The sequence below is a fragment of the Microtus oregoni genome, unplaced genomic scaffold (genome assembly GCF_018167655.1).
Source record: "Microtus oregoni isolate MIOR12 unplaced genomic scaffold, Mior012 000002F_ref0000024, whole genome shotgun sequence".
In the NCBI taxonomy this organism is placed as follows: Eukaryota; Metazoa; Chordata; class Mammalia; order Rodentia; family Cricetidae; genus Microtus; species Microtus oregoni.
Window position 1 is genome coordinate 72,756,283 of NW_024543061.1, and position 72,089 is coordinate 72,828,371.

The window sequence follows — 72,089 nt, forward strand, 5'->3', positions numbered from 1 at the left end:
TCATCTACACAACAAGTATTCTTCTAATTCTCTATGTCTCCCTTGTACATACATCTGGTTCTCTATCAGCACCAAGGAGCATCAAATATGATTCATGTCTCTTTATTTTGCTCCAAAATCTACTCATTTCCTTTAGTGTAGGAATCAGGGCAGATGAGGGATGTTTAAAAAAGCCAGGATATGAAGCCTGGCATGATAACATTCTTCAGGAGCTAGCAGATAGTCAAAGAATTCATAACAAAGTAGAGCAAAATGATTGAGGATATTAGAAAAAGATATAACAAAAGCACGTAACTTTGTTATAGTGATACACTTTTGTGTCTTTGGTCTAGTACTGAAGAAGCTATTGCAGGAGAAAAACAAGTCTGAAATCTGTGTAGATTATATGCTGAGATCTGGTCTCAAAACAACTTTGGTTTTTAGATTTCACAGAGGAAAACATGTTGTTTTGCATATGAAAGATGCACCACCACCTTAATCCCCTGAAGCAACATTGAACAAAGAAAGTGAGCCCAAACTGCCTTGAAATTTCTCACAAATGCCCAACATCCCTCAGACAGATATACTGGGAACATAAATTAGCCCAGTTATTGAAAGTCTTAATGGGTAATTGATCAGAAATAGAAGCATGAGCATACCATCAGGGCAGCAACAGATAGGTCCTTCTGGCCTGGCTCCTGTCGCAAAGCAGAAAAGAATTAAAATACAAAGAAGAATGCAAAGCATCTTTGGGTGGGGCTGTATGGAGTGGCTGTAGAACTTCAGTGTCTTTTGGAACACTGACAGAAATTATGTGTGCTAGAAGAGAGGAACATTCACTCTTGTTGCTTTCCTGACCTCTGCATTATCACTTCTAGATTTAAAAAAAAAAAAGAAAAGAAAAGAACTACTCAAAAGCTTAATATTATATATAACCATGTATATTAATATAAATGGTTGGCAGATGGCTAAGGCTTATTATTAGTTGGCACTTAGATTTAAATTAACGAATATATTTTATCTATGCTTTTCCACACAGTTTATGGCTTGTTACTTCATTTTGTGCATGTCTTACTTCCTTGGCAGATGGGTGGAATTTGGCTTTCTTGCCCAGCCTTATTCTGCCTGATTATAGGCCAAATCAGCTTTATTTATCAGTCAATGAAAGCAATGCCTATTCACAGCAGACAGAAAGACCAAACCACAGCATATTATCAGGGAAATGTGAAGAGTGAATAAATTTCTGCATGAACAGAATTCTCAAACGAAGAGGCACAATAAACCCTACCTACTTTATTTGATTCCTCGAGTATCCTGGCACAAGAATTAGAAGATTAATAAGCTTCCAGGGCATCAAACAAAAACAACAACAATAAAACGACAGAACTTGTTTGAAGACACATTAGCCAGCTTTCAAATACCATAGAAAGAAGAACCAAAACCTCATTTTTTTAAGTTCTTTTTCCTCCAGATTTCAGGTATGGCTGTTACCAGTTTCTTCCTATAGATATTTTTTATTCTATGTGTCTTTTACATCATGCATCTTGATCCCATTCATTTCCCCATCTTTTTGCTTCTGTCTTCCACTCCAGAACTTCCCCCAAATAAAGCAAAATTTAAGAGAAAATGGGAGGAAAAGAAAATTAAAAAGGGAAAAATGTAAAAATCTCATGATAGAAGCTGCAGTGTAACTCCTTTATTTATCTTTAATTGCAAGTGTTCATTGACAAGAGACGTTAGTCTGGTTCAAGGCCTCTGATTTCTACTACCCTATTTATTTTAGGCCTTAGCCTAGATATCCTGTTATTGTTCTGTGTTGTGGAGATCCTGAAGTCTGGCATCTGCAGTTCAGCTCCCTTAACATGGTCCAGCATATTATAGATGTGGTGGATGACAGGGTATCCCAAGTTGTATTCTTGGGCCTGAACCTAGGTAACTATAGCTTTGGTCTACTACATGTAAAATGGGGACAACTCTCCCAAGCATACAACTTAGGGACAGTTTACTCACACCTGCACTAATAGGTTGGTACCCTAGTTAGGTGCTAATCCTGCTCTCCAGAGTGTTGCAGCTGGTTGGGGGTCAGGGAGAGTGTTCCCATTCTTATGACCACAGGATCAACTCTTCTATCTTCCTTAGGTATTCATGAATAGAAGGGAGGGCATCACTACTCAGCCCATGTCACAAGAAGATAGAGGAAAAGTGGGGAGTGCTCCCCCATACTCATAATTCCGGGACTCACTTACCCACACCTGGGTAACAGAGTTGGCTCTATTGTGCTGTCCTGGCAAGGTGCAGTGCCTGCTCTCCTAAGTGCTGTAGTTGGTGGGGGTCAAGGAGAGCTCTCCTGCACCTATGACCACTATTCCAGTTTTTCTACTTGCCCCAAGCACTGCAGGATGAGGAGGACAGATCTCTTCAGCCCATTCTACCACCAAAACGAAGGATAATTGGTATAGTTCTCCCATGCTCACAATTTCAGGGCTGGCTTGCCCACACCTATATTCACATTGTTGGCTCTATTTACTGTCCTGCTAAGGTTCACAGACTGCTCTCCCAAGTGTTATAACTGGTGGGGGTCAGCGTTGGGTCTCCCATACTTATGACTTCACAACTATCTCTCCCATTTGCCTCAGACATTGATGGGAAGGGAGAAAAGCCTCTTTTCCTCACCACCACCAAACAGATGAGTAATGGGGACAACTTTCCCATGCTCACAATTTTAAGACTGGCTCTTTCACAATTCCATTAACAGACTTGGCTCTATTGTGCTGCCCTGCTGTAGTGCACGGCCTGCTTCCTAGAGTCTTGCAGCTGGTGGGGAGCAGGAACAGCTTGCCCTCTCTTTTTGCCTCAAGGTCAGTTATCTCTATTGTCTTAGGCATTGATGGGTAGGGACTGAAGGAAGGTATCTCACCCCAGCCCATACCCCTATAGGAAATGAGGGTGGGGCTAGATCGCCCATGATCACACTCTCAGGATTGGCTCACCTGTGCTGTCATCAGCAGGATGGTCTCTGCTCTCCTGCCCAGACCAAGTGCAGGGCAAGTTTTCCCATGTGTTAAAAAAAGCATCAGCTCCCTCACCATCTCAGCCCACTCCCTTCCTCTTTTGTCTCTTCAGATATTCCTCTGTCCACAAGACCTAAACCATTCTGTCTCTCTTTTAAATCACTATGCCACATACTACATACTGTACCTCTGTTAACACTGATAGAATCCATCTGGCTGATGTTGCAAGGTAGCAGGTTTTCTTCTTAGAGCATGAAGCATGGAGTAGGTAGCCCCAGGACTCCATGGAGGTGTCTTTGTCCCACACAGGTCACCCTGGTAATGGGCTGAGCCATGCTTCCTCATCACAAAGAGATCATTATAGTGCCCATTGCCCAGTGACATAGACTTCTGCTTGGTGTGTTTGGATGCATGACATGGGATGGGGAGTTTCTCTAGAGTTCTAGTCACGGGTCAGGGTTAGGATGCCCCTGGCCCATAGTTGGTTAGGTCCTGCCTATTCTGTCGATATTTTACTTAAAAGGCCTCTCTCTTACAAGAGTCATTCTTCTTGTTCTCTAATGATATCTTCATGCACTGAGAGATACATTGACTATCTCAGAATCTCAGCTTCTATACATGAGAAACAGTACCACACAAATGTGAGTGCTAAAGTTAGAGGTTCACAAATGACCACATACATAAATACTAAAACATTTTTCTTTAAAGGCTTTTTATTACACATATGCACATTAAAAAAGAAAACCTAGCCATCCAGAAACCATCAGCCTGATATGATTTGTTAGAGAATATATGGTCTGATTTAAAAAGTATTTGTTTCTAAACATTCCCATTCTTCTCTCTCATTCTCTCTCACTTTTGTAGCTCAGTACCCTTCTCTTCCTCAGTCTTGTTTGTTGTCTAAGGTTTCTGTCCTGCTCAGTTTTCACAATCATTAAGTCCCAAAGAAATCACACAGAGGTCTACATTAATTATAAACTGATTGGCCCATTAGCCCAGGCTTCTTATTAACTGTTATATTAGCCCCATTATTCTAGTATATGTTAGCCACATGGCTCGGTACCTTTTTCAGCGTGGCAGCTTCTTCTGTGTCTGGGCCAGGACTGCCAAGGAATCGGCTTCCTTTTTCCCAGAATTCTGCTGTTCTCATTGACCATCCTCTACTTCCTGATGGTTGTCCCACCTATACTTTCTACCTGGCTACTGACCAATCAGCATTTATTTAAAATATAATTGATAGAATACAAACAATTGTCCCACACCACTTGTTCATCTTAAATTGCTCAGTTCTTTGATTAAATTTATATATTTCACTTAGTGTGCACTTTTCCATACAGTTAAAGCAAAGTACCTAATTAACAAAAGTTAATGTTAATAACACACTAGTCACCCTAGATTGTAGTAAGAGGTCACTTGTTCATTTCCCAGCTGCCAAGACTCCAAAAATAACCACACAGAAACTTTGTTTTGTTTTTGTTTTTTGTTGGGTTTTTTTTTTTTTGATTTTTGAGACAGGGTTTCTCCATAGCTTTTTGTTCCTGTCCTGGAACTAGCTGGAATTAGAACAGGCTGGCCTCGAACTCACAGAGATCCACCTGCCTCTGGCTCCCGAGTCCTGGGATTAAAGGCATGTGCCACTACTGCCCGGCAGAAACTGTATTAATTAAATCACTGCCTGGCCCAATAGTTCTAGCTTTGTATTAGCTAGCTTTTACATCTTAGTTTGGCCCAATTCCATTATTTTATATTTTACCATTAGGCTCATGGCCTACCATCAAGGTTTCAGCATGGCTGTCTCTGGAGGTGGCTTCATGGCTTCTCTCTAACACTACCTCCTTTCTCCCAGAATTCAGTTTAGTTTTCCTTGCCTAGCTCTATTCTATCCTATCACGGGCTTAAGACAGTTTCTTATTAACCAATGGTATTCATAGCATCATAGCATACAGAGGGAAATCCCACATCACCTCCTCTTTTCTGCTTAAATAAAAAGGAAGATTTAACTTTAACCCAGTAAAATTACATATAACAAAACAGGTATCAAGCAAGAATTACAGTTACAATATTTCTATTTATTTTATCTTTTATCATAACTAAAATTATAATTATATCCTAATACAAACTATAATTCCAACTATCAATTCATGAACTCCATCAATAACTGCAGAAGGATATATTATTACCTAAGTAAACGGGAAGTGCATTGTAAGCAACTTCCAAAATTCTAGAATTAACAGAGACATCTCGCCACCTGGACAGTCACCCAATGTTCTTCTGTATTGTTGGTGCATCCACCTTCAGCCATAATGCCCATAGTATCCAACAGACTTTTCCATTAAGCAGGAAATTTCAGAGACAGTTCTGCCTATATTGGAAGTTTGTCAGTAACATTTTTTTGCATCCTGCAGAATATCTAGTAGACTCTTTCACGAAGCAGCAACCCTGAAGGATCATCTCACTTTTAAGCAAGTTTAGCAGTCATTTCCCTGTGGGTCCTGTATATCCGGTTCACACAGCATACAATCAAGCAGTCAAAGCAAGAACAGTTTCTTGCTCAAATGGCTAACCATCTCCATAAAGAGCCTCTTCAGTGTCCATATTTTTTTGAAGTAATTGGTGCTGCCAGGAGCAGATGTGTTTCACTGTCATGAAAAATCTTAAGTTCTTAAACATTTTAAATGCCATATTCTGTAGTCTTTGAAAGATTTGAAGAATCCCTATACATCTGAAAAATATCTCCGTACATCTAGAAAACCTAAGTAACATAACTACAAGCTTTACTATTATAGATGACTATCTATTAACATATATTTCTTAATTATACATTACATTTTTTAATGAGCTGGACAAACACAATACCTTAATCAAGATAAAAAATACATATACACATAGTATAACAAAATTGACCTTAACTTTGTATCAATAAACCAAGATCCATACCAATGCAAATCTCTATAGCATATCCCCTTTAAATGTAAAGAAATATTCATAAACAATATTTGGGAATGTGGGTGTAGTTCTCTCCAAACTGCTTCCTGCTTTTTGTTGGCCAAAGTATTTTTGGGAGTGTTCACGACAACCTTTCAGGGGCTCGTGATCCATCAAACCACATTATCCTGAAATGAATCCACATTTTCTCATCCTCTGTGGAAAGAGAGGAACCTCTTTTAAAAAGCAACAAATTTTTAGACCCAAACTTTGGAATCAAGATACCTTTAAAATATATATGCTGCTTTAGCTTAGCAACCCAATATAAAAAAAAGTCTCTCTGTACTTAGCTCCTTCACATTTGAAAAATTTAAAGAAAACACAATAATATACATAATCCAGACTCTGTGAATTTTTCATCTTTACATGGAAAAATATATAAGTATTTTTCTTACTCTACTACTTTTTCTACAAGTTTACTTTGTCTATTTAAAGACTTTGCTTTACTTTTTAAAAGAAAACAATTTACCTCTTTTTATAATTCTCTACACTCTTTTTCTTCTTTCCGAAGCCTACATACATTTATCCAACACTGTGACCCATTTAAAGGTCTTTTTCATCTGAATTTGTCTTTATCGGGCATCTGTAATCCTTTTCTGAAGAGAAATAGTTCTTCTTTTTTTAATGCTAAGTAGGCATGGCTAGGGACAACATGGCCTTGCCTGTTTGTTCCACTCAGTCCAACATGTTGGAGGAGGTTTGTTCATTACATCTAGGAGTTATTCTCTCCACCCTGGATCTAGGGTTGGGTCACAGAAGGTCTTTATTGCCATTAAGCAAGTTGTAGCACTCTGATCACAAACCCCATTTAAATGCTCCATAGCCATACCTCCAGAAGAAGTCAAGAGTTCATGCTGGCAGCACAGCCTAGAAAGCCACCTTTTCAAAACTGTGTGGCTTTTTTTTCTGCTACCACTGAATCAGGAAAACCTCTCTTAATGGAGTTGCAGCAACATGCCCACAAACCGAGCAAGAAGCTGTGTTAAACTCTGGGGGTTTTGTCTTTGTTTTTGTTTTTGTTTTTTTTGTCTAGATTTCCTTTAGAAGCTTTCTTGGGTCTTATGTGGATATAGTCGATCATGTTGGCATGCCAATTTGTTTGTCTTCTGGATGCCTGGCAGCTCAGACCCCAAAATAATCACACACAAAAACTATGAAGAATCCTACATAACAAGATTACTCCAAGTTCCTGTGATAGCCTATTGTTTTCAACCTTCAAAAAATACATGTGAATAGTCACATAAGTAAAGGAAAAGCATGAATTCCCTCACTATGATATTCAGCTAAGACATTGTTGAGATTCAGTGCTTGTGGACATATATACTAAAATAGATTGTATTGCATATATAAAAACTATATAGAAAAATACAATGCATTTCCAGTGACAGACATGTTCCAAAAATTATTGATTTTTATATTACATAATATAGGAAATTTGAGAAAGATTAATACATTTCTTAAAATTTCTACGTTGATATATGTGAAACATTGGGCTAAATATATGTCCATGTCATTTCTTAGCTTATTCTTGACTATGAAGTTATATTACAGAGTTAACCATGTACATTTAATAGTCTACATATACTTACATGCACATGTGTCTTATGTATTAGTCAATGATCATATTAAAATTACAGAAAGTCTATTTAGGAAAAAAATTGTATTATATTGATATTAGGAGTTTTACTGCAAGATCCATTTTCACATCATTCCTTGTATAACAACATACATCCTTTCCTATTTCCTATACATCTACAATATGTTTGGACTAGTGCTTGACATACACAGAATTGTGCAAAATTTATAAAGTTACTACTAAAAGATAAATAGAAAGAAAAAAATACAAATATTCAGAATCTCTTATAAACATCCATCCTCTAAAATATTGAAGACAATCACTTATATGTTCTAAGAAGCCAAGAATTGCAACATTTAGCTTGCACCTCACCCACCACATCATGGACAGAAATGCTTGTCTCAGCTTACTGCTTCCCAACATCAAGACACATGAATGGACTGAGGGAAAAACAAGTCCAGTATCCACAGAAAACAAATTGGATATTTTTCTATGATGAGGTTTATTGTTCCAAGACTGAAAGGCAAGTTCCAGAAAAAAAAAAAACAGTATATAGTAGCAGGAAGGCAACCACCATTTGCAGAGTCTTTATGTGGGCTGTGATGTTGATGTCTTGGGAGCCTTTGGCATTATTTTGTATGTTCTTCAAATGTTTCCACAGGGAGAAGACGATCAACAAAAAGGTGATCAGAGACACAGTAAAGGGTATGTGTGAACATAGTGTTGGTAAGTAAAACAAGTTTATAAAGTTTTGAATTACTTGTTATAGAATTGTGAGATGTGTTCAGCTTATATCGATCAACCCAGACATCTATATATGTGTTTATGATTATAATGTTTACAAAGAAGATGAACACAGACACTAGCAGTGTCATTAAAACCACATTTTTAACTCTCCACTTTAGGTAAAGAAAAAGAAAGCTTGAAAAATTGGCTCTCTTGAAAAAATAAAAAACGCTGAGACATGTAGCAAACCATATGCTAAAATGATTGGTCAGTATCCAGGAGGCATTAGTTATTCTGATCATTTTTTTCATTTATTACTAAAGCTGGACACAGCTCATATATCAACATAATTATGATTATCAACAATAGAAAAGCTATCCTGGAAATGGCCAGAGCAGTAAGGATCTGATCCACAAAAGAGATCTTTCTTCTCTTGACCCAGCCCCTGATGTTCACCAGTGATGGAGGAAGGTCATTGGTTAAATAAAAAGAAACTGCTTGGCCCTCATTGGTTAGAAGATAGGTGGGAGGAGTAAACAGAACAGAATGCTGGGAGGAAGTGAGCTCAGACTCCATAGCTCTCCTCTCAGGAGCAGACACCTCAGGGAGACGCTATGCTCCCAGCTCCCAGGCAGATGCATGCGATGAAGCTCCGACCCAGGATGGACATAGGCTAGAATCTTCCCAGTAAGCGCACCTAGGGGCGCTACACAGATGATTAGAAATGGGCTAAATTAATATGTGAGAATGAGCCTAGAAGAGGCTAGATAGAAATGGGCCAACCAGTGATTAAATGAATACAGTTTGTGTGTTGTTATTTCGGGGATAAGCTAGCCAGGCAGCTGGGGTGCTGGGGACGCTGCCCCACCGCCCTTATTACTACACACCAGTGCCATGAATGCATTTCCGAAAATCCCTATGATGAATTCCACACTTAAAGTGATTAATAATGCGACCTGTAGATCAGCATTCATTGTCACCAAAAGGATGCTTCAATTTCTCCTGCACTTCTGAAGACTTAGAAAAGCAAATTTTTCTAAAATGTTGTGGTTTTTGTCACTCTTGAAATTATAAAACAAACTTAGTGTATTATGAACTCTCCTATACAATATCCAACAAACTTTAAAATTCATTCATGATTTGGTTCATATTTTTCTTCACAAACAAAATATATTGTCCAAGGCAACTCAGCTTAGCTTCTTGCAGATACTGTGTATCATATGCACAAGAACCTGGTGTCTTGTAGACTGTGATGAGAGAAACACCAAATTTCCATGCAATGCCTTCAAAATAAAAACGTATTTACTTCCATTGCTTTTCCAGTTTATATGTTGAATAGTGACTACCAGCTACTAGTTTCTGGACAAGCAAAGTTATATGATTTTAACTCACTTATAAGGCAATAATTTTTAAATTGGTAAATGAAATAAGAACTTCATTAAACACATAAAAATTTGTACATTTAAGATCCTGTAATTTTTTACAAGGTTTGTACGACAATCTGTCAGTCACCTCCTAATATGTCAAAGAATATCACTTCATAATGGCTTATACTGCAAAAGCTGATCTTTTGTCTCTTAATAAACTCACAACATACACTAATGCATAAACATACATATATTTAGGTTAAACCCTCTTTGTTCTCATTTCATTAGCTCGTGCTTTTCATTGACATATATTTTCTATCTAACGCATGATTAGTACCATGATAGTTATTAAGATAAAGCATAGAATTGCTTTCAAGTGTAATTGACACATAATGTAATATGTTCTGTTCACTTGTAACTATTTCATCTGTGCATGCACACAAATTTGGAAGTTTTTCTCTTGTGCTACTAAAAAGACAATAACTCTACATAAATTCATCTACACAACATGAATCATTCTAATTCTAGGTATCTCCCTTGTTCATATATCTGGTTCTCTACCAGCACCAAGAAGGCTTAAAATATTATTTATTTCTCTTTATTTTGCTCGAAAGTCTATTCATTTCCTTCTGTGTAGGCATCAGGGCAGATGAGGGATGTTTAGGCAAGCCAGGATATGAAGCCTGGCATGATAACATTCTTCAGGAGCTAGCAGATAGTCAAAGAATCCATAACAAAGTAGAGCAAAATGATTGAGGATATTAGAAAAAGATATAACAAAAGCATGTAACTTTGTTATAGTGATACACTTTTGTGTCTACAGTCTAGAACTGAAAAAGCTAATGCAAGAGAAAAACAAGTCTAAAATTTGTATAGATTATGTGCTGAGATCCTGTCTCAAAACAACACAGGTTTTTAGATTTCACAGAGGCAGAATGCTGTTTTGCATATGAAATGTGCACCATCACCTCAATCCCCTGAAGCAACATTGAACAAAGAAAGTGAGCCCAAACTGCCTTGAGATTTCTCACAAATGCCCAACATCACTCAGACAGATATACTGGGAACATAAATTAGCCCAGCTATTGAATGTCTTAACGGGTAATTGATATGAAATGGAAGCAAGAGCATACCATCAGAGCAGCAACAGAAAGGTCCTCCTGGCCTGGATCCTGTTACAAAGCAGAAAAGAATTAAAATACAAAGAACAATGCAAAGCATACCAGGATGGGGCAGTATGGAGTGGCTGTAGGTGTAGGAACTTCGGTGTCTCTTGGAACACTGGCAGAAATTATGTGCTGGAAGAGAGGGACACTCACTCTTGTTGCTTCCCTGACCTCTGCATTGTCACTTCTAAATAAAAACAAAAACCTTAAGTTCTACCTAAACAGGAATTCCTCAAAAGACAATATTTTCCCAGACAAGAAATGAATGTAACAAGTGACAAATCCCCATATTTTTCTATAGAACAAAATAGCATATTATTTTCTAAGAAAGGGGCCATTTATCAAATGACTTGTAAATTTTTTACACACATTTAAAAATTAATGCGATTTATGTTGATTTTTAATATCCATATTTTTTGTTTGTATCAAATATACGTAACAAAAGAGGCTTAGCAAATCAATTTTATCTATTCTTTTCTAAATTAAGATAATTATGATAACAATAATAATAGTAATAATAATAATAATTCTCTACCTTAACCTTTCATTTCTACATTCTACTTTCAAATAAGCTAAACTAAATTCTGGATTATCATCACTCTACCAAAAATTTAAACACATATATTCTTGAAATGCTTTTTTTTTACAGATTTTTTTTAGAGACGGTTATCTCCCCAGATAAGTACTGCATTTTCATCATTTTCAACCCTTCCTCTCATACCTCTAACTCCCTTATGTCCCTCTCTACTCTTTGTAAGATTTATAATTTCAAACAGGTGTAAGATGGTATGTCAGAGTTGTTTAGATTTGTATTTTCCTGATAGCTAAGGAAGTTGAACATTCCCTTAAGTATCATTTGGTCATTTGAGATTCTTCTGTTGAAAATTCTCTGTAGGGATGCTGCTCAAACATACTACAAAGGCATTTGTTCAGCTATGTTCATAACAGTATTATTTGTAATAGCCAGAACCTGAAAACAACCTAGATGTCCCTCAAGCAAAGAATGGATAAAGAAAATGTGGCACATTTACACATTAGAATACTACACCGCAGTAAAAATCAATGACATCTTGAATTTTGCATGCAAATAGATGAAATTAGAAAACACTATCCTAATTAGGTAACCCAGACCCACAAAGATGAATATGTTATGTATTCACTCATAAGTGGATACTAGATATAAACAAAGGATATAGAGCCTAAAGTTTATGATCCTAGGGAGGCTAAGTATTAGGGTGAACCCAAATAAAAAACATATATAGATTCACTTGGAAATTGGAAACAGACAAGATTTCCTGACAAAACTGGGAGCATGGGGTTTGGGGGAGAATAGAGGGTGGAAGTTGAAGAGGAGAGGAGAAGGGGAAGAGTGAGAAGAACTTGAGGGAATGGGATAGTCAAGATGGAGTAAGGACAGAGATGAGAGCAAGGAAAGAGATATTTTGATTGAGGGAGCCATTATGGGGGTTAGCAGAAACCTGGCTCGAGAGAAATCTCTAGGAATCCACAAGAATGACCCTATCTAAGACCCTAAGCAATAGAGGAGAAGGGCCTGATCATGACTTGTCCTGTAGTCAGACTGATGACTATCTCAAATATAACCATAGAACCTTCACCCAGCACCTGATGGAAACAGAGGCAGAGACCTGCATCAGAGCACTGGATTGAGCTCCCAAAGTCCAGTTGAAGAGTGGGAGGAATGAGAGTATGAGCAAATAGATCAAGACCATGTCGGGTTCACCCACTGAAACAGTCTACCTGAGCTAATGGGAGCTTACCAGCACCAGATGGACTGGGAAGGAACAAGCATAGGACCAAACTAGTCCCTCTGAATGTGGTTGACAGTTGCATGGCTGGGGCAGACTGAGGGTCCACTGGCAATAGTACTGGGATTTATCTCTACTGCATGTGCTAGCTTTTTGGGATCCTATTCTCTTTGGATGTATACTTTGCTCAACCTAAATATAGTAGGGAGGGCCTTGGACCTTCCACAAAGCAATGTGCCTTACCCTCTCTGAGGACTGGATGGAGGTTGAGTAGGGGGGTATATGGAGGGAATGGGAGAAGGGGAAGGAGTGGGAACTTGAATCGGTATGAATAATGAAAAAAAGTTTTTTTTAAAAAAATGAATATAAAAAGCATTTACAACTTCTTCCTCTTTAATTCTTACTCTCACATATATGTATATTCATATACATTCAAATCAATATGCATATATATATTTGAATGCAACCATATTACATTTTTTTAGTGTTACTCATATTACATATGCTTAGGGTGGATCACTTGAAATTGGATTACCTGTGAGCGTCCTTATTCCTGGAAAAGACTGGTTCTCTTTCTCTGAGAAACCATTAATTATCTGTAGCTTTTATCTAGGTCTTGCCATAAATTCTGCTCTGAGCTGGTGAACAATGCTCATTGACATATGTCTGGTCAAGGTGCTCTTTGTAGATTATAGAGGACCTACTGAACAAAATCCACCAAGTACATGTTCTCTAGTCGGTTCTCAGCAACTTTGGAGCCTGGCATAGAATACAATCCCATTCTAGGCACCAAAACTGTCCAGATTAATCTAAGTTTTGTAATTTTTGTTGAAAAGTCATGCTTTGAACTTCTATTTTTTCCCTATAGACTATATTGTGTTCTTAATGTTATTACAGCTTTAACTTTCATATATATTTGGATATTTTTACTCACTTACTAACTTTTATCAAGCTATAAAACATTTAAAATGATTACTGTGTATTAATTATTAATTTATCATTTTCAAGAATTGAGTGAAGAAATTGTGATCCTACTTGTATTATCTTATTATGTATTTCATTTATTAACATAATTGCCTCTGAATTTTGATATCATTTATATTTATAAATACATTTATCATTATTTTGTGTGTGTGCTGCAAAGAAGTCTCAGACTAGTCACACTGAAAAGTGAACTCTTGGAAAAGCCATGCTGCAAAATGAACTCTTGACACTAGACCCCACAGCCTGGGAAAAGCAGATAGCAGCCATGGCAGACCCTCAAAATGTCAAAAATAGTCTTCTTTCTTCAAATTGTTTTGTTAGGCACTTTGTCAAATAAACTTAAAAAGTAATCAGTACAGTTTCTAATGATTGAAACAAACCAAAGCAATGTCTACACCTTTTTGTATGCACATTACTTAGGTATCAAATGTAATAAGAAGTGTGTACGCCTTCGCACAAATATGTCACATACTTTAGCCATTCTCTTTTTACCAGGCTGTGTGTGCAGCTTCTTCTAGTTGTGTCTTCTGAATCCATGTAAAAGCATCCCTCTAGTAGGGCTTGCAAGTCTGGCTCCCCTGCCACAGGCTCCAATCCTGCACATAAGAAAGAGCATCATCACATTCATGTAAGCTGTAAAGTGCACAGGTGAACTTCTGTAAACAGTATAACATCTTCCTCTTGTGATAGACAATTACACAGGCATACTTTTTATAGCATTTATTTCTCATCAAATTATCACTAAAGAACATAGAAAGAATGACCTCAATATTCGTATTTTCAATGAATAAACTTAAATCCAACAGTCTGAAAAGGTTTATTGGTCAAAATAAGCTGTGAAGAAAGAATCTTACTCTTCTAAGCATCCATACTGTTTGGCCTCACTAAAGCTTTAGTAATACCTCACACTGGGTGTGCAACCACTCAGTCATGCTCAACTCCCTGCTTTTCTCATCTTCAACCTAGTTCATGTTAAAGTAGTCATTTATTTGATTAAATTTATGCATTTCACTTTCATTTCGATATTAATAATATATATGTACAATAGAAGCTCATATTAATCACATGCTTGTTAGTTCTAAGTTTTTATTCCTGTGGTATTTGTTTGTTTTCCACTTTAGATAAATAAAAAAGCTGTGGTCAAAGAAACATCAGCTCTCCACTGTGATAATTAACTAACACACTATCATTCACATGATCTGGCATTCATTAGCATAAAATTACATTTCATGCATAAAAACTACAGAGAAAAATGCAATGTATTTCCTAGGGATAAATACACATTTTTAGATAAAATTTTATTCTAAATAAGACCTAAAAAATTAAACCAGTCGACATGCCATTGTGAAGGGGAGAGAAATCTCACAAACCATAACCATAGATGAAGAGCTATAGGCAGTTGATTGTTGCTGAGTGAGACACAATCAGGCTTTCTCCTTCATAGTTTATCCAATTCCAAGTGGTCAATTCCAAATATAAGAGGCCATGAATTTGAGATGGAGTGTGAACCATAAGAAGAGATGCACAAACATGGTGATAAATGATTTAAATATTACTCATATGAAATTTTCAAAAATGTAAAACTTGTTTTTTTAAAAAGGATACTTTTGTGATGGACAATAAGTACTTTAGCTTCACTTGCCCACACAATGAACTTGAATGAACTTCAGTTGCATACCCTAACATTAACTTTTCCAAAGCAAACCAATTTGAAAATCTCCATAGCAGTGAGATTTTCATTACCTGGGGACATACAATTTCTCCTGAAAAACAGTCAGCAGTTTTCAAATGACATAGAGATACATAGTAAAATTTTTCTTAAAGTAAATCCTTCAACCATTTTGATAGAAAGTGTATCCACTGTTGGTCTTAAATCAGGAGGCAGTGCAAACAAAACCCCAGCATCACCAGCAATAAGTTAATCTCCTGACATAAAGTTCTGCCAACATCTGAACAGAAGTTTGGTAGAAGAATGAACTCCTGGACAGATTCAAGGAAAAATGCAACATAAGCCAGAATGATGGTAATAGAGAACATCATTATTCAAAAAAATGCAAAATAACTCCAAACATGTACTGTATGTACATACCACAAGCCCTAATCTTCAGTTTATGGATTTTCATTTGCTAGCATGCAAAGGAAGACATATTCCCTTTCATTGTTTTGCAAAGTTTTGCCTTGTATAGCTCCAGTGTGATTTGAATTCATCTGACTTAGAAGTTATCTGGTAAAATTTTAAAACCATGTGTGGGGGCTGCAGAGAATGACTGAAGTGAAAGATGAGCCTTGGTCCTCAGATGACAAGAGTGATTCTTCAAGATTGTTAGGTCAGCTTCTTCAGTTATCACATTGCAGCACTGAGAACAAATGAACGAAAATGCTCCTCTTTCCAAGATCTGCTTGTTTTCTGTGGGAAGTCCATCTTCCCTCCAGAGATCCACAGATAATCACTATGTGTTAGTGCACTGTTATTCACAACCAAGTCTCTCTCTATTTCTCTCTCTCTCTGCCTCTGTCTCTGTCTCCCTCTGTCTCTGTCTCCCCCCACCTCTCTCTCTGTCTCTCTCTGTCTCTATGTCTCTCTGTCTCTGTCTCTCTCTCTCTCTCCCCCACCCCTCTCTCTCTCTCTCTCTCTCTCTCTCTCTCTTTCTCTCTCTCTCTCTCTCTCTCTCTCTCTCTCTCTCACACACACACACACACACACACACACACACACTTCAAGGCTAAAAACATCATTCAAGACCCAATTGAGGGTTCCAGAATTAGAAATCCAGGCTAGGGGTCCAGCCCCTAAACCTGCTTCTGTGTTGAAAGCTGCTCATAACAGATATCTTGTCAGAAGTGATCTGTGTAAAATATCACGAGGAACTTTTGAAAAACTAAATCTGTTTAGTGTTGTGCTCCATCAGCACTTTTGAAGTCCCAAGGAAGAAGCTGGGCAAGCTTCGGATCTAGATACCAAACTGTCCAGTTTATCTGGGTTCTGTGATTTCTACTGAAGATCTGTGCTTATGTGTTCTCTTTACTACTCAGTGGACCCTGCTGTGTTTGTAATGTTGTCTCTTTATATTTTCATTTTTCTCTATATTCACTTTGTGACTGCTTACAGATTTCACCAAGCCTTTTGAAATATTTAAAATTCTTGCTGTGTGTTATGTATTAGTTATCAGTTTATCAATTTGGAAAAGTTTTTATAGACTTAATTATTGTGGCTTACTATTCATTTCATTATTAATATAATCTCTTTATCTAAAAACACTTCATACTTTAAATTTTCAATTATTAATATAACTTTATTGTTCTATTGTGGTGTGTGTGTGTGTGTGTGTGTGTGTGTGTGTGTGTGTGTGTGTGAATTCAGACAAATGCATGCTATAGTGGAGAACAGAGAACAACTTTTGTGACATGGTACTCCCCTTCCAGCTTCTTCTGAGGTAGTTTTTTCTACTATACTGGTAGTCTGGGCTGGCTGCCTTATGAAACCCCAGGTAACTCTCCTGTATTCCCATTCTCTTTGGCCACAGAAGTGCTGCAATTAGATATGCATGTTGCACATCCATTACTAGCATGTTAAGTACTTCTAACAGTCTCAACTGGCTCTATTTATTTTGTGTTTCACTAGATAATACTTTTCCATAAACTTTTTTCTCGTTGTTATAGATTCAGAACACACCTTCATATTAAGAAGCTAAATAAGACCCATACAATGACAACTCCAACTGACCCATTATGTGGGTGGTAGAAATCTCACAAGGCTCCATCCTTAGATCCGGAGTGCTAGACAATTGCTACTGACAGAGAGAGAATGAACCTTCTCTAGGAACATCTCATGCAAGGCTATCCAATTTCAAATGTTTGTTCTGAAACACACACACATATGAGCAATACCAAATGGATGCAGCACAATATATATGAATGATATATATATATTGATATATATATATGATAAATGTTTTTAAAAAGTATGTGCTAATCATAAAGTCAGACATTTAAGGTGGAAATGGGACATGAGAGGAGTGGGTTGGAGGATGGAAATTATGTAAATATTATATTATGAAATTGTCAAAGTACTTATTAAATTTGAAAAGAAGCTTTAAAAATATGAAAGTTTCAGTAAATCTACTAAATAAAAATTTTATATCATCCTCTAGCAAAAGGATCCTAAATATTAGACTGTGGTCACCAACATCCTCACAATTCCATCATTAACCAAGAAGGGAAACATGGATATTGGACCATGCCTGCAGTCATTTGACTATTTGTGTTCTTTTTAACCTTTATCTCACATCCCTTTTCAGAGACTCTCACTAAGTTGATCAAACTGCCTATGAAGTCTGTAGCTTTCTGTTCCTTTCTCCTGAGAAGCTGGGACTTCTGCACCACCAGTCTCAGCCCTTACTCCTTATTATTGTAAAACTTTATTAACTGATTTTCAAGTATTTTCATGGTTTTGTCTGTTGTAGGACACATCTATATAATACATAGTATGTGAAATAAAAATATACCAAATATCAAACTATGGAAAATACATATTTTGTGTTAGGGAGTTGGCTTAGTGGCTAAAAATATATGTTGCTCTTTCAGAGACCTATGTTTGATACCCAGGACCCAAATGTTGGCAATCAACTGTCTCTAACTCAACTCCATAGGGGCCAACAGCCTCTACTGACCTCTTTGAATAGCAGTTATAAATTTATACATTCTGAAAATATTCATAGACATAAAATTAATAAATCTAAAACTTAAAAATGAAATTAGAGTCAAAATAATATCTAAGTATGTAATTTTATTGTATAGAATATTATTTGCAATGCATGAAACTTAATAAATCTGTATTGATCTAAATTTGTGATGTGTCTGCTTTTCATTGACTATAACATATTTATGTATTTCTGATGCATTGAGCAATTTCTGTAACTTATCAGATTCTTCTTTTCTTCTTCTGCACTTCATTTCTTCTTCAGTAATCTGCCTTGTCTGCTTATCCTAGATTGATAGAATTGATAGCAACATTTAGTCCCATTTCTTTATTAAGGTGGCAGTGAGTGTCATTGATTGAGCAAGAAACACATGTATATATAGTGTGCACACCAACAATATCATTTCTTTATTCATAAGAAATATTAAAAAATCTATGACAATATAGCCAACTCTGTTAGTGCAGGTGTCGGTGAGCCAGCACCAAAGTTGTGAGCATGGAAGACCTTCCCCAATTTCTCATTTGTCTTGTGGCAGATTGGGAGAAGGAAAGTAGACCTCCTCCAAGCCCATCAATGCTTGGGGCAGGTGGCAGAGCTGGCTCTGTGGTCATAAGAGGAGGAAAGCCATCTTTGACACCCACCAGCTGCAATACTTGGGAAAGCAGGCACTGCACCTCAAGAGGGCAGCACATTAGAGCCAATCCAGTTACCAGGTTTGAGCAAGTCAGCCCTGGAATCATGACCATATTAGATCTTTTCCCATTTCCCATCTTGGAGATAAACCCTACAAGTGCACAGGCCCGAACTCAGGGTTATAACGTGGCCTGCCCAAACATTCAAACTTGAATTGCTGGAGCACATGAATGAACATTACTTGCAGATCGAAAGCTGCAGTATCTCGACAACAGGGTCCCAGCAGAATGTCAGAAAGAATCCTAGTGGGGGTCCTTTATTGATTATGTAGTGAAGATCATGAGCCTTGAACCAGAACAATGAATTTTTGCAATGAACGCTACAAGTAGAACTGTATGGAAAAGGGAGTATATGGTGTGAGGTGTTTGGTCCTACTACAGCTTCCAAGACAATATTTTTTCATTTTTTCACTAGTTTTACCTTTTTATTTTGTTTCTCTCTCTCTTTCTCTCTCTTCTCTTTCTCTCTGTTTGTGGAGGAATGCAGGGACAGACGGCCAATGTGAAAGGACAGGGAACAAATGGAATCAAGATACAGGATGTGAAAAACACATAAAATATTTTTAAGGTAAATAAATAAAAAATACCTTCAAAAGACAAAATAAGCATTTGTATACACGCAATTGTAAACAATTTAACATTACTTTTTTACATTACAAAATATCAACTTTTTACCAATTGCACAAATTTAAGATTTATTTTCTCAGCATAGTTACATTCTATTCAATTTCTAAAAAGATTTCTCATGTGAATATACCTTTACAGAAATAACTTTGTAGACATTTTCTGAATTTGACTTTGAATCTGATGGGGTTAGTGTCTTGCGATATAACTTCTTCTCTGACTTTTCCTAGGGAGATGTCAACAGATGCCTATTTACTCCAGGTAAGGCATCCACAACAGCACAAAGAAATGACTCTATTCAAGTCTAGATCAGTGAATCAATGAGTTTATTAGGATTACTAGCAGGGATGGGTGAGGGCTCCTTATTAATAACATGGAGAAATAAGAGCAGCTTCACCCCAGAAAGTCAACCCCCACTCAGCCTGTGTGACAAGTCAAAGAAGTTGACTTGCAGCTCCCAGAACTTTCTGCAGATGGCTGAAACAATTCTCTCTCTTAGGAACTGTTTACAAGTACTTAACATGTTCCATGTTTAAGCCAGTTCATAACATAAACTAAACAAAAAATATAAATACTTAAGAGTATTATTTAGCTAAATATCCACATAAGTAATTATTTACAGATGCTATGATTTTGTTTCTGCAAAAGACAAAAATGAGCGCTAGGCACAAAACTTCTTTCATACTTACTAAACAGGTGTTTATTTGAAGTTTGATATTAATAATCTTCTCGGGATCTAGAATTGCCAAAAGACAAACCTCTGGGCATGTGTAAGACAGACATTCTACATTAGGTTAATTAGGGTGGGGAATCTCACTCTGACTGTGAGTCATGACATCCTGAATTGAGTTCCTGACCTAGGAAATGAGAAAAACATCAGAGCAGCAGCATTTATATCTGCTTCCTGACTCCAGACACAATATGACTATTTCCCTGAATGTCCCATTGTCATGCCTTCCCTGCCAAGACAAGATGTACCTTCAAATTGTCAGTGAAAGTTTCCCTATTTCTCCCCTAAATTGCTTTCTCAGGTATTTAGTCACAAAAACAAGAAAAATGAGCAAGACAGATACTGTAATCCAATAAATTGGTGCCAATGTTGTTGCCTAAAATTTGCTTAAAACCTGAGAGCACTTTCAAAGGAATTCTAGACACAAAAATACAGAGTTTAACACAGCTTCTTGCTGTTTTCTGGTGGCATGCTACAGCTCCTTTAAGACAGTTTTTTCTCACTCAGTGGCAGAAAAAAAAAAAGCTGTGTCATTTTAAAATGCAGGCTTTCTGGGCCATGCTGCCTGTGTGACCTCTGGCTCTTTTGGGGGACCAAGTATTTGAATGGAGTTTGTGAGAAGACTGTTGTATCTTGCTTAATGGTGGCATGGACTGGCTGTGTGCCTGAGAATGGGGCTGTAGACAAGGCTCTCAGAGGCAGCAAATAGGTCTGCCGTGCTTGACTGGGCATGACAAGCAGGAAGTACAGTATATACTGGAGTAACAATGCAACATAAATTTTGTAAGAAGTGCTTAGCATTTTAAGAAGTGCTCCTGGATAGTAAAATTACAGATATACAATAGGACAGAGTCAGACATAAAAGACCCCTAAATGGGTCACAATGTTTGATAAATGTACATAGACTTGGGAGAGAGAAGAAAAAGAGTACAGAGACTTATAGAAAGAAGTAAATGAATTTCTAAAAAGAATAAAATGAGGTCTTTAAAGAAACAGAGTATAAGACAGTCACAGATTAAGAGGAGTAATGAAAAATAAGCCACATAAAGATGGAACATTCTCAGAGAGTATAGATTATGTATATTATTGTGTCTTCTTTGAATTTTTTGACTGTTAAGGAGCTAAGTACAGAGAAAAATTCATTGTATAGGCTGCTAAACTAAACCAGCATATATATTATAAAGATATCTTGGGGCTGGAGAGATGGCTCAAGTGGTTAAGAGCATTGCCTGCTCTTCCAAAGGTCCTGAGTTCAATTCCCAGCAACCACATAGTGGCTCACAACCATCTGTAATGAGGTCTGGTGCCCTCTTCTGGCCTGCAGATATACACACAGACAGAATATTGTATATATAATAAATAAATATTTAAAAAAAAGATATCTTGACTTCAGAATTTGAGTCTAAGGATATGTTGCTTTGGAAAAGAGGTTCTTCTTTTGTTTCCACAGAGGATGAGAACCTATGGAATCCTACCAGACTAATGTAGATTGATAGACCAAGAGCCCTTGAAAGGCCACCTTGGAAACCCTTCAAAATATTACTTTTCCCAATAAACAGTAGAAAGAAGTTTGGACAGAACTATGCCCATATTCCCAAATATTGTCTATAAATGTTTCTTTACATTTAAAAGGGAATATGCTCTAGAGATTTGCATTTGTATTGGTATTGCTCTATTGATACAAGTTTTAGGTCAATTTTGGTATATGCATTTTTCTGTTCTTGATTAAGGTATTGTGTTTGTATAGCTCATTTAAAAGTATAAAGTGTAATTAAGAACTATAAGTTAATAAATAATCATCTATAATACTCAAGCTTGTAATCATGTTGATTAGGTTTTCTAGATATATAGAGATATATTTATGTTAGATAGATATTCTTCAAATCTTTCAGATACCTTTAAAATACGACACTTAAAATGTTATTATTTTAAAACTTTTCATGACAGTGAGACGCATCTGCACCTGGAAACAACAAGCTAAAAAGAGAGGATGATGGGCATTGAAGAGACTCCTTGGAGTTGGTTGACCACTTGGCAAGAAACTGCTTTTGCCTGGACTGTTTTATAAACTGGACATGCAGGACCCACAGAGAACTGACTGCTGAACTTGCCTAAAGGTAAGATGGTCTTTTGGGTTTTTGTCAGATGTTCTGTAGGATACAAAAGTAAGTGACTGGCAAACTGCTAATATAGGTGTAAGTGTTTTTGAAAGTTCCTGCTTCATGAAAAAGTCTGCTGGATACTATGGGTCTGTAGGCTGAAGATGGATGCCCAAATGGTGGAGAAGAACTTTGGGTGACTTTCCAAGCAGCAAGATGTGTCTGACAATTCTAGAGTTTTGGAAGTTGCTTGCAATGCACTTCCTGTTTACTTAGGTAATATTATATCCTTCTGGAGTCTTTGATGGAATTGAAAAATAGGTAGTTATAGTTTTCTTTAGTTATGATAAAAGATAAAATAGATATGAATATTGAAACTGTATTTCTTGCTTGATAACTGTTTTGTTATATGTGATTTTACTATATTAAAGTGAAAGCCTTCCTTTTCGCTTAAAGAGAAAAGGGGAAATGGTGTGGGATATCCTTCTGTCTATGTGTTGCTTTTATTGGATAGTGAATAAAAAACTGCTTTGAGCCTATGGCAAGGGAAGAACAGAACTAGGCTGGAAAAGCAAGGCTGTATGCTGGGAGAGAGAGGGCGGAGTCAGAGAGACACCATGTAGATCTGCCAGAGACAGACACCAGAACTTTCTCCAGTAAGCCACAGCCATGTGGCAATACACAAATTAATATAAACTGTTTAAATTAATATGTAAGAGTCACCCAATAAGAAGCTAATGCTAATGGACCAAGCAGTGATTTCATTAATACAGTTTCTGTGAGATTATTTTGGGTCTAAGTAGCCAGGAACCAACAAGCAGCTCTTCCTGCAATAGACATTCTACATTAGGTTAATTGTGGTGAGGAATCTCACATTTACTGTGAGTCACAAAATCCATGAATTGAGTTCCTGACCTAGAAAATGAGAAAGCCATCAGAGCAGCAGCATTTATCTCTGCTTTCTGACTCCAGAAATAACATGACCATTTTCCTGAATGTCCTGTTGTCATGCCTTCCCTGCCATGATTACATGCACCCTCAAACTGTCAGTGAAAGCCTCCTTATTTCTTCCTTAAATTTATTGTCAGGTATTTAGTCACAAAAACAAGAAAAATCAGCAAGACAGATACTAACATATCAAATATCCTACCTTAGCTTTCTGTACAAATTAAATAGTTATTAAGTATCACAGAAAAAAAAATCAGGCTTAAATTAAGCACAAAGACTTCCCATTATTTTCTGTGTTTTTCCATCAGATTTTAAGTATGGCTGTCAGCAGCTTCTTCTCCCTGATACTTGACCTGAAATTAAGGGAAGGCCTCCCTCTGTAAAGATTATTGCTATAATTAACTTCAAGGAAAATTGGCTTTCTATACATGAAAGACAGCAACTCAACACTGTGAGTGTAAAAGTGACCTACAAATTAATAACATAACATCTTTCTTTAGTTGATGCCTATTTCTCAATCAAATTTGAAATCATTAGTTTCTCATAAAATTATCTCTAAAAAATACAGAAAATAGGCTCAAAATTTTTTTAATTTATAAGTTTCAAAAGCTTCATTTAAGGTAAAATCTAGGCCAAACATCAACACAACAGTCTGAAGGGATATTTTTGTATCAAAATAAACATTGAAGAAAGAATCTTATATTTTCTGAAAATTCTCAGTGGTCTCTTACTAAGAGTCACACTGGACTGACCACAGAGCATGTGACCACTCATCCATGTTAATCTCTCTAAACTTCCTTCCCTTCTTTGACTCAAATAATTTTAAATAATTCCCTTATTTGATTAAGTTTGTGTATGTTTTGCCTACATTTCTATACTAAAAACATACAAGTAAAACAACATTTATGTTAATTAAATGTGAGTCACTTCAACATTAGTCTAAATTTTCATGCCTATAGGAAAATTCAGGTACATAAACATAAAATGTTACAACCAAATTCCTGCTGAGATGTTTGACAAAAACACTACCATAGGCATATTTGGCATTGATAAGCATAAAAAGTAAAATGTATTATAATATGTATATAAGAATTAAATAGAAAAGAAATCCCAGTGATAAACATGTTTCAAGAATTCATGATTCACCAGTTTAATGATATACATAGGAAACTTGGGATAAACTGAAAGAATTTTTAATTTTTAATTGCAGTCTCTTTCTCTCTCTCTCTATCTCTGTGTGTGTGTGTGTGTGTGTGTGTGTGTGTGTGTGTGTACAGCTAGCAACTCTACTGATAAATAAGTATAAAGATGACTTAAAAATGTAGGAATCAATTCCATCCCCAGAAACAATTAATAGTGGACAAAAATATTTAAAATGTAAAAGTGCTTACTCACTGGGTAAGAATTTCTTCCTAAGTTTTCTAAATTGTTCTTACATCTAAAAAATAAATTAAGTATATCTTATGTGAGTCTATATTTTGTTATTATATTATTATACTTATATATTATAATATTATATATTATTATAATTATAATATATATTATTATACTTTATTACATGACATTTTAGAGAATAGAGATCATTCCTATACTGACAAAATTAGAGGCTTCCTTTTTAAGTGCCTCACTTGAATGCATATACATAATATCTAACTTGTTATTCGTTGATCACTTTAATATCTTTACAAATTTAATGACTGATAAAAAAAATAGTTTTTAAAAATGCTGCAAGATCCCCAGCGGTTTCCAAGAGGTGGCTCGTCCCAGGTGGGCTGGTCCCAAGCAGCAAATCCCTGACCGGAAGAGCCGCCAGTCCGGGCATGCAGCGCTGGGCTGATCCCGGCTCCCAGTGAAGTCCCCGGAAGGTGCAGTATCCCAGCAAAGTTCCCAGAATGTGCAGCATCCCAGCAGCGAGTGGCTGAGCAGGCACATGGGTGGGAGACACGTGGGCAGATATATTGTATGGAATAGAATTGAATGTTTATTACTTGAAGGAGGGGGGAAAGAAGGAGAGAGAGAGGGAGAGAGAAAAGGAAGAGAGAAGAGAGAGAGACAGAGAAGGGCCCGAGAGAGAGACGCACACGTGCCAAGAGGGGACAGACAGAATCTAAGATGGCGGGGGAGGGCAGGGGTCACCGGGAGTGGGCGTGGCTGTCTCAAGAGATGAAAACCATAACAATCGTGATACCAGTTCTTATATGTAAATGATTCAAATATACATAAACATTTTTAAAACAATAAACATGCATGCATCTTGTCTGTAGATCTGTCATATGTCTGAATAGTTCTTGATCTACACAGAATCTTCTAAATCTCTAAAATAATAGCTATCTGAATAATTTTGAAAGTGTAAATGTTTATAAAAAGACTTTCTTATATTATATCCCAAGCCTATAGTGGACTCTATTCCCTTTGTTGCTCCTGACAACAGATGTGAGGATTGCACTCTGCAGGCTGTCTTTCTCTTCTTACAGCTCTTACAAGAGCTCAGTTTGCCCCATCTCATGGGAATAGTCCTTTAATAACACCCTAAAAGATGTGCAGGACAAACAAGTAACTAATCACAAACTAATATTCTTAGAAAACTCCTTTTTCCAGAATTGTCATTCTGTTTTACCTACTTAGCCAGAAATCCAAGAAAGCATAATGTTCCTGTCTTCTTAGTTAGATGGTGTCAGCTAATCACAGATCCACACTTGCATGGTATAATGTGGTCCCCATTTATGAATTTCTGAGAAGGAACAAAATTAACCCTGTTCTCATGAGATAGATATTGCCCATGTTTTGGCTCTTTCTTATGGTATCTGCCATCTTAATAGATAACTCTACAGTATCTGCATTTCTAATAAACCCTTTGCCTGAATGAGGATCTCCACCCTGGTCATCCCTAAATTGTAACAACTATGAACGGATTTTTTTCTAGTGTATAGAAGCTTATTCCCAATATGTTTCATAGAAAAGACCATTTTGTATGTTTGAGCCTGCACCTCATCCACAATTGCACAGAAAGCAAGGACTGACTCAGTTTCCTGTTCTCTAGGATCAGGACACATGAATGGACTGAAGGGAAAGCAATTCCCATTATCTGTAAAAACAAAACTATGTGACTTCTATGCTTAAAGTCAGCATTCCAGCATAGTAAAAGATGAGACAGAAAGAAAATCATATACAGTAACAGGAAGGTGACCACAGTGTGCAAGGCCTTTATGTGGGCTGTGGTGCTGACATCTCTGGAGCCTTTGGTGTTGTGTTGCATGTTCTTCAGATGTTTCCACAGGGAGAAGATGAGCAGGAGAAACAATGTCAGAGATGCAGTGAATGAAGTGAGTGTGAACATAGTGTTGACAAGTAAAACAAGTCTAGAAAATTCAGCCAAGTTACCTGTGATAGTACTGTAGGACATATTTGCTTCATGTCCATCAATCCAGACATCAATATGTGTGTTTATGATTAAAATGTTTAAAACCAGGATGAATAAAGATATAAACAATGTCACTAATATCACCTTTTTTACTCTCCACTTCAAATAAAGAAAAATATAGCTTGAAAAATTAGCTATTTTGAGAAAATAAAAGATGCTGAGACATGTAGCAAACCAGATGCTGAAATGATTGGTCACTGTCCAGAAAATTTTGATAATTCTCATCACTTTTCCAGGCATCATCAAAGTCGTGTAGATGGATGAAACCAATAAATGTACAATTAATGACCAGATCAGAATGATCCTGGAAATGGCCAGAGCAGTGAGGATCTGATCCACCGAAGAGATCTTTCTTTTCTTGACCCAGTCCAGGATGTTTACCAGTGCCATGAATGCATTTCCTAAGTTTCCTATTATGAATTCGACACTTAAAATAAATGTTAATGTGACACGTAGAATATAACTCATTGTTACTAGAAGGATGCTTTAGTTCGTGGTACACTGATGAAGATGTCTTCTAAAATACTATGAAATTATTGAACTCTCGTAGCATTCACTGTCATGAGCCCCTATACACAGTGTCAATCAAACATCGATTCACTACTGATTTGGTCCATAATTTTCTGCAGAAAATTTTAGAACCTCCAAGTCAGTTAGGTTAGAGTCTATCCAGATATTATGTGTCTTACACATAGCACGTCTTTTTGTAGATATGGAAGAAACACTGAATTTTCATGTGCTGTCATCAAAACAAAGATATACTTACATTCATTGGCTTTTACTAGTTTTTCTTTATAAATATTTTAGTCTAGATAATGGCTTTCTAGACAAGTAACATTAAGGAATTGTAATTCATAGCCATTAACCAAATTGAGACTGATATATAGAAGAAAAACTTATTAAATATATCAAAGTAATATTTGTCCAGGTAACTACGAATGCTTCCCAAAGTTCTTATAGCAAGGTATCAGAGTTGCCTATAAGTCTCATAGATATTATTGTCTCTCAGATATTCTGTATTAAGAAAAATAATCATCTTATTTTTTTTCAGGGACATGCATACAAACACACAATGCTACTCAAAAGAAGAGAAACATTCAAATGTCATTGGCTCATCATTTTAATAAATCTGTTTTAAGATTAGTGTTTGCAGGCATATTGGGATGATTATACTGCTATAGTTGTCAAGATGTTGTGTAAAATAGTTTCCAAGTATAACTGATGTAATAAAAATATAAATTTTCTCAAATGTCATTCTTTCATCTCTGTATATGAGCAAATCTAGAGAGTGTCCTATCATGCTCTCAAAAAAAGAATTTCAATGAATATATACACAAACAAAGGATCTTTTCTAATCTCTGTATCTCCCTTTGTTAGTACATTTACTACAGTTAGCACCTAGGACCTTCAGATAGAATCATTTCTCTCTACTTTGGACCAGTATCTCCTTCATTGCCAACATCACAAGCTTCAAGGATTATACATGACCTAGATAAGCAGGAAATGAAGCAAATAGGACTATTTTATTGTGTTTTAATAAACAAAGATAAGAGAAGCAAAGCAGCCAACCCCCAGAGAGCTCTTACCTCTACAGATTTTCAGACTGAAAAGAGAACAAGTTCCTGTCTCATCCCACCTTATATTCCTCTCTAGTATTGGGATGAAAGGCATGCACCACCTCCCAGCCTCTATGACAAACTAGTGTAGCTGCTGGTATTAAAGGTGTGTTCTACTACTGCCTGGCCTGTATAGCTAACTAGTGTGGCTGTCTTTGCACTCTTTAGGCAAGTTTTGTTTATTAAAAAATAAAATATCACTATATTTACCATTTTGTCTAAGTTTTAAAAAGAAGGCTATAATGGAAGAAAAACTGTATACAATTAGTACAATAACTGTATACAATATATACAGGTAATAAGTATATCAACAATGTCTAGTCCTTCACTATTTGACAAATTCAAAGAAAATACTCCATATCTATTCTATCTTTTTGAGTTCAAAGTCTTCTACCTAATTTACTATCTATTATAAACATCCAAAATTATCTTTTGGTATCTCTCAGTCTTATCCCTTTTACACTTCTTCAGTGAATATCTTTTCTGAGTATCATAGTCAAGGAAAACTATAACTGTCTATCCTTTAACTACCTCAGAGACCTGAGAAGGAAATAATATTAACTGATGAAGCAAGAAGTGCAAGCAAGAGACTTCCAAAGAATGTGAGTAATAACAGAAACAACTGAATGCCTGAACAGTCACCCAAAGCTCCTCTGCAACTTTAGGGAATCCATCTTCATGATAAAGACCTATAACATTCAACAGACTTTTTTATTGAGCAGGACTTTTGGAGGACTGCTCACCTTGACTAGACAAGTTTTGTCAGTCATTCTCTTTCGTGTCCTGCTTATCCAATTAGGACAACACACTGTTGGCAGTCAAGGCAAGGGCATTTTCTTGCCCAGTAACTTGCTTTGGCCACAAAGAAAATAAACTTTATATGGAGTTTCTTCAATGTGTATTATCTTCTCTGAAATAATTGGTGCTATCGAGAGCAAACTTGTCTCATTGTCATAAAAATAGAATCTTTGTTAATAAAGCATCTTACGTATCATATTCTGTAGATCTCGGAAGTGTTTGAAGACAATCTGTCTATTTAAAATGTATCCATTTGACCTTGAAAACATACTTAATATGACTCTACAAGTTCAATTGTAATACATGATTAATTGCTAACCTGCATTTCCTTATTATCTTAAATACTTGGTAATAATAACTTACAAGGGCTAGAAATTTGCATTGCTTTGTTACATGAGCTGTATATATACAATGCCTTGATGAAATTAGAAATTTATGTACAATATGCTTTAATAAAATTAATCTCAAATTTATATCAATATACAATTTTTATACAATATACAAAAGTACAATCCAACACAGAATAGTGAAAACTAGTAGTTGCTTTTAAAAAGTATATTCATTAATCTATTATTTAATCTTATCATATCTCTATCCTCCTTTTTTCTTTTCATAATAGATTCAATAATCTATCCTTCTATCCCATCAAAGCATGGCAATAAAACTCTTCAGGCGCTAAGGATAATCAAAGAATTAATAACTAAAAGTCAATAAAAAAGAACCAGGAAGACAGAAAAACAGGTGTCAAAGGCTACAGTAAAATCGATGTGGTGATGCACAATGGTAAACTTAGCCTAGCTGTGAAGAGATGGATATAGGATTATAACTACCCCAAAAACCCATGAGAGATAAATAAAACACTGTTTAAAACAAACCCTTTATAGAGATTACAGGCAAGGCATGAGGTATCCCATTGTGGAGACTGGATCAAAATCTCAGTAACCTGGAGTAAATGTCCAACAATTACAGAACAGCTATACTAAGAAGATAAAAGATAACATGCTTAAATATGTAAAAAATTTTAGGGGAAGTTGCTAAGAATAGAAGAGTGAGCATACCAACATTGCAGACACAGGAGGATTCCTGACATGGCTCCTTCACACAACAAAAGAGAAAGGAGAAAAAGAGAAATACAAAACACTCCAGGGGTGGAGCAGTGTGGAGAGGAGGCTGGGTTCTTCTGAAAATGCCAGGTTTTTAAAAGTAACAGAAGTATTCACCAGGAGAGAATAACACATACCACCCGAATGGGCACCCCTGAGCTCCTCCTCTGTATCTTCTGCTCTGTACAAGAAACACTTTCACCTGAAGAACAAGCAGTTCCTAGGATAGCCAGACTTATCCAGACAAGATGAGACTAGCAACAGAAAGACTTGCCACATATTTCATCTTTAGAGTAACATGATAAAGCATTGTCTCAGAAAGAAGGAATCTATCAGTTGGGAGAATAGAGAGTATAAGGGGCAGTTGGAAGAAATGGAGAGAGCTGAATATGATCAAAATGCATTGTATTAAATGTTCAAAGATCTACCAAATAAACTTAAAGACGCCATGCCACTCCTCTCCAGGACAGAGGTGATGAATCTCTGGCCAAAGATGGACGTGGGCTAGAATCCTTTCCGGTAAGCTACTGCCTCTTGGTGCTACACAGATTACTAAATATGGGTTAAGCAAGATATGAGAGTTAGCCAGTTAGAGGCTAGAGCTAATGGGACAAGCAGTGTTTAAAAGAATACAGTTTCTGTGTTGTTATTTCGGGGCATAAGCTAGCTGGGCAGCCAGGAGCTGAGTGGCAGGAACGCAGCCCGCAGCTCCTTCTACACCTGATTACTTGTTTCTCTATCAAAGCACATTGTATCAAACTTTCAAAAAACTACCAAATGAATTTAAAGAATTGTGATGACTTGTTTCTATATCCATAGATCATAGCATATTTCAAGCCCCATCAGAGAAACTTCTTCTTATGGTACTTGACAATTAAAATAGAGACTCTCACCTGCTCATATGTACAGAAAAAAAGAGTGGGGCCTTCTCATCTCTAAAATGAGCACTCATGAACACCCCACCCCTCAAACCTTAGGGATTTTCATGGAAGAGGACAAGAAAAGACTATGAGAGAAGGAAAGAATGGGTAATAGCATGAAAACTGGTTGTCTTTTTTTTGATAAATAGGGCAGTTGAACATGTGAACAACATGTAAAAACCTGAACAAGCTCAATCTAGACAAAACCCCAACATAGAGAGAGGAAGGCAACACAAAACCCTACTTCTACCTGAGAAACCTCAGGTTTTGATAGCTGTGGGAGAAGAATCAGTAGAATCAATGATTAAACCACACACTGGGGAAGCCCCATCTCAAGAATAGTGCAGCAACAAAAAGTAGACTCTATGAAATGAAAAGAACTCAAAGTTTGGGTGTGAAGCAAGAGGAGGCAACAGTTATGGGAGCAGATGGAGGAGTGAGATAATATGTTCAAAGTACATTGTATGAAATTTTCAAAGAATTAATAAAAATATTCTTACATAAAAGAATCAAAGAAAAGACAAAACAAACTCCTACATATCACAAGAGTAAATTCTTAATTTTCCTTTATAGGTAAGAAAATGCAAGATTAGAGATCTTAGCCGCTTTGAACAAATACACCAGATGGTACAAGGATCACTTCCACCAGGAGCGTTAAGGACACCCTTCTTCACATGCTCATTATTTGAACCCAGATGAATTACAATTCAATGCAGTGTGTTAACTTTACCTAAGGAAACAATTCTGGAGACAGTTCAAGGAGTAATAATCCTATCACCAGGGATATCTTTTATCCCAGTAATACCCAAGCTATTTTCAATGCTACAAAGACATTGGCAGATTTCCCAAAACCAAATGCTCACACAAACTGGATAAAAAATATGCTCAGTATTAACTAAGCTGGTGTTACTGTTTATGATTAATAATCTTTCCAAAAAAGCTTTAGCAATACTGTTTTTGGGTGGAAAATAAAGTCTTATATCCATTTCGCTCATTTTTTTATTTACCTTTGAGAATTTAGTATATTTGCATCATTTCTGCATACTTTTCTTCCATCTGAACTCTCCCATATACTTCTCCTTGCTATCTTTCAAAGTCATCACCTACTTTTCATAATTTTTGTTACACACACACACACACACACACACACACAAACCTTTCAGTCTGAATGACTTTCTAGTGACTTTTACTTTCTGTAGACCATGTTAAGGAGGAATACAACATTAACCAAGATTAATGCTTAGTTTAATGCTAGTTTCGTAGAAAAAAAAAACCTGCTATCCCAAAACAACTCTAATCATTCATTGTATGCCCTCAGCACAGGCCCCAAATTTAACTCTGGTCCTGAAGGTAAATCTGAATTCTCATTTACTAGCATGCAAATGAAGGCATATTCTCTTTCACTGTTTTGCAAGCATTTTCCTTTGTCTAGCAAATGGAGCTCATGAAGTATGAGTATTATGCAGCAAAGCTTTAAAAGTTTTGAAGTTGCAAAGATTTATTATTTTTTTCAGTCCTCAGGTGATATCATGAATGGTTCTTCAACATCAGGACTTTGATTCAGCAGATAAACTGGATTCATGTAATAGAGCTTTTTCTTTCTACGGTGTCTTGTTGTCCATAGGATCTCTTTGGAAAATTCCTCTTCTCTACAATTATCTCCTGGTAATTAATGTCTTATAGCTTCATTATATTCAGTCAAGAAGCAAACACACACATACACATACACACAGACACAGACACACACACACACACACACACACCAATCCAAGGCTGAGAATAAGACACCATTCAAGAAATCATTGCTGTGATCACTAAGATAGAATTCCATTGTCTAGATATAGCAGTATATCTAGTGTGTTGATGAAGTGAAAACTACTAATGGACAGGAATCTTGCTAGAAGTGTTCTGTATAACTTATTGGTAGTTGTGCTAAAAAAAAAAAAAAGCCTGATGAATGCTGTGTTCTGTTGATTCCTAGTACCTTAGCAGCCATATTAGAAGAAAACTGGACAGGCTTTCATCTTGGAATTGAAAATGTGAGATTTCTCTGAGATTTGTTTTTTAGTGAAAATTGTACTGTGTAATTCCATTTTTATTGCCCTGTGGATTGTATTGTGTTTGAAATGTTACCATTACATGATTTGTACTTTATCTTTTATTGATATTTACTATATTTTCACCAAGAAATCTATAATTTGACTCTTATCTAGTTTTTTATTTATTGAACTTCATCTTTGACTTTTAGCATTTCATATTCATAGGTTCCATGATGTGGGAGGTCCTTCTGTCTGTGTGTTGCTTTTATTGGTTAATGAATAAAGAAGTGGCTTGGCCTATAGCATGGGAGGAAAAGCACAGAGTCGGAGAGACGCCATGGAGTTGTGGCCAAAACTTGCTGATAAGCCACTGTCATGTGGTGATACACGAATTAATAGAGATGGGTTAAATTAATGTGTAAGTGATAACCAAGAAGCTAGAACTAATGGGCCAAGCAGTGATTTAATTATAGAGTTTATTTGTGATTATTTTGGGTCTAAGCTAGCTGGATTGCAAGGAAGAACTAATGGCTCCCTTCCAACAGTTCCATCTCTAAATATTTATTCAACTGCAGACACTTTACAAATCAGAGCATTTCTCTCAGCACTGAATATATGCATACTTTCTTTTCTTATTGTTTCCTAAGCAATAGAATAACAAATAACTAATCACTGCACAATTTTCCTGTTTCCCAATTCAGCCCTTTATCTGCTTCTCAATAAGAGAATTTATACATACAATATTCAAATATAGATTGAAATTTTCAAGTGTCAATGAACCATGTATAAGTACTATAACATCCTCCTTCAAGTAGCTACCTATTATACATGTTCACATTTTATAACATGTGTATCCCCAACAAATTGTCTCTGGAAGACATACAGAAAATAAACTCAACATGTTTCCAATAAGTAGCTAAATAAATAAACAAGGTTAAAAGAGGAAAATATGAGAAAACAAACCTAGTAATATGAAGGGTTTCCTTCTGAAGAATCAATAATTCTTACAACAGATTTAACATCATTGGACACCTGCCACATGAATAAATATATACATAAATATTACATTTAACATAAATCATTTAAAAATGACAAAGTATCTAATTATAGATAGAAAATTTAATTTAGCTAATATTATTTGTTCATATATTTATTTACTCCATATTCATTTATATCATTGTAGAACAATACAGATATTTCCATATTTTCTACCAATGCTGTAACAGTTAGGGTAGTCCTAATCTACACAAAATTTGGCCAAATTCACATTACTACAAGTAAAGTACAGAAGGTGGAAATTTATACAAAAGTAATTTATTAAGAATTAATATACCTCTAAAATACAAAAGACGATCTACATATTAGGAAACTGGGGGCTTCACATCACTGAGCCTACACCTCAGCCACCACACCATGGCAATAAATGCCTGTCTAAGTTTAGTGTTTCCAAGAATCAAGACATATGAGTGGCCAGAAGGGAAAGCAACTCCAATAGTCCAGAAAAGCAGAGAAACTGAATTTTTCTGCTTATATAATGTTACAAAACTGCAAAAGAAGTGACAGAGAAAAAATGGCATACAGTAACAGGAAGGTGACCACCATCTGCAGAGCCCTTATGTGGGCCGCAGTGCTGACATCTCTGGATCCTTTGGCATTGTACTGCATGCTCTTCAGATGTCGCCAAAGGGAGAAGATGAGCAGGAAAAACACGGTCAGGGTCACAGTGAAGGGGATGAGTGTGAACATAGTGTTGGTGAGTAAAACGAGCCTAGGAACTTGAGAATAATTACTTGAGATAACACTGAAGGATGCATTTGTTTCAATGCTGTAAATGAAGATATCAGTGTGTGTGTTTATGACTAAAATGTTTAAAAACAAGAAGAGCAGAGATGCCAACAGTGTCCCTGAAACTATTTTTTTAACTCTCCACTTTAGATGAAGGAAAATAGAGTTTGAAAAATTGGCTATCTTGAGAAAATAGAAGATGGCTGAGACATGTAGCAAGCCAGATACTGAAATGATTGGTTGCTGTCCAGGAAATACAAATTTGTTTCACAATTCTTCTAGCTATTCTCATGGCTGGAAGCCGTTCAGATACAAATAAGCTTGCAGTTAATGAAAAGAGCAAAAAAATTCTGGAAATTGCCAGAGTAGTCAAGATCTGATCTGTGAAAGATATCTTTCTCCTCTTTACCCAGTCCATAATGTTCACTAGCACTGTGAATGCATTGCCTAAATTTCCCAGTAGTAATCCCACATTTAAAATAGTTAATAATATGTAATGTAGGACACCATTCATTGTTTCCACGACAATGTTCCAAATCCCACTATAGTGCTAAATATTTCTTAATACAGTCTTCTGATGTAAGTCTAGATGATTCTTGAGATTTTATGACATGCTAATTTTAATGAACTCATTGTACAATGTCAAATAAACATCAAAATTTATTGATGAAGTGGTTTATAGAGTTCTTCACAAAAATCTTACATTTTTCTAGAAAGCCCAGCTGAGGTTCCTTCGGATGCTTCATACAATACACACAGTGGACCAGAGTCCTCCATGGTTGATGTTGAAGAAAACATAATTCTCATGTACTGTCATCAAAACAAATAAATTTATTTACATTGTTTGACATTCTGCATATTACATTGTAACCATTTGATTCCTGACAAGGAAAAATTATATAATTCTAACTCACATAAAAGTCAAAGTATCTTGAATTCTATTTAACATAATAATCCCTTTAAATATTTCAAAATGAAGCTACTTAGGCATCGATACATATTTTCCAAACTTCTTTCTACAAGCAAACAATTACCTAATAGTCTTATATAGAGAGTAATTCTTCAAATATCTTGGGATGAGAAGATTAATAATTTTACGTTTTATAAGGTCATATATGCATTCACACACATGCAGATAATAATATATGCTAGTTTATTTATATGCATTATTGACATTGTAATCCCTTTCATTTCTGAGTTAAGTAATTCAGGTATATCATTTACTTAAAATTTATTGTGCATTTCACTTATGATTGTTAGGAGCTGGTATAAAATTGATTTCATTTTTAATTCCTAAAGTAGTAATGTAAATATTCTAAAGAGTTGTGACTATCTTATTCAAACATGTAAATAAATATGGAATAATTCCTATTCTATTACAAAGCAGACAATAAGTTTATATGAGTTTATTTGCACAACAAGAATGCTTTTCATTATCCATATCTCCTACCTTTGTTAATGCATCTGATTCCTTCACCAGTATGAGTCTTAGGCACTATTCATTTCTCTCCAGTTTTCACTGACATTTGCATCTATGCATATAAAGAACAGTAAAGAGCCCAGGCAAGCCAAGAAATGGAGCAAAGGGTCAGAATATTCTTTTAGACCTAATGAATAGTCGAAGAATCAATAACACAAATGTGAAGTATCAAAATAAGACATCAGAAAAACATGTTTAAAACTTTAGTAAACTTGGCCTAGTGGTGCACATTGGTATATGTGGCTCAGCACTGAAGAAAACTGGGCTAGTTGGTGAGACCCAGTATAAGCATAACACTGACAAAAATGTTATATTGAAGGAAAAGCTATAGGTTATTGCATGTGAAAGATGGATTATAATTGTAAATTGGAGCAATAGTGAGCAAAGAAAGTGACAAAATTTCTAGAAAAGTAACATTAACGTACCTGACAACAGAAAGGTCCTCATGGAATTCCTCTTTCCCCATAACAAAAAAGTCAGAAGTGACAAAGAAAAATGCAAAACACATTAAGGGAAGGGTGGGGCTGTGTGGAGAAAATGCTAGTACAATAGCTTCAAGGCCTTTAGGAAAAGTGACAAAGCTTGTATGCATGAGAGGCAGTAACGCCAACCCAGGAGCTTCCCTGAGCCCCTCTTCTCCACCTATTGCTCTGTACAGGAAACATTTAAGGTTCTACTGGAATAGCTGTAGCTGCTGGACTCTGTAGGCCAAGTTGCTTTGTTCAGATTCAAAACTGCAACCCTATTAATAGTGACAAGATTGCTGTGAAAGTCTCTGACACAGTTGTAGGAAAAGAGCCCAAACTTCTACTGAATTGATGGAAGACACTCCTTTAAGAGTGGAGTAACCCATATTCAAGAGACAAAGCAGCAAAGACAGAGCTACAGAACAAGCATAGGCTTCCATCCCAGTGCAGGTCACTCAGCAAGGTGTAAGTCATGTGCTTATAAATTCAGTCACAGGCAGAGTGGCACAGTCCATTAATATTTTAATCATGAATCTATGTGAGACCTCAGATATCTTGTTTTCTATTTTTTTGTGAATATCTTATGTCATCAAGATATTCTGACATTTTGAACTATAATGGAATGTTGTGAGCATTAGGTTTAATTTTCTAAGTGGCCATCCAGGTACTGGATGGTGGCAGGGAAAATATCCAGTGAATTGAATATTTTGTTCCTTGCCTGCTATGAACTTACAATATGCTTGCTTGAAAAGAGTTTAGAAATATTAAGAGGAAATAAAACACACAAAAGTAACAATTGAGAAAGTTTGCTGTCAGGCCTTCAATGTAGCTCAGTGGAAAAATGCTCTTTAGTCATGTACAAGACCCTGGGTTAAATCAACAACCATAAAAATAAAAAAAAAATAAGGAAAGGAATCTTCTTAACTTGATTTTATAATGTTAAATGGTTTTTGCATATAAAATAACTATTAAGAAAAGTAATGGTAGTAACATTATCCACAGTTGAAAAGTATATGAGATTTTATTAAAATATTTTACATGGTTTTCAAAAACTACCATATTGTCACAAATGCCATCTACTTTGGTGTTTCAGCTTGCTGCAGTTAATACTTCTTGCATTTTAATAATATATTAACATTTAACTTAAAATTGTACAATAAATAGCCAGGCTTTGTTCTGAGAAATGTTTCTGTTTGTGTAAATTTGCAACCTCAAAGTGAACCAAACGAAAACAGAACCAAACACTTCATACTACACACATATTTCATAATGTGTTTAATTGTTGATCTTTTATAGCCTTCAAATCATTCACTCATTAATTCATCCATTTATTAATTATGTAAAATAATTTGACAAATCTTTTGCTTTCATTTTAGGATACTAAGAATAAACAGAATTGACATGATTTTCCCTCCCAGGATGCTTTTTATGTATTTGAGGAGATTGATGATGAACATGGTTAACTATGTTACTGAAATGAACTCCCTTTACTTTTACATAATAATGATAAGATTTTATAGCACCTCAATTTTAAAGAAAATGAGCTCAATTTGCTGGTCCTTCATGTGAACTTTGATGCTGCAATCTTATCATCCTCTGTGTAGAGCCCCATCTTCCTCGTCATCTTGCACAGAAAGAAGATTAATTCCAGAGCACAGAGCAGAGGTGTAGTGCAAAGTGTGAAGAGTCCACAGTGAGGGCAGTCCCATGTCAGTGTGAGGTAAGTGTGAAGTGTCTACACTGAAGACAGTCATATGTGAAAAGCAGTCGTGTCCTTCATCTTGGTTTTTGCAGTCAAATTGCTTTTATAGTCACTCAACAGAGCAGTCTCTTCTATGTTTACACCATAAACATCACAATCAAAACTTGTGCACAGAGATGTATGTGCAGTATATACACTCATATGTGATAGTATAAACACCCCGCTCCACAAGACAAAGACCATAGAGGATGTCAGGTGTTTTCATGTATCACTCTGTCCCATTTCCTTAACGTAGGATATCTCACTGAGCCTGGAGCAGAGATGGTGGCCAGCAAGCCTCAGGGATCCTCCAGTCACCACTTCCCATGCCCCACAGCACTGGTGTTACAGACATACACCATCATGCCCTGTTTCTTATGAGTTATGTGGATTTGAACTTAGATCCCCATGGTTGTGAAGATTCTCTTACAAACTAAGTCATCTTCTCTGCCTCCCCTTCAATATATCTACTTTATATATGCCCTTAATTGTGGGTGTAGTCAGTTATTCTTTACAATTCCATGACCAATGTCAAGCAAACAGTACCACAGTGTGTTAGTTTGTGATCTCAATCCTCTCTTTTTGAAAACAGTAAATTCTTAAAATTGCTCAAATTAACTCTTGTTCATATACTCTGTGTCCCTCCTGGAGACCAAAGGAATTCATAGTTGACTTTGAATTGAAGCTGCATTCTTGTTTGCTAGCATGCAAATAAGGACATACTCTGTTACAACATCTGTAAACACTTTAATTTCTCCATTATTTGTGTTAAACAACTTTAGTTTTCTGTTAATAAAATGTTATATTTAATAAGTATATTATTCAGAGTGTTTTCTTGGAATCCCAGGAAACTAATACTCTTTAAAGAGCTAGTACTATGCATAGCTTTGTTTAAAACTGTGCACTTGTTACAGAGGCCAACACACATACCTCATAGGAGAATTAATAAAATCCTGGCAAACAGAATCCAAAAACACATTAAAAATATTATCCATTATGATCAAATAGGCTTTATCCCAGAGATGCAGGGCTGGTTCAACTTGCAAAAATCTATCAATGTAATCCATTATATAAATAAACTGAAAGAAAAAATATGATCATTTCATTAGATGTGGAAAAAGCATTTGACAAAATTCAACACCCTTTTATGATAAAGGTTTTGCAGAGGTTAGGGATACAAGGATCATACCTAAATATAATAAAAGCAATATATAGCAAGCCAACAGCTAATATCAAATTAAATAGAGAGAAACTCAAAGCCATTCCACTAAGTTCTGGAACAAGACAAGGCTGTCAACTCTCACCATATCTCTTCAACATAGTGCTTGAAATTCTAGCAATAGCAATAAGACAACATCAGAAGATCAAGAAGATTCAAATCGGAAAGGAAGAAGTCAAACTTTCGTTATTTGCAGGTGATAGGATAGTGTACATTAGTGACCCCCAAACCTCTACCAAAGAACTCCTACAGCTGATAAATAACTTCAGTGAAGTGGCAGGCTACAAGATCAACTCAAAAAAATCAGTAGCCCTCCAATACACAAAGGATAGAGAAGCAGAGAGGGAATTCAGAGAAACTTCACCTTTTACGATAGCCACTAATAGCATAAAGTATCTTGGGATAACTCAACCCAAGGAAGTGAAAGATCTATTTGACAATAACTTGAAGGCATTGACTAAAGAAATTGAAGAGGACAGCAGAAAATGAAGAGACCTCCCATGCTCTTGGATGGGTAGCATCAACATAGTAAAAATGGCAATCTACCAAGGGCAATCTATAAATTCAGCGCAATCCCCATTAAAATCCCTACAATTCAGAGAATCATTAGATCTTACTACAAAAGCCTGTATGCCACAAAACTGGAAAATGTAAAAGAAATGGACACTTTTTAAGATAAATACCATATACCAAAGTTAAACTAGGACCAGGTGAACAATCTAAATAGACCTATTAGTCGGGAAGAATTAGAAGCTGTTATCAAAAACCTACCTACCAAAAAAAGCCCAGGACCAGATGGTTTCAATGTGGAATTCTACCAGAACTTCCAAGAAGACCTAATACCTATACTCCTAAATGTATTTCACAATATAGAAACAGAAGAGTCATTGCCAAATTCCTTTTATGAAGCTACAGTCACTCTGATACCAAAACACACAAAGACTCAACCAAAAAAGAGAATTACAGGCCAATCTCACTCATAAACATCGAAGGAAAAATCCTCAACAAAATACTGGCAAACTGTATCTAAGAACACATTAGAAAAATTATCCATTATGATCTGGGCTTCATCCCAGAGATGCAGGGCTGGTTCAACATACGAAAATCTATCAATGTAATCCATCATATAAATAAACTGAAAGAAAAAACCATATGATCATTTCATTAGATGCTGAAAAAGCTTTTGACAAAATTCAACATCCGTTTATGATAAAAGTCTTGGAAAGAATAGGGATACAAGGGTCATACCTAAATATAATAAAAGCTATTTACAGCAAATCGACAGCTAACATCAAACTAAACGGAGAGAAACTCAAAGCCATCCCACTAAAACCATGAAAACGACAAGGCTGCCCAATCTCTCCATACCTCTTCAATATAGTGCTTGAAGTTTTAACAATAAAACAAAATAAGGGGATAAAGGGAATTCAAATTGGGGGAAGAAGTTAAACTTTTATTATTTGCAGACTATATGATATTGTACATAAGTGACCCCAAATGCTCCACCAAAGAACTCCTACAGCTGATAAACACTTTTAGTAATGTGGCAGGATACAAGATCAACTCCAAAAAATCAGTCACCCTCCTATACACAAAGGATATGGAAACAGAGAGGGAAATCAGAGAAGCATCACCTTTCACGATAGCCACAAACAGCATAAAATATCTTGGGGTAACTCTAACCAAGGAAGTGAAAGATCTATTTGACAAGAACTTTAAGCCATTGAGAAAGAAATTGAAGAGGATACCAGAAAATGGAAGGATCTCCCTTGCTCTTGGATTGGGAGGATCAACATAGTAAAAATGGCAATTCTACCAAAGGCACTCTATAGATTCAATGCAATCCCCATCAAGGTCCCATCAAAATTCTTCACAGGTCTTGAGAGGACAATAATCAACTTTATATGGAAAAACAAAAAAACCCAGGAGAGCCAAAACAATCTTATACAATAAAGGAACTTCTGGAGGCATTAGCATCCCTGACTTCAAACTCTATTACAGAGCTACAGTAATGAAAACAGTGTGGTATTGGCATAAAAACAGAGAAGTCGACCAATGGAATCATATAGAAGACCCGGATTTTAACCCACAAACCTATGAACACCTCATTTTCAATAAAGGAGCTAAAAGTATACAATGGAAGAAAGAAAGCATCTTCAACAAATGGTGCTGGCACAACTAGATGTCAACCTGTAGAAGAATGAAAATAGACCCATATCTATTACCATGCACAAAACTCAAGTCCAAATGGATCAAAGACCTCAATATCAATCTGAACACACTGAACCTGATAGAAGAGAAAGTGGGAAGTACCCTACAACATATGGGCACAGGCGATCGCTTCCTAGGTATAACCCCAGCAGCACAGACATTAAAAGAAACATTGAATAAATGGGACCTACTAATACTGAGAAGCTTCTGTAAAGCAAAGGACACTGTCACTAAGACAAAAAGTCAACCCACTGACTGGGAGAAGATCTTCACCAACCCCGCAACAGACAAAGGTCTGATCTCCAAAATATATAGAGAACTCAAGAAACTAGACTTTAAAATGCTAATTAACCCAATTAAAAAATGGGGCACTGATCTGAACAGAGAATTCTCAACAGAAGAAGTTCAAATGGCCAAAAGACACTTAAGGTCATGCTCAACCTGCTTAGCGATCAGGGAAATGCAAATCAAAACAACTTTGAGATATCATCTTACATCTGTCAGAATGGCTAAAATCAAAAACACCAATGATAGCCTTTGCTGGAGAGGTTGTGGAGGAAGGGGTACGCTCATCCATTGCTGGTGGGAATGCAAACTTGTGCAACCACTTTGGAAAGCAGTGTGGCGGTTTCTCAGGAAATTCGGGATCAACCTACCCCTGGACCCAGCAATGCCACTCTTGGGAATATACCCAAGAGATGCCCGATCATATGTAAGGGCATTTGTTCAACTATGTTCATAGCAGCATTATTTGTAATAGCCAGAACCTGGAAACAACCTAGATGCCCTTCAATGGAAGAATGGATGAAGAAAGTGTAGAATATATACACATTAGAGTACTACTCAGCGGTAAAAAACAAGGACTTCTTGAATTTTGCATGCAAATGGATGGAAATAGAAAACACTATCCTGAGTGAGGTAACCCAGACCCAAAAAGATGAACATGGGATGTACTCACTCATAATTGGTTTCTAGCCATAAATAAAGGTCATTGAGTCTATAATTTTATATCATAAAGAAGCTAAATAAGAAAGTGAACCCAAAGAAAAACATATAGCTATCCTCCTGGTTATGGGAAGTAGACAAGATTACCGGGCAAAAAATTGGGATCTTGATGGTGGAGTGGGAGGGGGGTAAGGGGAGATGGGGAGAGAAAAGTGAGAAGGGGAGGATGGGGGGAACTTGGGGAAATGGGATGATTGGGATAAAGGAAGGTTGGATAGGGGAGCAGGGAAGCACATATCTTAATTAAGGGAGCCATCTTAGGGTTGGCAAGAGACTTGGACCTAGAGTGGCTCCCAGGTGCCCAGGGCGATGTCCCCAGTTAGTTCCTTGGGCAGCTGAGGATAGGGAACCTGAAATGACCCTATCCTATAGCCACACTAATGAATATCTTGCATATCACCATAGAACCTTCATCTGGCGATGGATGGAGATAGAGACACTGGCGCACCGGACTGAGCTCCCAATGTCCCAATGAGGAGCAGAAGGAGGGAGAACATGAGCAAAGAAGTCAGGACCACAAGGGGTGTACCCACCCACGGAGACAGTGGGGCTGATCTATTGGGAGCTCACCAAGGCCAGCTGGACTGTGACTGAAAAGCATGAGATAAAACCAGACTCTCTGAACAAGGCGGACAATGAGGGCTGCTGAGAAGTCAAGGACAATGGCTCTGGGTTTTGATCCTACTTCATGTTCTGGCTTTGTGGGAGCCTAGCCAGTTTGGATGTTCACCTTCCTAGACATGGACGGAGGGGGGAGGACCTTGGACTTTCCACAGGGCAGGGAACCCTGACTGCTCTTTGGACTGTAGAGGGAGGGAGAGAGGAGTGGGGGGAGGGGGAGAACGGTGGGAGGAGGGGGAGGGAAATGGGAGGCTGGGAGGAGGGGGAAATTTTTTTTTCAATAAAAAAAATAAAAAAGAAAAAAAATTCCTGCAAAATACTTCACAGACCTTGAGAGAATTATTGTCCTATCATCTCAGATGTGTTTCTCTTGTAGATAAATAAAATTCAAAGCACCTTTCATGCCTTTCAGGCTTTTCAGCCTTTTATCAATGTTTGTCAAAAGTATTCCTCATGTGTAGAGTTTTGGTGATGTTACTGGTTTGGATTCATTGAGTTTTAAAGCAATTGACTTTTAAAATAATCCACAATTTAGAGGATTAAGGTTTAAACTTTTCCTATGATTTCATTATGTTCTTTGAACACCTGTTTCACATAGAAACAAATGGAAGTACAATACTTCTAAGACCAGTTAGACAATATCAGTTAATAGCAGAATCATTCCATCCTGGCCAAACACTTTCTCCATTCCCTCTCCCTCCTACAGATAGAAAATGTAACCTTAAAATTTAGAAAACCTGCTTTCCCTGGGAGGCTGGTAACTGACCTTTTCTGCACAGACTGTTGCCAAAAATATTTGCTTATTTCCCAGCCGCGCTGCCCCAAATAATCACTAAGAAACTATATTAATAATAACAGTGCTTGCTCTATTAGCTCATTCTTCTTAAATTTTATCTTAAATTGAGCCATTTCTAGTAATCTGTGTATCATCACATTGTTGTGGCCTATCAGTAATATTTTTTCCAGCTTCTGCCATCTGCCTCCTGCAGCAGCTACATGGCTTCTCTTTGACTCTGCCTGCTATCTCATCTTCTCTCTGCTTGGAATTTCTACCTTTCACTATTCTGCAATGCAATAGGCCCAAGCAAATTCTTTATTAGCCAATGGTATTCACAGAATAGAGAGGGGAATCTGCTGTTGGACAATGGTCATGTACCCTGTAAAGACTTGTCACTTTTATTGCTTTAATATAATGCTGATTGACCAATAACAAGGCTGTAAGTATAGATGGGGCATCAAGAACAAGAGAATTCTGGGAAGAGGAAAGTTTCGGTCGGCAATCATCAAACAGACACAGAGGAAGCAAGATGTGAATGCCTCTCTAATAAAAAGTACCAAGCCATGTGGCTAACATGAACAAGAATTATGGGTTAATGTATAATGTAAGAGCTAGTTAATAAGAAAGTTTGAGCTAATAGTTTAACCAGTTTATAGTTAATGTAGGCCTCTGTGTGTTTCTTTGGGACTAAATAGCTATGGGACCAGACAGGAGAGAAATATTTGTTAACAAATGGTGCCAAAATGGACAACTCTGTACACATAAAACCTAAGAGGTCCTGAAAAGTAATTCTGGACATAAAATAACAAAGTTAAACATGCCTTCTTGGTACTAGCATTTTCTCATGTGAGCTTTGTTTGCTAGAGTCAAACACATCTCATTTAAGAGAGGCTTCCTGACTCAGATTTAGCTGTAAAATCCTTGCAGCACTTTTAAGTGTCCTGACCAGAAAACACTTAAATGGTGTTTATGAATGGCCTGCAGCATGCTTCTTGAAAGTGCCAGGGACTTTGAAACTCCACAGAGTTGTGCCAATAAACATGAATCCTGCCAGCACCTCTGCCATGAATGTAGACTCTCAGAAAGCTAAGGAATGGAGTAGATCTAGTCATCAAGACCAAGGCTTTAATGCTAACCATATTGCTTAGCAAATTGAAGAATCACATGGTCAGAAAAAGAGAGATATTCAGTAAAGATAGATTCAGATGAAGAAAACATTTAAATGGTGTTTAGTGTGTTTAAAAATATGTGTAGGCTTGGGAAACAAAAGAGAAAGGATAAAGTCCTTTAAAAAAGAAATAAAGAAAATAGTTTGGTGTGGTGGCATATACCTTTATCCCAGGACTTTGGCAAGATAGGCAGGTGTGTCAATATCTAGTGCTTTGGAGTCCCTGGGTAAGAGTCTTGTGCAAATCAGGACAGGGGATATAGAGTATGAACAACTGCATAGCAAGCTTTATTTTGTATGGCTTTTATACAGACTAAAAAGCATTACCTCATCTCTGAAACCCCCCTTTACTCACATACATGATCATGAGAAACTCTTGCCTCACCTTGCAAGAAACAATACCTCAATTAATAACAGTAATAAAAATGAAAAGAAGTACATAGAAACAAGACAAAATGTATACAGAAGCAAAGCACTCCTTTGTAACTGGTAGAACGTGAAGAACTGAGCTCAAAGGCCACTTCCCTATCCAGGGTAAAGATTCAGACAGAACGTTTGAGAAATGAGCAGAGAAAGTTTGCTTTCATCTATGCTTGGTTTGCCAAGCAACCATTTCCCAACTTTGTCTCATCCGTCCCAGGAAGAGACTGAACTCTAAGCCAGTTCTGTGTCTCCACACAGGTAGATCTCTGTGAATTCAAGGAGAGACTGGTCTAGAGAGTGAGTTCCAGGACAGCCAAAGATACATAGAGAAACCCTGTCTCATAAAACCAAAAAAATAAAAATAAAATAAAGTTTAAAATTAAGCCACATAAAGATGGAAAATAGACAAAGAATGTGAATACTTCATATTATTGTGCTACCTTTGAATTGCTTGATGGCTAAGGAAGAAACAACAGTTGATAAAAGTCATTTGATTATAAATTCTGCTGGATTAATCCAATATATATATTGAAAATGCCTTGACTTCAAAACTTAAATCACAAGATGATACTTTGGAAAAGAAGTTTTGCTTTTGTTCCTACAGGAAATGAGAGGCTGTAGATTCATTCTACATTTAAAAAATCAAGTTTGATTAGAGGAAGAAGACACCCTGAAAAAAATCTCTCATATAAGCTGTTGGGCCAGATTATCCAACATTTCAGAGGGCCTATTTTGGAGTTTCCTCTGAATTCTACATCCAGAACAGACTCAAGACTGCTTGTTGAGATGATTAAGTCTCACAGAATATTTTAGTCAGGACTTGACAATATTTCTAAATATTCTTTAGGTCCCCATAAGTTTATCAGTGACCCTAAGCAGCAGGAAGTAACATAGAAAACTATGCACACATTCTCAAGAAATGGATTAGGGATGTTTATCTTTCTTTAAAGTATTGGTTACAAGTTATTATGGATAATGGTCAAAAAATATCTAAACAAAAGAGATTAGATTCAGAGTTCTTATGTGCAAAAAGAGGGCAAATGTTGTGGGACAATGATCTTGTACTGTAAAGATTGTCACTTGTATTCCTTTAATAAAATGCTGATTGGGAGGCAGCAAACTCCACAGGAGTAGGACTGAGCCAACTACCCAGGCCAGAGGCAGCAAACTCCACAGGAGCAGGACTGATACAGTGACCTGGACTGGAGTGGATCTGAGAAGGTAAACTCCACAGGAGCAAGAGTGGATCCAGACCAGGAGCATTTGTGGAAGCATGATTGGGCCAGAAACCTAGGCTAGAGAAGACCTGAGGCAGTGAGCTCCACAGAAGCAGGACTGAGCCAGCCACCTAGGACAGATCAGGCCTGAGATGGCAAGCTCAGGGGGCGCAGGAACAGTTCCAGATAAGGCACATTTGAGGAGGCAGGACTGAGCAAGCAACCTGGGATGGAGCATACCTGAGACAGAGAATTCCACAGGAGCAGGTACAAGGGAACAACCACTGAATGAGTGGGCCAGAACCAGAGATCTCTGCAGGTCCAGGTGTGAATCTGGGACCTTTGAGGGAGTAGACCTGAATCAGGACCCCTTTGTGCAAGCATGAATCTGGGACCTCCACGGAACTAAGCCTGAGCCAAGATCTTTATCAGTTTGTGCATGAATGAGTCTAGGACCTCCAACTGAGTAAGCAGAAACCAGAGACCTTTGCAAGTCCAGGAATGAGTCCAGGACCTCTGAGAAAGTAGGCCTGAGCCAGAACCTCTGTGGGTCCAGGCACACCCAAGTATGGGACCTCCAAGGGAGTAGATCAGAACTAGTGAACCTTGCAGGACCAAGTCCAAGCCAGGGACCTCTGCAAGAGTGGATGCAGATCAAAACCATTTACAAAAGCAGGTCTGAGCCAGTAACTTAACCCACAGCAGGCCTAAGAAAGTGAACTCCATGGGAACTGAGCAAACCCCAGGAGCGCTGAGAGACCTCCAGGAACAGAAAGTGACCAATGGGATAACTGGAACAGTGGCACTGACTGTACCATAAGGAGCAACCATCTGAGCCTTAGATTCAGTGACACCTGGAAGATTAATCACCAGTCACAGACAGCCCAAACTATACCAATTAGAGGAAAAGATGGGTAAACAATGTATGAACATATGCAACACCACAAAGAGCAACATAATACCAGTAAAATCTAGTGACCCCACAACAGCCAGACTTGAACAACCAAATATAGATGACGCAGAAAAAAAATGACCTAAAAAATAACTTCAGGAGAATGTTGGAGACCCTTAAAAAGAAAATGAGAAATTCTCTCAAGTAAATGGAGGAAAAGACAAACAAAAAATTGGAAGATATCAACAAACCCTTTAAAGAAAACCAAGAAAAAGTAATCAAACTATTCAAGATTTGAAAACTGAAATAGTGACAATGAAGAAAACACAAACCAAGGGAATTATAGAAACAGAAATTATGACAAAAATATCAGGAACCACAAATGCAAATATAAACAGCAGAATACAAGAGATGGAAGAGAGAATCTCGAGTGCTAAAGATACAATAGAGGAAAAAGACTCATCAGTCAAAGAAAACATTAAATCTAACAAAAGTTTAATGCAAAATATTCAGGAAATATGGGACACATGAAGAGACCAAACCTAAGAATAATAGGTATAAAATAAAGAGAAGTCCAACCCCAAAGCAGAGAAAATATAGTTGACAAAATCATAGAAGAAAACTTCCCTAAACTAAAGAAAGATATGCTTATGAAGATACAAGAAGCTTACAGAAGAGCCAATAGACCAGATCAAACAAACTCCCCTTGCCACAAAATAATAAAAACACAAAACATATAGAATAAAGAAAGAATATTAAGAGCTAAAAAGGAAAAAGGAAAAGTTACATATAAAGGCAGTTCTATCAGACTTACATGTGACTTCTCAATGGAGGCAATGAAAGTCAGAAGATCCTGGTCAAGTGTCATGCAGACATTAAAAGACCATGGATGCCAGTCTAGACTACTATACCCAGTGAAACTTTCAATCACAATAAAACGACAAAATAATAGATTCCATGACAAAAGCATATTTAGCCAATATCTAGTCACAAACCCAAACCTACAAAAAGTAGCAGAAGGAAAACTCCAACCCAAGTGTTGTTCTTAATTTCTGTTTGTCCTATGGGGTAAAGACAATTACGCAGGGAAAAGACACAGACACGCGGCGGTACCACGTGGTAGGTACACTTTTTAATGGGAAGGGAAAACACACTAGGAAAAGTGAAAGGAAGGGACAAAGGGAAGGGTTAAGAAGGGGAGGGAAGGGGCGAACTCGTGGCTTGTCCTTGCTTTTAACAGAGGATGCAAAGGCTTCTGGGAAATGTGTCCCGCGCTTGCCGTCCAGAGGGATGTTGGGAGTTGTAGTGTTGCAAGGGAACAACATTTCACCCTTTTGGTTTGATTAAAAAAAAATTGGGGGACCTTAAAGGGTAGGGAATGGGGGCGTAGTCCAGTCTCTCATGGCTGCTTCCTGCTGACTTTGGGCGTTGAGGGGTCCAGGGAATGTCCGATTATCTTGGCAATGTCCCACTGGCGTTTGCGGTCGCTGGTGCAGTTGGTCACTGATGTCCATGTCCAGGGTTGCTGGCTGGTGTAGTCGGTCGCTGATGTTTGAAGTCCTGGCTGTCGTCTGAGGCGGCTGATTGAAGAAATCTGTGTGGCTTTTCCTGAGTAGCTGGGTCATCATTAAGATGCTGGAAGGCAAAAGTTGCATTAGTAAAAGAAAAAATTAAAAGAGGGGGGGGATTTTTGGAGAGCTGGGGTGAAGAGGGGGGGGGAGAGGGTCTTAGGATGTCCGGGGATAAGAAATGATAAAAAAAAAAATTAAGTGATACTTATTCCTTTGTGTTTGATCCGTTGGGCTGGCATCCCAGAGTTAAGGAAACTGTCTTAAAAGAAATAGATTCTAACCATACATCTCTTAACATTTTAGGGAGCCGCTGCTGCAGTCAGCGGCTGACCTGTTACGTAAGAGCTTTGTAGAGGAGAATCTGCTTACCACTTGTCTTCGCATTTGTTGGGGGTACCTGTAATGACAGCTAGACGGTTATTTATGAATTTAAAGAAGGGAGGGTGTGTTAACACAGTGACGGATCGGGACCATTGTTGTCCTTAGACTGTAGTAGGGGGGCTGAATCCGGCGTCCTTTGGAACTTAAGAGTACAGGGTCCGGTTTGAGTCACCGTGTATGAAGGATTATCTTGAGCCAGTCGAGGTGGAGTTCTTGTGACATCTTATCAGGATCTGTCCAGGTGAAGGCAAAGATGTTCTGAGACTGAGGGCTCGGCTGGCCTGGCGGGTGCGGTGATCACGTGGCAATGATTTCTGGCCTTGTCATTCCTTGAGTGGTAGATCTTGAAGGCCATCTCCAGGATCTGTGCCTGTGGAGTTAAGGGACCCTTCTCCAAACGTCTGAGTTTTGCCTTGATGTCTGAGTAGGACTGGTTGACAAAGTGGGACATCAGGAGCTGTCTGCCCTCATTGGATTCTGGGTTCATGTTTGTGAACTGTAGCATAGCTTTGGTGAGACGGTCAAGAAATGCGGAAGGATTCTCGTTTGTATCCTGAAATATTTCTGCAAGTTTAGAATAATTGACTGGTTTGAGAGCCGCCTTTCTTAATCCCACCAGAAGGCAGGTTAAGAATCGGTCTCTGGACAGAATGCCCCCGGGGGAGTTGTAATCCCAGTGGGGTTCCTGTTCGGGCACTGCCTCTGCACCAGGTGGGTGAGAAGGCTGAGTCTGGTGTACTTCGTCAGCATGCAGTCTCGCCTGCTCCCAGACCCGTCGGCGTTCCTCAGGAAGCAAGTTGTTAAAGAGAATCATATAAATATCATGATAAGTTAGGCTGTAAGATTGGGTTAAATATTGAAACTCTTTTGTGAAATTAGTGGGGTTAGCCGTATATGACCCTAGTAGCTTAGAAATATGTGAAAGTTCCGATAAGGCGAAGGGGACGTGTACCCGAAGTGGGCCCTCGACCCCAGCTACCTCTCGTAAGGGCAGAACGGTAGCTGGTTTGGGTTGATCAGGGTCTGCTGCTGCGGCAGCGGCTCGTGAGCGTGTAAGGGGAGGGGTGAAATTAGGCGCAAGGCGGCGGGTGGGGTTAGCGCCTGAGGGGGTCTTGGAAGACCGAGGCAGAGGGGTGGGGCGGGGAGGTGAGACGGAAGAATCCGAAGTCGATTCGGCCCGCCTACTGCGCCTCCTGTGCTGGGAAGAAATTGTTAATTGTCTTCGCAGTCGAGTCCTGCTGCGAGAGAAGTTAGGTGAAGCTGGATCGGAAAGGCTGGGATATATGAGACGGGGGGAATGAGATTTTTTGGGGGATTCAGAGGAACAGGAAGGCGACCCAGAAGGATGTTTACGCGGAACTCCTGGAGACCTAGGAATGGAGCGTTTAGAGGCGTGGGGAGAAGGTGTAGGCGACTCCTTTTTGTACCTAAAAGAAACTTTTGAAGGAGGGGGGATAGAGGAGGTGGCCCCCGATTGGGCAGGGTGGGAAGGAGTGGTGTCACGAGGTCGGGGAGGCGGGGGGTCATCATCGGGGTCCATGGTCGGAGCGGAGGGTTCCTGGAGGGAGGGTAGAGCCAAAAACATGTGAGCCGGTGAACAGTGTGACGAGGTAGATGGGTCAGTTTTTAGAGCCATATAAAAGAAGGCCATCACGTACATTAATTCCTTCCATTTGGCTGACCGGTGACAAAAATTTGCCAGCTCCCGCAGAGTGTCAGGGTCAAATGATCCCTGAGAAGGCCAGCGAATAGAGCCCTGTAAATTGTATTTAGGCCAAGTCTTGGAACAAAGCCGTATTAACTTGGAGAGTTTTATGGAGGGAATGAGGGCGTGGGGTTGGAGAGCTTCCAGAAGCTGTCCGAGTGGGGAAGATGGGGGGACCGGTTTAGAATTTTTTGAGCCCATGGCCGAAGTGCAGCCCAGCCGCAAAAGGTACCAACAGAGTACCGCGAACACGGCAAGCCAAAAACGCAGGCGTCCGTGCGAATTTGGGGAGTGTTAACACTTAACTGCCCCGAGCCCAGCAACCGTACGGGAGAGAAAGTCCCGGCTGGGAGGAGGCGATTAAGCTCTTTAGGGCACAGGGCCCGGAGATGCCATAAAAAGTGGCCCGAAAGTGGACAGGAAAAAGTTAGAAAAAAAAGGAAGAAAGAAGGAGAAAAAAAAGCCCGGAGCACCGAACTCCGGGTGCGCGGACTGAGCGTTTCGGCCGAGGGCAAAAAAAAACGGGGGAGGCGGGTTAGCAACCTAGCCCTAGACCGAGGTGTGCAAAGAAAGCCGGCCGGACAGTCTTTGAACGCCCCAGGGGGAAGGAAGCCAACTCAGGGTAACTCACGGATCAGGATGAAGCTGTTGAAATGGCCGTGGAAACAGGTGGTGGTGAGCGAAGGCTGTCGGTTCTTTGGACCTTGTCGGTGAAGCCCAGAGGCTTAGCGGAGGGAGAGGTTTCCGAGTCGATGCGGCGGCACCAAAATGTTGTTCTTAATTCCTGTTTGTCCTATGGGGTAAAGACGATTACGCAGGGAAAAGACACAGACACGCGGCGGTACCACGTGGTAGGTACACTTTTTAATGGGAAGGGAAAACACACTAGGAAAAGTGAAAGGAAGGGACAAAGGGAAGGGTTAAGAAGGGGAGGGAAGGGGCGAACTCGTGGCTTGTCCTTGCTTTTAACAGAGGATGCAAAGGCTTCTGGGAAATGTGTCCCGCGCTTGCCGTCCAGAGGGATGTTGGGAGTTGTAGTGTTGCAAGGGAACAACACCAAGGAAGCTGACTACATCACCAAAAACACAGACAACTGATGATATCACAACAGCAAATCCCAAAGGATAGAAAAACATACAAATTAACATCATCAACAACAAAAACTAAATTAACAGAAGATAGAAATTATGGGTCATTAATATCCCTTAATATAAATGAACTCAACTAACCTATGAAAAGACACAGGCTTCTTACACCTGTCAGAATGCTTAAGATCAAAAACACCAATGATAGCCTATGCTGGAGAGGATGTGGAATAAAGGGAACACTCATTCATTGCTGGTGGAAATGCAAACTAGTACAACCACTTTGGAAAATTGGGAGTCAACCAACCTCAGGATCTAGCAATACCACTCTTGGAAATATACCCAAGAGATGCCCAATCATACTACAAAAGCATTTGTCCAACTATGTTCATAGCAGCATTATTTATAATAGCCAGAACCTGGAAACAACCTAGATGCCCCTCAATGGAAGAATGAATAAGAATGAATAAAGAAAGTGTAGCACATCTATACATTTATCTCAGCAGTAAAAAACAAAAACTTCTTGAATTTTGCAAGCAAATGGATAAAAAAAAGAAAACGCTATCCTGAGTGAGAAACCCAGACCCAAAAATATGAATATGGTATGTACTCACTCATTAGTGGATTCTAGCCATAAACAAAAGACATTGAGCCTATAGTTCATGATCCTAGAGAAGCTAAGTAATAAAGTGAATCGAAATAAAAACATACGTAGATCCTCCTGGAAATTGGAAGCTGACAAGATTGCCAGGCAAAAGTTGGGAGCATGGGATTGAGGTGGGGGCAAGGGGAGAGGGAGAAAGAGAAGGGAGAAAAGGAAGGTTGGGGAGAGCTTGGGAGAGTGGGATGGTTGAGATGGAGGAAGGACAGATGTGGGAGGAGGGAAGAAGATACCTTAATTGAGGGAGCCATTTTGAGGTTGACAAGAGGCTTGTCTCTAGAAGGGTTCCCAGGAGTTCACCGGGAGGACCCAAGCTAGGACCCTTGGCAGTGGAGGAGAGGGTGCCTAAATTGGCCTTGTCCCATAGTCAGACTGATGACTATCTTGAATATCACTATAGAACCTTCAATGGGTGAAGGTTGGAGATCATAGACAGAGACTCACATTGGAGCACTGGACTGAGCTCCCAAGGTCCAGTTGAAGAGCAGAAGGAGGGAGAATATGAGCAAGGAAATCAGGACCACAAGGGGTTGGTTCACCCACTGAGACAGTGTGCCTGAGCTAATGGGAGCTCACCAAATCAAGCTGGACTGAAATTGAACAATCATGGGATCAAACTGGACCCTCTGAATGTGGCTGACAATTGGCACAGACTGAGAAGCCAATGATAATGGCACTGAGATTTGTATCTATTGAATGTACTGGCTTTTTGGGATCCTATTCTATTTGGATGCATACCTTCCTAAGCCTGGATGAAGGGGGGAGGGCCTTGGACTTCCCACAAGGCAGGGTGCCCAGCCCTCTCTTAGGACTGGAGGTTGGGAGGGTAAGTGGGGGAGCAGGAGGGAGATGGGAGGAGGGAAGGCAGTAGAATTTGAATGGTATTATTTATAAAGTAATAAAAAATAAAAAAGACACAGGCTAACAGATTGGATATGAAAACAGAATCCATTCCTCTGCTGCATACAAAAAATACACTTTACCCTCAAAGACAGTCATTGCCTCAGAGTAAAGGGCTGGAAAAAAATATCCAATCAAATGGACCTAAGAAACAAGCTGGTGTAGATATCCGTATAACTAAGGAAATAGACTTCAAACTAAAATCAATCAAAAGAGAGAAAAAAAAAGGCATTTCATGTTTGTCACAGGAAAAATCCATCAAGAGGAAATCTCAATACTAAATATCTATGCCCCAAATCAGAGAAACATCACCCTTTACAATAGCCACAAATAGAATAAAATATCTCAGAGTAACTCTAACCAAACAAATGGAAGACTTGTATGACAAGAACTTTAAATCTTTTTTTTCTTTTTTTTTATTTTTATTTTTTTTATTGAGAAAAGGAGAAAAAAAACAAAACAAGTTTCCACCTCCTCCCAGCCTCCCTTTTCCCTCCCCCTCCTCCCACCCTTCTCCCCCTCCCCCCACTCCTTTCCCCCTCCCTCTCCAGTCCAAAGAGCAGTCAGGGTTTTCTGCCCTGTGGTAAGACCTAGGACCTCCCACCTCCGTCCATATCTAGGAAGGTGAACATCCAAACTGGCTGGGCTCCCACCAAAGAACTTTAAATCTTTAAGACAAGAAATTGAATAAGACACCAAAAATTGGAAAGATCTCCCATGCTCTTGGGTAGGTAGAAATAGCATAGTAAAAATGGCAATCTTACCAAAAAGCAATCTACAGATTCAATGCAATGCCCATCAAAATTCCAGCTAAAATCTTAAAACCTTGAAAGAATGGTAGTCAACTTCATATGAAATAGCAAAAAAAAAAAAAAACAAAAAAACAAAAACAAAAAAAAAAAACAGCATAGCCAAAACAATTCTGTACAATAAAAGAACTTCTGGAGGCATCACAATCTCTGACTTTAATCTTTACTACAGAGCTACAGTACTGAAAACAGCCTGGTATTAGCATGAAAACAGACAGGAGGACCAATGGAACTAAATCAAAGACCCAGATAATAATTCACACACCTTCAAACACTTGATTTTTTACAAAGAAGCAAAAAATATCAAATGAAAAAAAGAAAGCATATTTAACAAATGGTGCTGGCATAACTGAATACCAACATGTAGAAAAATGAAAATAGGCCTATATCTATCACCATGCAAAAAACTCAATTCCAAATGGATCAAATATATCAACATAAAGCCAGCCACACTGAACCTCATAGAAAAAAAGTGGTAAGTATATTGAAGGTATTGGCACAGGAGACTGCTTCCTAAATATAACCTTAGTAGCCCAGAAACTGAAACAGTTAATAAATGGGACCCCTGAAACTGAAAGACTTCTGTAAAGAAAAGGACATGGTCAATAATACAAAATGACAGTCCACAGAATGGGAAAAGATCTCCAGCAACCCCACATCAGACAGAGGTCTGATCTCCAAAACCTATAAAGAACTCAAGAAATTTGTCATCTTCTGGCTTTCATGGTTTCCATAGAGTAGACCTGGATGGAGGTGGGTGGTCCTTGGACTTCCCACAGGTCAGGGAACCCTGATTGCTCTTCGAGCTGATGAGGGAGGGGGACTTGATCGGGGGAGGGGGAGAAAAATGGGAGGCGGTGGCGGGGAGGAGGCAGAAATCTTTAATAAATAAATAAATTTACAAAAAAGGAAATTTGTCATCAAAAGAACAAATAATCCAATAAAAAAAAAGGAGTACAGACCTAAACAAAGAACTCTCAACAGGGTAATCTAAAATGGCAGAAAGACATGTAAGGAAATGCTCAACATCCTTAGTCATCAGGGAAATGCAAATAAAAACAACACTGAGATTCCATCTTACACTTGTAAGAAAGGTCAGTTTCAAAAACACTGATGACAACTTATACTAGAGAGGTTGTGGGATAAAGAGAACACTCCTGCATTGCTGGTGGGAGTACAAGCTGGTACAGCCCCTTTGTATATAAGTATGGTAATTTCTCAGAAAATTAGAAAACAACTTTCCCAAGACCCAGCAATACCACTTTTGGGTATATATCCAAACAATGTTCAATCATGCCACAAGGACAAGGGCTCAACTATGTTCATAGCACGCTCTAGGAGGTTCTTCTGTTCATGTGTTGCTTTTAATGATTAATGAATAAAGAAACTGCTTTGGGCCTGATAGGACAGAATTTAGGTAGGCGGAGAAACAGAACTGAATTCTGGAAGAAGAAAGTGGAGTCAGCGAGAAGCCATGGATCCTCCACCTCAGACAGATGCCAGTTAGAATCTTGCCGGTAAGCCACAGCCATGTGGTGATACATAGATGAATAGAAATGTGCTAAATCAAGATGTAAGAGTTAGCCAATAATAAGTCAGAGCTACTGAACCAGGCAGTGTTTAAATTAATATAGTTTCTGTGTGCTTATTTTGAGTGTATGCTAGCCAAGTAGCTGGGACAAACAAGCGGCCCTCTCTTCCCTACAGCAATAGCATTGTTTTTCATAGCCAGAACCTAGAAGCAACCTAAATGCCCCTCAACCAAAGAATGGATAAGGAAAATGTGCTATATTTACACAATGGATCACTACACAGGAGAAAAAAAATGATATCTTGAAATTTGCAGGCAAATGGATGAAGCTAAAATATATCATATTGAGTGAAGTAACCCAGACCCAGAAAGACGATTATCATATATATTCACTAATAAGTGATTTTAAAACATAAAGCAAAGAAAACCAGCCTACAAATCACAATTCCAGAGAACCTAGACAAGACCCTAAGAGAGACATACAAGGATCTAATCTACGTAGAAAGTAGAAAAAGACAAGATCTCCTGAGTAAATTAGGAGCACGGGGACCATGAAAGAGGATTAAAGGGGAGGGGAGAATCAGGGAGGGGAGCAGACAAAAATGTAGAGCTCAATAAAAATCAATAAAAAAGAAATATAGGGAAAAATGTATGAACAAAACTAAATAAAAATCAAAATGCTGATTAGCCAATGGTTAGGCAGGCAGTATAGATGGTGTTACCAGAACAGGAGAATTCTGGGTAGAGGAAATGCTCAGTCTACAATTGTCACCCAGACACAGAGGAAACAAGATGAGAATGTCTTGCTAATAAAAAGTACCACGCCATTTGACTAACACAGACAAGAATTATGGATTAAAGGATGATGCAAGAATTAGTTAATAAGAAAGCCTGAGCTAACAGACCAAGCAGTTTACAATTAATGTAGATCTCTGTGTGTTTCTTTGGGACTGAATAGCAGCAGGACTGGGTGGGAAAGAAATTTCTGTCAACAGGAATCTCACATCAGCATTCTGTCATATTAATAACCCACTGCTCTCCTGACTCTTTTTCTGAAAAATGACCCATCTCCCACCCTGTCTCTCCATTCCTGATCATCTCTAAAATGTAACACTTATAAACTGAGTACTCCCTAGGAAAAAAATACATCTTAGGGAGTATATTGTTTCTCATTGAAGTGTACAAAACCTACACCTTAGCCCCAAAGCACAGAAAGGAAGACCTGATTAAGCTTCCTGTTCTTTAGAATTAGGACACAAGAATGGGCTGAGGGCAAAGCAAATCCCAGAACTAGTAAAAACAAAATTATTGACTTTTCTGCTTAAATTCACTGTTGTAAAATAGTAGGAAATGCAACAGAAAGAAAGCAGTTTACAGTAACAAGAAGTTGACCACCAATTTTAAGACTTTTATATGGACTGAAATGTGACATTTCTGGAGTCTTTGGCAATGAGCTACTTGTCCTTAATATATCTCCACAGAAGGAGGTGAGAAGAAGGAAAATAATCAGGGACATGGAGTAGTGAATGAGGGTGAACCTAGTGTTGGTGAATAAAATAAGCCTAGAAAATTGGCCAGAGTTGCTTGAAATAGTCCTATAGTACATTTTATGCTTCATGTTCATCAATCCAGACATGAACACATCTGTTTATGACTAAAATACTCAAAGACAAGAGAAGCAGAGATGCCAGCAATGCAATCAAAACAAAGAAAATTATAACCAGCAAATGCAGAAAACAAGCATCTATGGGGTGACCAATGCCATTTGATACATCTACAATACAACCTTTATACCTAATGCTTCAAGAACATTGTGGAAATAGGAGCAGAAAGATTGTAAGATATACAACCAGGATATCTGCTGCATGATAATGTCTTTTATATATGATAGGAAAAGTTCCACTCATGAAATTTCAACAATATGATATTCTAAAAAATGACCCCAGTCAACATGCCATTGTGAATGGGAGAAAAATCTCACAAACCACCACTATAGATCAAGAGCTATAGGCAATTAATGATTGCTGAGTGAGAAACAATCAGGCTTTCCTTTTCATAGTTTATCTAATTCCAAGTGGTCAACCCTAAATACATATACATGAAAATAACGCTAAATGTACTCATCAGAATGTATTTATAAATTGAAAGCCCTGTATATGTGTGACAATAATAACTAAACAATATGAGGCCATAATTTTGAGAGGGAGTTTGGGCCATGGAAAGAGGTGTAGGAAAGATGGTGAGGAAACCATTTAAATATTGCTCATATAAAATTCTCAAAAATGTAAAACTTGTTTTTAAAAAAAGAACTTTTATGACAAGTAGTAGGAGCATTCATCATGACTTGCCACTCGATGAACTTGAATGAACTGCAGTTGCATACTCTAACATTGCCTTTCCCCAAGAAAACTAATTTGAAAGCCACAGTGCAGTGAGATCTATCACCTAGGGACATAAAATTTCTCCTGAAAAACAGCAATTTTCTAACAACATAGAGATACTGGAAAATTTTCTTGAAGTAAATCCTTCAACCATTTTGATAGACAGTATATCCGGTGTTGGTCTTAAATCAGGAGAAACTGCAAACAAAACCCTAGCATCACAAGCTAAAATTTAATCTCCTGACACAAAGTTCTGCCAACATCTGAACAGAAGATTGGTAAGAGAATGAAGTCCTGGCCAACTTAAACTAGGACAATGGACAAGTACAGTGTTGGTTATGGAAAACATCATTATTCAAAAAAGTACAAAATAACTCCAAAATGTATTGTATATCCTAACCACGAGCCCCAGTCTTCAGTTTATGGATACCCATTTGCTAACATGCAAAGGAAGACATATTCTATTTCATTGTTTTGCAAAGTTTTGCCTTGTATAGCTCTGTGTGATTTGAATTCATCAAATTTAGAAGTTAACAGATAAAACGTCTAAACCATGTGTGGGGGCTACAGAGAATAGCTGAAGTGAGAAATGAGCCTTGGTCCTCAGATGACAAGAGTGATTCCTCAAGATTGTTAGCTCAACTTCTTCAGTTATCACATTTCAGCTGTGAGAGCAAATGAAAGAAAATACCTCCCTTTTCAACTCTCTCTCTCTCTCTCTCTCTCTCTCTCTCTCTCTCTCTCTCTCGCACACACACACACACACACACACACACACACACACACTAAAAGGCTAAAAACAACATTGTTTATGATCCAATTGAGGGTTCCAGAATTAGAAATCCAGGCTAGGGGTCCAGCCCCTAAACCCGTTTCTGTGTTGTTGAAAGCTGCTCACAACAGATGTCTTGTCAGAAGTGATCTGTGTAAAATATCACAAGGAACTTTTGAAAAACTAAATCTGTTTAATGTTGTGCTCCACCAGCACTTTTGAAGTCCCGAGGAAGAAGCTGGGCAAGCTTTGGATCTAGATACCAAACTGTCCAGTTTATCTGGGTTCTGTGATTTCTATTGAAGATATGTGCTTTGTATGTATGTCTGAGTTGACCCTACTGTGTTTGTAAAGTTGTCTCTTTATATTTTTACTTTTCCCTATATACACTTTTTTTGGCTGTTACAGATATCACCAAGTCTTGTGAAATATTTAAAATTCTTACTATGTGTTAAGTATTATTTTATCAATTTGAAGAAGATATTCTAAACTTAACTATTGTCTTACTATTAATTTATTCATTAATATAGTCCTTGTCTAAATAAACTACATACTTAAATTTTTACTTATTACTGTAACTATTATTGTTGTATTATGAAGTCGCTGTGGTGTGTGTGTGTGTGTGTGTGTGTGTGTGTGTGTGTAAGCACATACATGCCTTAGTGGAGGTCAGGGAACAACTTTTGTGACATGGTACTCTCCTTTCAGCTTGCTCTAAGGCAGATTTTCTCTTGTAGTTTCTTCCACTATACTGATAGTCTGGGCTGGCTGGCTTATGAACACCCAGTTAACTTTGCTGTATCCCCACTCTCTCTTGCCTCAGAAGTGCTGCAATTAGATAAGCATGACACAGCATCCATTCCTTTCATGCTTATAACAATCTCAACTGATTCTATTTAATTATTTTTGAGAGTATTTCATTATATATTACTTTTTCATAAACTTTTTTTCATTTTATAGGCTCAGAACACATCTTCATATTAAGAACCTAAATAAGATCTGCACCAACTGACCCATTATGTGGGTGGTAGAAATCTCACAAGGCCCCATCCTTAGGGCAAGAGTGATGGACAATTAATTGCTACTAAGAGAGGTGAATCTTCTCTAGGAATCTTATGCAAGTTTACCCAATTTCACATGTTCCTTCTAAAACACACATACATGTGAGCAATACTAAATTGATGCAGCAGAGTATATATGAAAACTAAAGAAAAATATGTCACTCAAAAAAGTCATAAATTTAAGATGAAAGGGGGACATAGGATAACTACAGAATAGATGGTGGAAATTATGTAACTACTGTTATAATTAAATATAAAAGAAGCTTTAAAATTTGTATTCCTTATTCTTGTACAACTTATTCACCAATTTTCAATGATTTTCATGTTTTTGTCTATTATTGGACACTTCTACATAATACATAGTATGTGTAATAAAGCTATATGAAATTTCAAACTACGGAAAATTCATATTTTGGGGTTAGAGAGTTGGCTCAGTAGCTAAAATTACATGTTACCCTTTCAGAGGACTTATGTTCAATACCCAGCACCCACATGTTGGCTAGCAACCATCTCTAACTCTACTCCCAAAAAAGTCAACAGCTTCTACTGACATCCTTGGAAACCAGGCATGAATGCATACATGCTGAAAATATTCATACACATATAAAAATTATAAAAGAAAAATTAGAGTCAGAAAATATTTAAATATGCAATTTGTACTGTATAAAATGTTACTTGCAATACATGAAACTCAAAAAATCTGTATTGATCTAAACTTGTGATAGGTCTGCTTTTCATTGACTAATATAACACATTTATGAATTTCTGATAAATTGCACTTCATTTTTCCGTAATCTCCCTTGCCTGTTTATCCTAGATTGATAGAACTGATAGCAGCATTTAGCCCCATTTCTCTATTAAGTTGTCTGTGAGCATCACTGATTCAGCAATAAACACATGCATGTATACTGTGGATACCATCAATATTGCTGTTTTATTCATGAGAAATACAAAAGAATCTTGTACCAATAGAGACAATCCTGTTGAGTATACATGTAGGTGTGGGTGAGCCAGCCCTGATGTTGTAAGCATGGAAAAATTGCCCCCATTTCTCATATGTCTTGTGGCAGCCTAGGTGAGGGAAAGAAGCCCTCCCCCAAGCCAATCAATGCCTGGTACAAGTGAGAGAGCTGGCTCTGTGGTCATAAAAGTGGGAGAGCCTTCCCTGACACCCACCAGCTGCAACACGTGGGAGAGCCGGACTTGCACCTCATTAGAGCAGCACAATAGAGCCTTCCCTATTAGCAGAGGGGTGGGTGAGCCAGCCCTGGAATTGTGAACATGGTAGAGCTGTTCCCATTTCACAGGGGATGGACCAACCCTACAGGTACTCAGGACCAGAACCAGGGATATGATTTGGCCTACCCCAATATCCAGTCAACTGTGATTTGCTGCAACACATGAAGGAACCTGACCCATGGACCCAAAGCTGCAGGATCTCCACAACAGAAGGCAGCAATGATATGTCTAGGAAGAGTTCTAGTGAGGATCAAGGATTGATCATGTAGTAAGACCAGGGACTTAAATCAGAACAGGATAGGTAAGTATAGGGGTGGTGAGTGGCTAGTAGTTTGGAGGACAGCTGGATGAGGTTGGGTTTGGGGAAAAGCCAAGAGAGTTGGGGGAGGGGCACGGGGCACTGTACCATGGGGGAAATCCTAGAAAGTGGAGCATCCCATCATGTGGCTGTTCACTCACCTCTTAAGCCTCCTCAGTATTGGAGCATGCTGTGCTTCGAATATTTTTTTAAAAAGTAAATAAAGTAAAACTGTCTTTCAAAAGATTAAAAAAACAGATTTTGTGTGTACCTGATTGTAGACAATTTAACATTAATTGTTTTACATTATAAAATATCAACTTTATTACCAATTGCACAAGTCAAGATTTATTTTCTCAGCATTTTTACATTCTATTACATTGATATTGTACTATCTCCTTTTTTCTTCTTAAACATCCACTGAAAAACTAGTACACAGTAGATTTGTTAAGTGACAGGCACGTGACTGAAGTACATGGCTAAGTGTCCATTGGTGTTGCATTGTGGCAATGACTGTCCTGCTGGAGTGTGCAAATCACCTTCTCACAGGGCTTTCCTCTGTAGGCTAACACACTTTTCTCTATGTCTAGAGACTTCTCGTGTCTACCCCCTTGTCTTATGGAAGGATTCCATTAGATTACAGTTTTACCCTACAGTATCATTTATACCTAACTATATTCAACAAATTCTTTGTTGGCATTTTGAGCAATATAGCATCAACACTTACATTTTGGGGACAAGCAAATCAGTCTTTCACATTGATTCTGTGTCTGGACTACTAATATTCACAAGAAGAAAGTAGACATTAAATAATACTGCTTTTGTTTTTGATATGCAATGACAGTGCTTAACTGAATGTATAAGACCAAATCTTGTGTACATATTGGGTTTATAGTTACCTTCTTCAGCACTTTACAACTTACCAATCAGTAACCTTCCAGTATCCAAATTTCTAAAAAGATTTCTCCTGTGATTATACTTTTTACAGCCTTAATTTTGTAGACATTTTCTGAATCTGACTTTGATTCTGGTGGGTCTTGCAATATAACTTCTTCCCTGACTTTTCCTACGGAGATGTCAACAGATGCCTATTTACTTCATGTAAGGCACCCACAACAGCACAAAAAAATGACACCACTCAACTCTAGATCAGTGAACTAATGATTCCATTAGGATTAATTGCAGGAACATGAATGAGGGCTCCTTACAATAAACAAGCCTCTGGACAAGTGTAAAAGAGACATTCTACATTAGGTTAATTGGGTAAGGAAACTCACTCTTACTATGAGTCATGACATCCATGAATTGAGTTCCAGACGTAGAAAATGAGAAAACAAGCAGAGAAGCAGCATTTATTTCTGCTTCCTGACTCCAGATACAGCATGGCTATTTCTCTGAATGTCCTATTGTCCTGCATTCTCTACCATAAGGTGCACCCTCAAATTGTCAGACAAAACATTCCTATTTCTTCCCTAAATTGCTTTTGTCAGGCATTTTCTCATAAAATCAAGAAAAGTAAGCAAGACTGTAGATAGAAGCCACTTGTTGGTTCCCAGCTGCTCAGCCCCAAAATAACCACACAGAAACTGCATTGATTAAATGACTGCTTGGCCCATTAGCTCTAACTTCTTATTGGCTAACTGTTACATCTTAGTTTAACCCATTTCTAGTATCTGTGTATCACCACAAGGTTGTTGTTTACTGGTCATGTTCCCAGCATCTGTCTCTGGTGGCTCCATGGTTTCTACTTATTTCACCCTTCTTCCTCCAAGCATGGCATTTAGTTTTTCCGTTTACCTAAGTTCTTCCCTACCAACAGGCAAAGGCTGTTTATTTATTCATTAGCCAAGAAAAGCAACACAGAGACAAAAGGACCTCCCATACCATTTCCCATTTTCTGTTTAAACAAAGAGGAAGTCTTTAACTTTAACATAGTAAAATGACATATAACAAAACAGTTATCAAGCAAGAATTACAGTTACAATATTTATATCTACTTTATATTTTGTCATAACTTAAAAAACTATAACTATAAATTCTTCAACCATCAAAGATTCCAGAAGTATTTAATATTATTTAAATAAACAGTGCATTATAAGCAACTTGCAAAACTCTAGAATTGACAGAGACATCTTGCTGCCTGGACAGTCACCCAAAGTTCTTCTGTACCATTGGGGCAACCATCTTCAGCCTACAAACCCATAGTATCCAGCAGACATTTTCATGAAGCAGAAAATTTCAAAGATAGTTCCACCTATATTGGCAGTTTATCAGTCACTTTCTTCTGTGTCCTGCAGAATGTTTGGCAGACTTTCATGAAGTTGAAGCCTTGAAGGACAATCTCACCTTTAGGCAAGTCCAGCAATCATTTCTCTGTGGGTTCTGCATGCCTAGTTCATCAAGCAATCCAGGAAAGAGCAGTTTCTTGCCCAAATGGCTAGCCAACATCATAAGGAGCCTCTTCAATGCCCATCTTCCTCTTGAAGTAATTGGTGCTGCCAGGAACAGATCTGTCTTACTGTCATGAAAAGCCCTAATTTTTAAAACATTTAAATGCCATATTCTGAAGGTCTCTGAAAGATTTGAAGAATACCTATCTAGCTGAGATATATCTCTGTACATCTAGAAAATCTAACTAATATGACTACAAGCTTGACTATTTTAAATGACTACCTATTAACTTATATTTCTTAATTATATATTACATTTTACATGAACTACACAATATCAATACCTTAATCAAGGGCAGAAATATACACATAACAAAACTGACCTTAAATTTGTATCAATAAACTAAAATCCATGCTAATGCAAATCTCTATAACATATCTGCCTTTATATGTAAACAAATAGTTATAAAAAATATTTGGGAATATGGACGTAGTTTTCTGCAAACTGCTTCCTGCTGTATATAGGGCAAAGCATTTTATTTTGGAAGGTGCTCACAGCAACCTTTTGGGGGTCTTGTTCCATCAAACCATATTGGTCTGGAAGCAATCCATACGCTCTCATCCTCTGTGGAAACAAAAGAAGAACCTCTTCTTTAAAGCAACATATCCTTACATTCAAATTTGAGAATCAAGACACCTTTATGTTTGTTTAACTTAGCAGTCCATACAATAAAATGTCTCTCTGTGCTTAACTCCTTCACAGTCAAAAAATTTAAAGAAGACACAATAATATGCATAATTCAGACTCTCTATTGTCGATCTTTATATGGCTTATTTTTCTTTACTCCTTTTAATCTATGACTGTATGTACTCTGTCACTTTAAAGACTTTGATTTTGTAAACGATTTACTTCTTTTTTTAACTCTGTACTCTTTTTATTCTCTCTCCCAAGCATATGTACATTTATACAACACTGTGACCCATTTAGAGATTTTTTTTATATCTTCATATGTCCTTATTGCATTGTCTGTAATTCTTTTCTGTCTTGAAGAGCTTTTAAAATAGTAAGCAGCTTGATTGCAGCTGATCTGGATGCTGGCTCCACTTGTCTCCAGTTTTAAAATGGTGGAGGTACCATTACTGCCAGCACTGGGGCCACCAGGTAGGAGCTGTGCGCATCACTTTAAGCCTGAGAATGAGCATGCAGCACATAAAGCCTTGTTATCTTAGTAATAGCTAAATATGCCCTGCATGATAATGTGTGGCCTGGAAATATCTCTGTTTGTGGTGGCTGGAATCTACCATGCTCCCCTGCTTGTACATGCCTAGCAGCCCTGATCCCACTGCCTACCCAGGTTGGGGGCACTGAGTTTGTCTGAGCTACGTCCTCCCAACTCTAAGTGGGTGCACAAACACCCAGGACCACAAATACCACTCAAATGATCCATAGCTGGCGTTTGTGTTGGCAGCATGGCCCAGGAAACTGCCTTTAATAAAAAGGCATGGCTTTTTGTCTGCTATCAGTGAATCATAAAAACCTCCCTTATGGGAGCTGCAGCACACTGCCAGCCAAACAGAAAAGAAAAGATTAGGCTAAACTTTGTCTGTGTCTTTTCAAGCTTTTTTAGAATTTACATGGATTTAGTCTACCACGTTGGTGCGCCAAATATAGTGGGAAGCTGCTTGTTGGTTTCTGGCTGCACAGCTAGCTTAGACCCAAAATAATCACACAGAAACTGTGTTAATTAAATCGCTGCTTGGCCCTAGCTTCTTATTGACTAATGCTTACATATTAATTTAACCCATATTTATTAATCTGTGTATTGCTACATGGCAGTGGCTTACTGGCAAAGTTTTGGCATGTCTGTCTCTGGCAGTGGCTCCATGGCGTCTCTCTGACTCTGTCTTCTTTCTCTCAGCATACAGCCTAGATTTCCCTGCCTAGTTCTGTTCTGCCCTTGCCATAGTCTCAAAGCAGTTCTTTATTCATTAACCAATAAAAGTAACACATAGACAGAACCTCCCATGCAACAAGATTGATACTGATTTATCAAACAAATGTCATACTTGAGCTTTCTGTACAAACTAAGTACTTATCATGTATTATGGAAAGAAAGGACAAACTTAAATTCATCACAAAGGCTTCCCATTCTCATTTGTGTTTTTCCCCCAGATTTCAAGTGTGGCTGTGAATAGCTTCTTCTCCTGGATACTTCACATAAATTTAAGGGATGACCTCCCTCCATAGAAATTATTGCTCTATTTAACTTCAAAGAAATTTGGTTTCTATACATGAAAAACAGCATTCCACCATTGTAAGTGGACAAATTAACAAAAATTAGTAACATAACAACTTCCTTTAGTGGATGCTTGTTTCTCCATTTCCATTTGAAATCATCTATTTCTCATAAAATTATCTCTAGAAAACATACAGAAATATGTTCAAATTTTATTTTTTTAATTGATAAGTTTAAAAAGCTTTATTGAAGGTAAAATATAAGCCAAATATTAACACAATAGTCTGAAAAGATTTTTGTGTGAAAATAAGCATGCTAAACTATCTAAGCTTTCCTACTTTGACCTGAATTATTTTAAATAATTCACTTATTTGATTAAGTTTTAAGTATGTTTTCCATATCAATATTATAAATGTACAGTTGTCTTAATTAAATGTTAGTCACTTCTACATTAGTCTAAATTTTCATGTTTTTATGCTAAATTGGTTTTTTGTCACCACAGAAAATTCATGTGCATAATTACATGAAGTAAAATATACAACCAAATTCCTGCTGTGATATTTGAGAAAGACACTATCATAGATGCATTTGACAATTATGAACATAAAAACTAAAATATATTATAATATATACATAAGAACTAAGTGAAAATTTCCCAGTGATAAACATGTTTCAAGAATTCTTTGATTCACCATTTTAATAATATACATAGGCAACTAGGAATAAACTGAAAGCATTTTTATTTTTCAGTTGTAGTATATGTGTGGGTGTCTGTATGCATCTGTGTGTCTGTGTGTGTGAAATATTTCAAAAGGTATAAATGCTTACACACTGACTCAGAATGTTTTCTTATGTTTTCTAAATTGATCTTATGTTTGAAATGTGGGTTAAGTATATTTTATGTCTGAATCTGTATATTTTACTTTATTGCATGAAATTTTCAGAGAATAAAGGTCATTCATATACTGACACCACTACATTTCTCCTTTTTAAGTGCCTCACATGAATGCATACACATACACATCTCACTCATTATTCATTGATCATTTTAAAATCTTTAAAAGTTTAATGACTGATAAAAATAGAGATGCCAGTTCTTATATTTAAGTAGTTCAAATATATGAATACATATTTGTACAACAAAAACAATGCTTGCACCTTGCCTGTAGAGCTGTAGTATGTTTTAATAGTTGTTAATCTACACAGAACCTTCTAAATCTATAAAGTTACTGACACCTGAATAATTTTGAAAGTGCACATATGTACATAAAAGACTTCCACCCATCATGGACTCTATTCACTTGGTGCTCCTGAAAACAGAGTGAGGACTGCAGCCTGCAGGCTTTCTTCCTCTCCTCAAAGCTCTCACAAGAAAGAGCCCATTTTGTTTCCTCTCATTGGAATAATCCTTTAGTAACACCCTAGAAGATGTGCAGGACAAACAAGTAACAACTGTTACATCACATACTAATATTCTTTTTTTTTTTTTTTTGGTTTTTCGAGACAGGGTTTCTCTGTGGTTTTGGAGCCTGTCCTGGAACTAGCTCTTGTAGACCTGTTCTACATACTTAGCCAGAAATCCACGAAAGCATAATGTTGCTGTCTAGTTAGTTAGATGGTGTCAACTAATCTCAGATTCACACAAGTATGGTATAATGGTTTCTGAATTCCTGACATGCGTAGAGGAAAATAATTAACCCCGTTATTATAAGATAGAAATTACCAACATTTTGCCCATGTTTGTGGTCACTTCCATCTGAATAGAAACCTCCACACTATCTGCATCTCTAACAAACCCTCCATCTAAAAGAGGATCTCCACCCTAGTCATCCATAACACGTGACAACTATGAACTGATTTTTTTTTCTAGAATATGGAAGCAAAAAATGTGTTGTATGTTTGAGCCTGAACATCATCCACCACAGCACAGAAAGCAAAGACTGACTCAGCTTCTTGTTCTCTAGGATCAGGACATGAATGGACAGAAGGAAAAGCAATTTCCATTATCTGTAAAAAAACAAAACTATGAGACTTCTATGCTTAAAGTCAGCATTCCACCATAGTGAAAGAAGAGACAGAAAGAAAATCATAAACTCATAAACAGTAACAGGAAGATGACCACAGTTGGCAAGGCCTTTATGTGAGCTGTCATGCTGACATCTCTGGAGCCTTTTGGCATTGTGTTGCATGATCTTCAGACGTCTCCACAGGGAGAAACAATGTTAGAGATGCAATGAATGGAGTGAGTTTAAACATAGGGTTGACAAGTAAAACAAGTCTAGAAAATTGAGCCAAGTTACTTGTAGGACACATTTGCTTCATGTCCATTGATCCAGACACCAATATATGTGTTTATAACCAAAATGTTTAAAAATACCAAAATGTTCAAAGATACCAGCAATGTCACTAATATTTCCTTTTCTACTCTCCACTTCAAATAAAGAAAAATATAGCTTGAAAAATTGTAGAAAGGAGGGGTGGGCTACATTCCTGCCCAGATCCCACATGGCTAGCATAGCCCCAGAAATAATATCACACAAACACTGCCTGGCCCATTAGTTTCAGCTTCTTATTGGCTAACTCTCACATTTTGATTAACCCATTTCTAATAATCTGTGTAGCAACACGAAGTGATGGCTTACCGGGAAGGATCTTAACCTGTGTCAGCCTCGGGTCAGAGAATCATGGTGACTTCCTCACTTCCTTTCTTCCCAGCATTCTGTTCTGTTTACTCCACCTACCTAATTTTCTGTCCTATCAAAGAGCCAAGGCAGTTTCTTTATTAACAAATGAAAGTAACACATAGACAGATGACCCTCCTCCATCATTTCCCCTTTTTCTGATTAAACAAAAGAGAAAGGCTTTAACTTTAACATAGTAAAATTACATATAATAAAACAGTTATCAAGCAAGAATTACAGTTACAATATTTATATCTATTTTATCTTTGATCATAACTAAGGAAAACTTTATCTATCTATTCTTCAACTCCATCAAACACTCCAGAAGGATATAATATTACCTAAGTAAACAAGAAATAAGCAACTTCCAAACTCTAGAAATCACAGAGACATCTCACTGCCTGGACAGTCACCCAAAGTTCCTCTGTACAGTTGGGGCATCCATCTTCGGCCTACAGGCCCATAGTATCCAGCAGACATATCCATGCAGCAGGAAATTTCAAAGACAGTTCAGTCACTTTGTGCTATGTCCTGCAGAATGTCTCACAGACTCTTTCATGAATCAGGAACCCCAAAGAATCATCTCACCTTTAGGCAAGTTCAGCAGTCCTGTCTCTGCGGGTTCTTTGTGTCCAGCTTATGAAAAAGTCCAGGCAAGAGCAGTTTCTTGCCCAAATTGCTATCAAACTCAATAAGGAGCCTTTTCAATGTCCATCTTCCTCTCAAAGTAGATGGTGTTGCCAGGAACAGACGTGTCTCATTGTCATGAAAAGCCCTAAGTTATTAAAACATTAAATGCCATATTCTGTAGTCTTTGAAAGATATGGAGAACGTCTATCTGAAATATATCTATGCATATCTAGAAAATCTAACTAACATGACTACAAGCTTGACCATTATCAATGATCATTCATTAACAACCTATATTTCCTAATTGTCCATTACATTTTTAATTACATTACACAATCACAATACCTTAATATCAGAAATACATACAGATATAACAAAATTGACCTTAAGTTTATATCAATAGAGTAAAATTTTTATCAATGCAAATTATTCATATCTATATCATATCCCCCTTTAATGTAAAAGAACATTTATAAACAATATTTGGGAATATGGGTGCAGTTTTTTTTCTCCAAACTGCTTCCTGCTGTATAGGGGCACTATTATTTAGGTCTTTCATAGTATAGCCTGTTGGGTGAAGTAATTTTCTGAAGGTCTTCATGGTGACCTTTCAAGAGGGCATGGTCTATCATACCATATTGGAATAGAAGCAACCCACAGGGTCACATCCTCTGTGAAAACAAACAAAAAAAAAAAGACCCTCTTTTCCAAAGCATCATGTTTTTAGATCCAGATTCTGAAGTCACTTCCTTATGATATCCATTCTGGTCTAGCTTGTTAGCCCATATAATGAAATTTCTCTCTGTACTTAGCTCCTTTACAGTCAAAAGATTCAAAGAAAACACAATAATACAAAGAATCCGGACTCTTTGAGAATTTTCCATTTTTATGTGGCTTATTTTCCTTTGTTTCTTTTAATCTACAACTATCTGTACTCTATCTCTTTAAAGACTTTACCCTCTTTCTAGGCATTAATTTTTTCTTTTTCTTCTCTCTCCCAAGCCTACGTACACTCATCCAACACTGTGACCTATTTACAGGATTTTTTATGTCTGAATCTGTCCTATTGTGAATCTGTAATTCTTCATTATCCAGGAGCATTTCTAAAAATGTTCAGCACTTCTTAAAAACTTATGTTGCGCCGTGTAGAGGTAATACAGTACCACCTGTTTACTGCCAGTCTAAACCTTAATTGTGCTGTTATTAGGATAATTACGATAGTTCCTGCCTGAGACCAGCACAGTTCAGCATGGCGGAGCTGAGCCACACCTGCGTCAGAGCCATTTGGTACCCTTGAGCCACACACAGTTCCAGGCACACAGCAGTCCACATTGCCATCAAGCAAGCCGTAGCACTTTACTCCAAATGCTCCATGCCAAAACTCTGTTTTCTGCAGGAGCCAGACAGATTGCAATGGTGTCACAGCCAGGAAGTGGCGTTTTAAAACCGCAGCTTTTTTCCTGTTGCGGCTGCTGAGTCATGGAAATTTCTCTACAGCAC

At 37.7% G+C, this 72,089-nt stretch overlaps 1 protein-coding gene and 2 pseudogenes across 1 annotated transcript; all 3 read right to left on the reverse strand.

Annotated features, from left to right (window-relative positions):
- Nucleotides 1-8,053: 8,053 nt before the first annotated feature.
- On the reverse strand, nucleotides 8,054-25,285 carry LOC121436707 (annotated as a pseudogene).
- Nucleotides 25,286-26,303: 1,018 nt separating this feature from the next.
- LOC121436714 (taste receptor type 2 member 140-like) lies at nucleotides 26,304-27,242 on the reverse strand. The gene has a single exon (XM_041636730.1). It carries the CDS (start codon nucleotides 27,240-27,242, stop codon nucleotides 26,304-26,306), a length of 939 nt encoding a protein of 312 aa, XP_041492664.1.
- Nucleotides 27,243-34,611: 7,369 nt separating this feature from the next.
- LOC121436722 lies at nucleotides 34,612-35,549 on the reverse strand (annotated as a pseudogene).
- Nucleotides 35,550-72,089: the final 36,540 nt, after the last annotated feature.

Bases quoted from the DNA above. Each gene is read 5' to 3' on its own strand.
- LOC121436714 (XM_041636730.1), bottom strand. From the start codon at position 27,242: ATGAGTTATATTCTACGTGTCACATTAACATTTATTTTAAGTGTCGAA.